The following is a 72,089-nucleotide window of genomic DNA, read 5'->3' on the forward strand; positions in this document are numbered from 1 at the left end:
TCTGCATGAGCAATCCAGACAGGTTCTGCTCCTCAAAACACAGCATTATCACTGCAGTACAGCTCCAGGAGAGTAGGTATGCTGTTGCTCCAGACCATCTTATGATGACAGGGCGTACCCCAAAACTCTGCATTCCAGCTACTTCAGGAGGCTTAAGTCAACAAGCACCTTGATGAAATGAGAGCTCAATGTATTAAGTTGCAGTGTGTTAATGCTACAGATAAACAGAAACCAAGGTATGGATAGTAAGCGATTCTGAACTCATCTCTATCCCCCAAAATCTGAATTCCTTCAAAAACCAGTAGCAAAACTCCCAGTGATTAAAGTAAAGGTGTACCATGACAAGGTGTGTAGCCTAGACTGCATTCCAGTTTCTGGCGCTTGTGGCTGGCAGATCCACATTTCCATCAACATGGAACTCACGGTCATCTGGTTTGTGGCTCCCTTCTGGGACTACAAGAGAACACAGGTGTTCACACAAGTGGGACAAACAAGATTAGGAACCCAAAAGAAAAAATCTCATATGACAAAAGTACTGTGTGTAGTCAGAGGCAAGTATATAGCTATGATGAAGGGACAACAACAGCAGCTTTGACAGCACACATCTCTTTACTGCCAATAAAAATCAGACCTTTGACTCCTGATCTATAGGAAAACTCTTAGTCATAAGTAAACAGAAAGTTCATAGAAGTCTCCAAAATAAAATTCAAGTGAGGAGGAAGGGAAAAGCAAAACACCATGGGAACAGCTTTATTACAGAAATAGTAATTATAACTGCACTGAAAGCTTTATTTATAATTCAGGTAGGTGCTGTATATATATGCAGATACACCTTTGCAATCCAGACTGAGTCAAGAACTTAATAAATCTTCATCTGTTTCAAAATACAAATCAGAGTCCCATATAAGATAAGGCCAAACAACACTGCTCACATCAGTTATGACACACACCTGTTGCAATGCAGCTGCTTCTTCCCATCTGATAAGCTTAACAGCATCTTATGCAAAAGTGTTTTTTGAGTCTGAAAAAAATAAACAAGAAGAATGTTAGTAACTCTGCTGTGCTGATGTAGGAGCTCGAAAACTAGGATGCTTTCATAGATACATATATATATTAACACACAAGTATATATGTGTATACATGCACACACACATTTTTAAACAACAGTTCAAGCTTCAGTTCAATGCACATCACCCTGTGCATTGATCACAATTATTCCTTGTTAATTATTGTTTTTCTGGTAATGCTGCTGCATAAGCCAGTGTTACTGGATATTGCCAGTAGTGTAAGCAACTCCCGTGTAATGGGGTGACCCTGTTACATCACATCCCAGAATGACTGAGGAGGCCTTATCCAACTGGGTACAGGGGAATGGGTGGTTGGGGTTACCACCCTTTGTTTGTACCATCACATTAACACAGTCCACAACCACTTCAAACACATACTTTGTATGTCCTTGAATAAGGTAAGACTGATTTCGGGCATTGCCACCACTCTGCTGCAGTGCTGAGAAACACACTGTGACACACATGGCAAGACTGCTGCATTCACAAACTCTAAAACTAGAGAACTGTTCATTTTGTTCTATCTATACTCTGTTTAACTGAAAAAAAAAAAAAAAAAAAAAAAAAAAAAAAGTTCTATTTTAGTCAGTAACTTAAAAAGAACGTTACAGAGCAAATCATTTCCAGACCCACTGATATACTTCACTGAACTACAGACTGAATGTCATGAACCTACGAGAAGAAGCAAGGAGGAGATTCTCTGTTAAGATAACCGATGATGACATTTGTATTTTTATTAAAACCAATGGCATTTAACAGCAGCTGTGTCTTTGCAAATATTTTTAGTGCTATGTCTGTCAGTTTACCAAGTTTTATAGAACACTTTTATACAGCTGTTTTGCATTTGGCTTTTAGTTTTAATGTTTTCTCTTCATTAAATCACAGAACTAATAAAAACGAAACAATCAAAATTTCTATGGCAGTACTGAGATGGTTCTAATGCATAGCATTATAACTTAATAAGCATCTCAACTGACTATTAAAATCCACACTATGATCAGAACTATAATTCCAAAGATGAGGTCTTCTGAAAGCCTAATTTACTGCAGTGGGAAGTGGCAGCTGCTGCAATTCAGCAAAATGAGGCTTTTAAACTTCGATGTGAAGGAAAACAGATGTAGATGAGGCAGTAACACCGAATTTGCCACCAACACATAAGTTCACTTTTCATCATCAGAAGCTTCAAGAAGGGCTTTTGCAGACACATTAGCAAGAGAAGGGAGACAAAAGAAAATGTGGACCCTGCATAGAATAACTAGAGGGAGGCTAGAAAAAAAGAGCGTGGAAAAAGTCAAGGAACCTGATACCTTTCCTGCCTTGGGCATTGCTGGCGTGGTCTGTCCTATGGCTTCCCAGGTTTCTAAGCCAAGCAATGAGATTTCAGAACACAAAGCATCACCTGTGCTGCAGAAGACTGAGCAAGGGACCAGTTAAGCAAACTGGATATTCTCAGATCATGGATATATTAGTAGGAGACAATACGACCATAAAGCTTTCTCTCCTGCTGCCATGAGAGTCTCATGATGACTGCAAAAAGGTAAATGCCATACTTGCCTTTATAAAGGGCAAGGGAAGCTACAAGCTGTACCTCAGTCTCCAAAAAGATTGAGGATAAGTTCTCTTGGATTTGCCATGTTCAGGTAAGGACAAGATGACTGGGAAAAACCTGTGCAGATTAACTTTGGTAACGTAGGCAAGTTGGGCCTGACTAATCTCACCATCTGTGAGAACAGCTGTGACAAAACAGCTCCTTGCACTAGTGTAGGCAGTGTTTACTTTGACAATTGGAAGGTTTTTGCCCTGTTGGGACAGGCAGACTCTTAAAAATTGGTGGAAAATTGGTTGAGTTGCTGGGCTCAAAGGGCTGCACTCAGCAGTACAAAATGCAGCTGGCTACACAGCAGCTTTGCAGAAGTCTCAACAGATGAGCTAAATATGAGCAATCAGTGTACACCTGCAATTAGTGAGTTGTTTGAAAGCCATTTTTAAAGATCATCTAGTCCAACATCACTGCCGTGGGGTTGGAAAGGGCCAACTGCATTAGTGAGAGTACAGCCAGAGAACCAAAGGAAGCAAATCCTTCCTTCCAGTAGGCACCTGCAAGATTGCATCATCACTGTATCTGGTTCAGTGCTCCTTAGTACAGGGAAAGCAGTGAATCAAGCCCAGTGGAGGGATGGATGTAAGTCCATCAAAAGGATGGGGCTTGTGTATATGGTGCACAAGGAAAGGCTGAGAAAATATTCACCTGGAAGAAGATCCTATAGTTGTCTGCAGGTACTTACTAGGGGACAGAGAGAAGAAAGCCACTTTCTGAAGATTTGCAGTACAACTAAGAGACAATAGGCACAAACCACAGCAAAGAAACTTCCTGCTAGACGCAAGGAGAAAACTATGCAGAATGGGAATGGTCAAACACTGGAAAAGGGGGTATGGAGAGAATGAGAAATGACCACGATTGGAGATACTGCACTGCACGCAGGCCTGAGCAACCTAGTGTGACCTCAGGGCTGTCCTTGCTTTGGGCCAGGAGACTGCAAGACATCTGTTGCATACCAAATTCCTTTTAATAAAGAATGCGTGTCTGAAGACAAATTTTTACCTTAGAAATATCAGGATTGTTTTCCTGTTGTTACCATATCTCCCTCTTTCAAGGTTGGAGGTTGGGGCAACAGCGTTCTCATACCTTAAAAATATGTCAACACGGCAAACAAAAGCACAAAGGTCAGCATTAGCTTCAACACCTCTTAGGCAACCGAAGGAAACAACACTGCCTTCTGCAGAAGCAACAGCCTGCCTTCAGATCCTGGCTCCAGATGAAACTTCGAGCTTAGGGCAACCCCTACCCACACACCGAGGCACTGCAGCTCAGTGACTCTCAAGCGTGAGAAATACACCAAGGATTACAGCTGGCCCCAGCTTCTGCACTGTGGGTGGGCACCCATTCAAAGTAACTTTCACATCTCCCAAGCAGAAAACAGTTGGTCAGTCCTCAATTACTAGCAAAACTTCAGTTCAAAAAGAATACCTTAAAAAAAAAAAAATCCAAATTTATATGCTGTAGGTAATTTCAGAGTGTTATTTTCCTCTTATGCAGGAGAAAAGGAAAAAGCTGAGGAAATCAACACATTAGAGATTCTCAAAGATGCTCCTCTCTATGAATACATGCTACTTATCAATGGTATTGTTCAGACTGGTGAGTTTTCCAACTATCAAAATTCTTCCTTTTCACTCTCTCCTGTTCTCACAACTTCGATGGAGCTCTGCAAGTCACCTTCTCAGCAAAACTGTTACAGAAGTTGGTGCGTGCAGATACCTGCGTACGTAAACGAAAGCACATTACATTTCTGTGACTGCAAAAAGCTAAGCAAAGTTCTATTTCTCATGGCTTTTTTTGATGCCAGAGCCTCAAAAAACTCTATTTAGAAAGGTATCAAAGTACTGGAAGTATCTACTGATTGTTTAAAGCCTTGAACTTGCTAGCCCTCTTCATACGCAGTACTATTCATCACCCTATAGCTCAGGCCTAACCTACAGTGTTTTATTTAGCAAATGAAAGTTCTTACACAAATCACAGCAGTCCTTATCTGATACAGCAGTGATAACAGCAGACTGAGAAAACATCATCATTCACTCTGAATTGAGTGGCACATTCAGAAATACTCATACCAGCTCTGACCAGAGATAATACCACACCTCAGCTGCCTAGAGCCAGGAAGCACTTTAGTATGCAAATTCCTGCCATCAGAAAACGAGAGGCTTTGGCTGGCATTTCACCTGGAAATGCTTTTGCACAGCAGCTGCAATGTGAAATTTTCACAGAACATCCAGACCAAAAGACAAAAAAAAAAAAAAAAAAAAAAATTGCCCCAAAAAGGTTTTAGTAACACAAGAACTCGATTGATTGATGTGATGTGAATGTTCACTTACCTTGCTCGTGAAGCAGCCCTCCTCCACGCACCCTCACCCCTGCAGATAAGCTTCAAAGCCTTTCAAAGCATGTTTGGAAAAAGAAGAGTTGGTTTCACACCTGATGGCAACTTATCACATAACGACTGAAAAGCAGTTATCTAAAACCCAGTACATTTTCCTGCCTTGTTTAAAACACAGCCAATCTTTGTAAGAAATGCTTCCACACAGCACTGACCACTCTGTACACATTTATCTTTTTTTCTTTAAATCTTACAAAGTAATTCACAGTGACAGCCCTCTCCTTGACCACAAAGAACAGAAGCCCAGCTACATGACTTTGTATCAGAATATAGAACTTCATAAAACTGCAGGGGATAAAAAATAAATAATGACTTTTTTTGCATAGATAACCAGTTTTGATGCTTTATTTTGGTGTTCAGAACTGCTGTGAAAACTCTTCAGAGTTATCTTCCCAGAGCAGCAAAGTCAAAAATTCAGTTACTGCTTTGAGGCTGTGTTGTGAACATAAAACTTACAGACCTGTTTTCCAGGAGAAGAAGAGTGATGTTCTAATTGTTTCACATTACTCACAAAAGAAAAAAAAAAGAATTCTAACTCTTTGCAAGGTGTCTGTTGAGAATACTACTGAATGAAAAAAGATGAGCCATGTTTTGCCCCAGGTGTCACCAGGACCAAAGCTGAAAATGTAAGCCTTGCTTGATGCACAAGACAGATTCACCTGCAGGGAGTCATTTGTCATAGACAGAAGCCCTTGCTGTTCTTGCTGGTAGTGGTATTGATTATCAGCTGTTCTCTTCTTCCTGGTCTGAATATCAAGGAGCTAATTCCACAATCTGGGAGACTTTGTAAAAGAGCTGATTCCATGAAATGCACTCAGTTCCATAATGGTGAAGAATTGCATGGTATGCCTTGGCTCCTGTGGGTTGGCAGAGCAGAGTTAGCAGTGAATGTGCTACAACCAGGCAGCTCAACAAACCCTCAGAGGAAGGATGGGTTCAGCACTCCTTCGATTCACAGGGCTGCTCACAAACTCTTGCTCAGGTTGGAGGAGGCACAGCTAGGAGACTTGCAGAGGAAACAATCCAAAATCATTGCATGTGCTGTGCTGACAACCGAAATAAACAAAACAAAGCGGAAGACAGATTTGGAGATAACCTATCTGCCCCCATCCTGATGTGCAGAAGATATTCTAGATTACTATGGGACATCACAGCTTGCAGAATCAACCAAAGGAGTAACAGCAACAATTGATTTCATTACACTTGCAATAAAATAAAAATTAAAAAAAAAAAAAAAAAGAGGACTTCTCTTTCCACTTTGTAATTCAGGCAGGAATCAAAAAAGTTCATGCTTTTATACAAGAGCAATAAAAAAAATTAAATATTTATTTCGAATAACAAGCTAAAGTTCAAGCTGCAATGTTGGCAATGTAGATTTTAAACACAGATCACAAAAGCGTGCACAAAAATGCATTTGAGCAAAGAACAAAATAATACTAAGAATTATACTAAACAGCTGCTGATTTTAAAGAAACAAAAAAGGCTTGTAATCACTATACAAAATATAAAATGTATTAAACACTACCATCCACAGAACAGAGGTTTATTTTAGCTTGATTATATTTAAAAATTATTTGTGAAGTTATTTATATAGTGAATTGTAAATGAATATTATACAGTAACCTCCTTTTGGTCTGCAAAACCTTTGTTGCACTATAGCACATCCAATCACATTGCAAAAAAATGATTTTTTTTTCCTTACCATCAATAAAGAAAAATCATTGATAATACAGTAAATGTTGTCAGGTCTACAAATAATGAAATTAAAAATGACTCCTTCGACTCTGAAGCTATTTCCATGCAAAGTCAGCACTTGCTCGTTTCAACAGAGTGCACTACACCAAGCAATGTCCAGGGTCATAGATGCTCTTGGTAAGACTAAACCTTACAAAATAAAAATAAAAATCAAAGATTGAATGTAATCATGCAACCCTCTTACTACTGGGTATACCCACTGTGTCGCTTATCAAATTTATTGCCTTTCTGGAATATCACTCAAGGCATCCAAATTAGACTTATGATAAATATACACATAATGAAAGGACACGATGCTGTTTGACACTACTACTGGTAATGTCTGTGCTACGTGAAAGCACCTTTAAAAAGAGCCTATGCGGCAAGAGATAAGTGTCTAAAGATTCAAAATGAATCAACAGTATTGGATAACAATATAATTCTCAACTCAGAAGCTGCCTCAAGATTAGGTGCATCTTCAGTTAATGTAACAGGAAAAAAAGGCAATGGATTTTATTTCATTAATTGTATCCACTCATAAACTGACCTAAGGCCACCAGATGTGCAGACACAACAAATTTTCTTTTCTTTTTTACAGTTCTTTAAGTTGTAGGATGATAAAGGAATAGATCTATTTAAAAACAAACAGCTATTTCATCTCTATTAAGAGGTGGCACCAGGCGTTGGGTTCACGTTCTGAGTGGCCACCTGTGGTGCAACTTCAATGATTCGTGGCTTGTCTATGATTCTGGCCGTGCGGTTGCCCTTCTCTACAATGCCAATAATCCACGCTTGGTGACCTTCGCCGTATTTGGGAGACTTGATCTCGGCACAGAAACGTGCCGCCTGTTCTCGTGGTAAACAGATGAGGAGACCTCCTGCAAAGAAAAAAAGCAGCGTCTTTAATGTCTGTTTGCAGAGAATTTCAACCTTCATCTGCCAAATTCCTCTTCAGACAAGCACTCGGTGACTTCATGGGTTCTGTCAAACTGCAGGACTCCAAGAAAGGACACAGTGGAAGCCTGTGAGCCTGTGCTTCACAGAAAGAAGTCTGTTCCTGAATTCAGTGTTTGGCGTGTACATAAATCCAAATACACACAAAAGAGGCTGGCAAAAGGACATCACACTGATGCCAACAAGTGACATCAGAAACAACACCAGCATTGTAAACTTCCAACAGAGGACTGCAAAGTGCCTCTACAAGAAGTACACACAAAAGTGTTCTGGATAAAGGTCATGTTCAGATACCTATAACCACATACTGGCGGCAGCTGATTCTGCAAGTAATCTTATTGCCTTTGATGACATCATTCATCAAAATAGAAACTGTTACAAGAGAATGTAAAAGGCAGAAAATCAAACACAGGCTTGATCCAGAGCTGCCTCTGACAGTCAGTCTCTTTGACCCCATTGTTAGAGAGTTCCCCTTTAACCTTTTTTAGCCTTTCCCATAAAATCTTTTCTTACAGAGACAACAGAAAAATATCTATTTATAAATGCTTCTCAGAAGTAGCACAACAATTGGTTAGAAAAGTTGTTATTAAGTAAATTAAAGAACCTCTGCATTCTAAAATTCCCAAAGCACCGCCAAGGTGATTCTGCAAGTATCATAGAATCACAGAATCACAGGGTTGGAAGGGACCTCAAGGATCACAAATCTCCAACCCCCCTGCCATATGCAGGGCCACCAACCTCCACATTCAATACCAGACCAGGCTGCCCAGGGCCCCATCCAACCTGGCCTTGAAAACCTCCAGGGATGGGGCATCCACAACCTCTCTGGGCAGCCTGTTCCAGCACCTCACTCTCTCTAAAGAACTTCCCCCTGACATCCAACCTGAATCTTCCCTCCTTCAACTTAAAACCATTTCCCCTTGTCCTGCTACAAATACTAGAATGAGTTATTTGTTGTCAGCTCTAGCACAGATTTGCAGTGGGCTCTGATCAAGTCATTAAATATTTTGGTGTCACCCTCTCCTACAAAAAGTTACACATTTCTGGTACTGCTAACCTTTCTTGCCATTTATGCTGCATTACAAATTTGTGAAGAAATGCAACACAGAGCAGCAAATTCATCTACAGGCGCCTAGTTAAACCTCCAAGGGTCTTGTGCTACAGGCAATTGATGCAGCCAACATCTGTAAAGTGCTGTATTCCAAGAGACAGCAGCCTCTTGTAAGGAACATCTGAGTATCCCCCACTGGAAGATGTTTTGGAGAATACAATCAATAGCTTGGATTTCCCCAAGCAGGAATTTGGGCACACGCTAGAGCTTGCTTACTCTTTAGAACACTGATATCACCAGAGTGCCTGTGAGCTATCTGACAGTCTTGTCCTGGAGAAGGGCAGCACACCAGCAGCACAGATTGTGCCAGCACACTCTGAGCCAACCCTGGGCACAAAATGCCATATGCTGAGCCAGCCACTCTGGGCTTGGTGCCACCACCTCTTCCCTGCAGTCTTGTGGCCCAGTGGCTCTTGGACAGCATCTTTGAACCTTGGGCACTGCTACATTTGCTTTTCCAAGCTATGGGGAAGCAGCAACTACTGAACAAGAAAATTTATAAGGATACGTGGACATGTGAAAGTTAATCTTTTGGTTCTGTATGAAGCAAATGAGGTGCCATTGAGAAGAACACCTACCTCTCTCACAGAGATTTCTGAACTTAACATCCAGTTAACAGCAAAAAGCAGAAACACGACAGCATTACTCCACAGGTAACAGACAAATCAATTGCAAAGAAATTATGTGCCATTCCCATGACAGGCTCTAAATCAAATTGAAGAGCGACTTCTGCCAACTTTTGCTGCAGGTAAATCAGGGAAGAGATTTGTAAGTTTCTAAGAGTTTATAAGCAGAGTGCTAAGCAGTCAGAATGGAGGAGTGGAAGTATACCAAGAAAGAGCATGAGAATAATCTTTGTTATCTTTTTCCCATGCAGCCTTCCTGCAATTTTGTATCACTTGTATGGCCACCCTGTTAACATTCTTTAGCAAGAACAGAAAAATATACCTCATTCCAGTTTCCAGCTGAAACAGATACCTCCCACCTGCTGGCTATCCCTCACACTTTGATCTATAACCCTTAAGGAAGGCTATGAGCCTATCAGCAGTAGGCCTCTAGTCTGTGGCAATTACAATTAATTCTCTGGCAGGCTGACCAGTCCCTAAAACCCTTTAGGTAAGTTCTAAGAGCTTCCACTACATGACTTGTGCTTCCAGCTGCTTTGAGTGCAAAAATCCCATACGCAACTACAAAAAGTCTTCACCAGTGCAACATCACAGCCACCAGGAGTTTAAGTTGCTGCAACACAGCTATGGAAAATGAAGCAGAAGTGCCACTCAGCACTGAAGCATGCAGTATTTCAGGTTGTACCAAGTTTCAGAGGTCTGCATTCACCACTCCTGAAGACAAAGCAAACGGGCTGCAGACAAAGAACAAATGGCTGCAGTGGTTTGAGAGTTCATTGGATGCTTCTTTTTGGAGAGGAAAGGATGCAGATACTTGCTATCTGTTCTGGATTACTCTTCTAAAATCGTAAGGGTTTTTGGTAAGTTTTGAATATTGCTATTTTTAAACTGCTGTACTGCAAGCAGGGAATGGTTCCACAGGAAAAAAAAGCAGGCTAGACAAAGCCTTGCAATTAAGAGATGATTTATGAACAGTTCATGAATCAAAATCAAAGTTTCCCTGCTTCTGCTAACAGCTCTCTCATCGTGACAGCCCTTCTTTTCTATCCATTTATGTTCACAAGATGCATGGAAAGACTGCATTGTTGAGATACCTCTACTACACTAACAAAGCTGTCTGACACCTGATACCAGCTCCAAGAGCAGAACAGGACTGGCACAAATACACACACGCAAGAGTATCCCATGCAGAATGGTTTTCTAACTTATTTCTGTGAGCAGTCAGTCTGATAAACAGAATGAGGTTCTTTAAGGTAACCACGTGACTGCAACTTCAACCACTACCAAGGAGTTACCAAAAAGAGAGCACAAAATCATGTAAAACTGGAATTTTCAGAAAGCACATCATAAGCAGCAGTTCCTGGAGGATGGAACTGATGACATGAGATCTTTCCAACACTGGCTTTTGTCAACAGGTGCCCAGCAAATGTGCACTGGGAAAAAAACAAGTCTTAAAATCCGTTCAAATTGTTTTCCAGTACATTTCTCATTGCCTGCCCACTCTACTGAAAAACATCTGTTCACAAGTGAAAAAGCTACAGCATTTCTGGAAGTTTAAGACATCAGAGCAAAAATGTACATTATATACTTCAGCATGAAGCAGCACCCCTAAAAGGCATCCTCCCAACCGGACATACAGATAAACAGGGCACACACTTGCCTCCATGAACATCAACCCTGGGACACAAAGTATGCAAACGTGTCAGACCATCCAGTGTTAAGCACAGAGCCAACGTATGCTGCATAGCCTTCAGGCCATAGCTATCACATTTAGCTCTTATTTGGCTGACACTGCCCTGTAAGAAATCCCCACAGTAATTTTTAATGTAGGAACCCAGTGCTACGAAGAAATCCACATATATTTTTCGAGGTGCCCAATGCTCTCAAATAACCAGCTGTTTTATTCATCACCATCTATCTCTGTTGAAAGGTAAGCCAATTCAGAGTTTCAAAGGCACCTCTTGCTCTCATTCCCAAGAAGGATTTGGAAGTTGGCTGTTTTCCTCTTCTGAGTACTCTTGCAGCACTGCATACATCTGCATTGTTTTTACACTCTTTTAGTGAAATGACAGCCTTGTCCTCAGGGTGCAAAACGAGTCACCAATCTTAAGATTCAGGCACTCAGTTTGCAGCTAAACCATTCCATGCCAACTGCCACTCGGCCAAAAGAGCATCTTGGCTTTCAACTTCTACGCCTAAGCTATTTTTTAGCCTCTTTGTAACCGATAACAAATGCCCTGTATTCAGGGCGAGCAGCAGCATTACCTGCACACTGATTACATGGACTGGTAGGTAGTAAGAAACTGTCTGGTGGTACCAACTGTATTTACAGTACTGTATTTACAGCTCGCCAAACAGCCATCACATATTTCTGGCCTCAGCTGACTGAAGCTGGATTTGAACTCTTCAAAGGGTTCATGTCCCATATCCTGTTACACATCATCCGAGCCACACACCCTCTGTAGGACAGAGCATCTGTTATAAACACAGATGGCTAAGGAACAATTCAGCAGATCATGGTAAGTCATGTATTCACTAGGGGAAAAGTTTATGGCTCTCACTGAGATGCTTCTTTCCAGATCTTCAGACTGTTTTGCTTCAAGGGGCCCCCTCTGTTGTGTACCGCAGAGAACTTGGACAATACTTTTGGAGAGCAGGAAGAGGGTGGGGAAAGGAGATAAGAGAAAAGACAGATTTGTTACTGTATCTTCTTCATTTCCCAAAGTGAATACACGACAGTGAAGAAGAAAAACACAATGGAACAGAGGATTTGAGGGAAAAATGAAATACAGAGACTTTCAGCAGAAGATGGTGATTACTCCAGTAGGCAAAGTGGCCTACACTTACTAAGAAGACAGCATTCAAACCACAGCATCAGAAGTTTTTAATCGCCTGAAGACTTCAAATGTTCATCTGAAACAAACTGGACGTTCACAGCCTGATTCTCATTTTGTGTCTATTCACTGCCACTGCCAAGTGGCAGCTTTGTTAAACAGAAAGCTCAAAAACTGAATGAGTCAGAGACTAAATTCCTTTCTTGCTTCTGCTTACAGTGCCTAACATCAGGTTTCATAAGCTTAAGGGAAAAACATCTGTATTCTTCATGACCATAGACAGAGGAGGCCTCCCTCAGCCTCTGACACTGGCCCACTCAGCACTCAACTTCACACATTCATAATGAGAAATAAAAGCACAACTCATCTGATGAGGAAACCTACTGCATGTGGCTTGGCCTTTTGAGAACACCATGCCAGCTGTGCTGAGGCACTCGAGTAGTCACTGTTCTGGAGTTAATAATTATGAGAAAAATAGGTATATCAAAAGAATTCAGAACCATCACTGACTTTCAACTGCAGAATGTTCCAGATGCCAAACACAGTAATGGTTTCTATAGTAGTGTTTCATAGGAACAGGATGGGAGTTTGGAAATTTGACTGAAGAACTTGACTGTGAACAGTTCTATGGCTAATGCTCTTTAACTTGACTAAAACTCAAACCAATCACGAATCTGAATGCAGAGTACAGCATTTATACATTTAATACGTTCTCATATTCTAACACGGATTTAAAAGGAAGGAAAAGGGTGATGTAACTGTCACCTACCTGAAGTCTCTGGACAAGTCCCATGCATGAGGCCAAACATATTGCCACAAGCCTTACTGACAGCAGCCATCTTAGCAAGAACAGGAAGGTTATGAATAACAAAGGACACCTCATTTCGCTGCTGCTTGGCAAGGTTTTGTGCATGTCCCAGGATTCCAAACCCTGTGATGTCCGTAGCTGCATGTGCATTGAAAGTGTGCATAAGTCCAGCAGCTTCAAAAGAGGGAGAAAAACAATTAAAAAAAAAAAAAAAAAAAAATCAGGAAAAAGTATTGAGGAAAGCAACGTTTCAACAACATTATGCAGTTTGAATGTGTACCTTCAATGTGAATCAGCTCTGCTTGCTGCTGAAATAAACTATATAGGTCCTCCAAAAAAAAAAAAAAAAAAAAAGCCCACCCCAAACCTGTTTCTGAAAGGAACAGGAATTTCACCAAAACCGCATGCAGCCTTTAAGAAAATTCAATTTGTATTGAAGATATTAAATGATGCTGAAAATTGAATAATGCAGTTATATTTATGAGCACGCTCTATTAGACATGCACTACAAATTTATATTAGCAGTCCATGATTAAGGAGTTTGCTCCAGTTTCAAACTTTCCCAAGTTGAGGATGAGAGGTTCTGAGTTCAGCTCTGCCCTAAGGGCAAGGACAAGGTTCATCCTGTATCAGTTTTCCCACATCTGCATTCCCTGACAGACCAAGGAAAAAAAAAATAAATTACACCTGCACTTAAAGTTCTGGACACTAAGCTGAGGATCTTAACAACAAATGCTGCAGGTCAAAAGGGAAGGAAGGAGAGCTGGTGGATGGACAGGCACAGGCGGCCCAAAGTCCCCACCTCCCCATCAATGCACTGGTGACATTCTTGGGCGTTTGCAACTACGGAGCCCTGGGCACCAGCAAGGCACCTCTGCATGCAGGACAACAGTTCCAGTTCTGAATATCTGAGCATTGCTAGAAGGGCCTGACAGAGGCGAGGGGAGAAAAACAAAACTAGGAATGTTTTGCCTGTCTTTGTTGCGTCCCAACACAGGAGCAGGGCTGAGTTATCTTCCATAAGACAATCCTGGTCATTTATTTATATTGGAAGACTTTGTGAAAGAATGAAAAACCACTGGGATGATGTAATAAATACCAAATGAAATCTGAATAAATAGAAGATATATTTAACTATCTCCATTCGTTCAACTGAAAAGGAAACATCTAATTTTGTTCTTGGCTCATCTAAAGATATTTTGAACAACGGGAAATCTTGCCTTGGAATTTCTATGGTAAAATATTACTCCTACCAAAATTAAAAGAAAAAAAAGGTGCCACACATTCTACACTTTGGGAAACACGTAATATGGCAGAGGTGATAATCTAAAAAGTTAAATTGAAGTATACAAAAATTAAGAGCTTTTCTTTTTTTTATTCCATTTCCATTTATTTTAAACCAGTCAGGTCCTCCCGAGTTCTCCAGACACAAAAAATACAAATGAACAAATCCAATACATTTCCCTTAAAAAAAAAAAAAAAAAAATTAATTCACTCCAGTGTTACCCACAACACTCATATGAGCCATAATCATCTCCAGCAGCATTTGTGACTTTGCTGTATAATTAAAAGAGGGCGTTTGATTTTAATTTGCGTGCTTCACAAACATTGAACAGCAGAAAGATGTGGCAGAAGGCAGGGATAATGCAGTTGTGTCATATTTCCCCATGGCAGTGAAATGAAATTAAGTATGGAACTGGAAAAAAAAAAAGAACAAAAAAGAAAGCCCACCACAGTCCTTTCCCCTTCCACAACAGACACATTTCTTCTTACCTGTTCGATTCAGCCTTGCCATATTCATCATTGCTTCCTGGTATGCTAGTTCTACATCTTCCTGTGTTACCACCAGTTTGATTTTGTTCCATTTTTCTGGCTAATGGAGGAAAGAGCGAGACAATCTTCTTAGGCTTTTGTCTATTTTAAAACACATTTTTATCACTGAAAGTTCTAAACCAAAATGCACTTTTTTTTAAAAAAAAACCTCAGCTTATGAATAATACAGTGTTTTACTCGGAGGTGCTGAAGCCTCCTGTTGTGCTTTACCCTGCTTGCACCCATGTGAAGTTCATCTCAAGGTTTATGAAGCACCAAAGTACCTCAACCATTGCTCTCACTTGCAGAGTGGAGTGGAACAACCTACCCTATGCAAACAACTCCATCAGCACAGAACTCTCTGGCTTGAACTCTGCAACCAAATAATTTTTTTTTTTTTTTTTTTTGCTGGATGTTGAAATTCTTCATCTCTGGCTTGTTTTTTAAATATAAAGTTCTTCATTTCACATCTGGACCCTCTGATCAGGAAAGGCCACTAATATCCAGAAGTCTAGCTCTCAAGGATGTACACTGTGGCAGGATGTAATCACTCTAGTGAATTAGGATTAAGACAGTTTCATAAAATCTATTTACAATTTAATATCAACACATCCTTCCACCCCTTCCCAAATCTCACATGGATTCATGCCTTCATCACATGCTAAGCAACACTTTTCATCCCAAAAGGCTCTCATGATAATTTAGGAAATGGTACCTTATAAAGAGCAATTGTTTTGGTTCAAAGCTGAAGTAATTCCAGATCCAGAAGGAAACAAAGCAACCATTTAACTGTTTAGATCAACACTGTACACTAGTTTAATTTTCTTCCTTTTGCAAATAAAATAAAATTACAGAGAACTGAACTAAGAAAATTTTTAGACCTACAAAGCCTACACTGCTATTGCAAAGCATAAATGCATACAAAATTTCTTACTACCACAGGTGGAAAAACTGCTGAGAATTGTTGTATGATGCTGCACTGGCATCAAGAGGCTTGTCAAAGAGGATCTTATCCTTAACAAATGAGAACTGACTTCCAGTGGTGTAAGAAGGAACTCAGAAATGGAAAGCAGGGAAAGAGGCTGGTCAACCAAAACAAATCTTTTTTTTTTTTTTTTTTTAAAGGCCAAGGAAGTACAGAAGTAAGATCAGGATTTCTGAAATTAGGTTGAACTTGGTTTGACCAAGTAAATAAGAAAAGCATTGCTGTTACACACAGGACAGGATTAAGGTTATCCTTACTTCTGTTATGACTGAAAAACAGCCATTTTATATTAGTTTTCAAAGTATGTTTTTGAGGCTGATCATGGAATGGAAACAGGTAAGAGTGGCAATCACAAATGTGGTGAAAGCAGGACTACAGGCTGAGAGGGCCACAAACACAGGCAGGCTGCAAATTAGACACAAATTACTCCCACTGTGACATCACACCATCAGATACCGGCACAATGGGATCAGCAGACAGGAAACAAAGCCAAACTGTTCGCCCAAAAAACTTCAGAAGGCAAATTTAGACAGACCCTTCCCCTTCAGAGATCTGTCATAGCAGAGACTAGCAAAGCCTTCCTGGAAAGGCAGATGGAAGCCTTTCATGCTTTTGAGCTAAAAGAGAAAGAGACAAAGGGCTGCCAGTTCCCCGCTGCTGACTAATCACTGCACAACTTGGTAGCCAAATTCACACAGCTTCATCACCTCCAGCACATCCCTGACCGCGTTCCCCTACAGAGCCCAGCTCCCTGCAGCCTCTTTACAGCTTCTTTCCTTTGCATCCCACCACAGCTGTTGCCAGCAACATATCTGGGCCTTGATTGCAGCAATGCTGCCAGTAACCAAATACAGAGGGAAAAAAATTTGCACTTTTTTGGATCATGCTTTCATTAAAGCAGCTATTGCATGGTTGTTGCCACAAATCATCCTTTAACAAGTCACCAGGAACTCACTCACAACTGCTCTGTATTTTTTCATTTCTTCTCCTCCAAACTTGGTTTGCAGTCATGTATCTCCACACCTTCCCTTCCTTCCTGGCCCAGGCATAAGCTTGCTGTACTATGTTCCCTCTCCCACATACTTTTCAATACAAAGTCAAACTCCATACTGAAGCCTGATTTACAGCTGAGTTTGAGATGGGTAAGTCTAGTTCTATTTTCCTTCCTCTTTCACAAGACAAAGCTAAAGATAAGGCAGCACTGATACTCAGAAATTTCTCACCACAAGCAAAGATATATGCTGTTTACTGTAATAAGAGAATTGATTTCCTTCTGTCCCCATTTTTCAGACCAGAAAGTGGTTTTGGTTGACAGTCAAGGAAATTACAAGTACTTGAAATATGTGGAAATTCAGAATGCTGTTAATTTGCAAGTCTGTTTGTCAGTAAAATAATAGATATGTAAAGGAGTGAGATTATGGCCAGAAAACAGGCTATAAAACATGTGTCTTTCTTCATTCGATTTTCCTATCAAGATTATCTGAGGCCTTGATCCTTGTATCTGTCTGGAAAATGCAGGATTCTGCAGAGGCCAAAAAGTCTGGGCCTTACCCTGTCCATTTTAGGGGAAACATTATTTGTCTGGTTGCTCACACTTCAGATTCCAGCAAAGGTTGAAGCTGGTTCTCTCCCACTTTTGCTAACACAAGCTTTGGAATTAAAATCCAGACTAAATCAATTTCAGCTCACTCCTCTGCCTGTCTATTGGCTCAGTAGTCCCCAAAGCAAAAAAGAGGCATCTTTTAAAAACAAAAACTGAGCAGCTATAATTCTGAAGACATACACTGGGAGCCAGACAACATAAGCAGATGCCAATTTTGCAGTCACATTTCAGTTCAATAGTTACATTCTTGCCCGAAGTAACAGATGGAAATACGTCTGCATACATAATGCAGCTACTATTATTCCTAGTGAATGCACAGGGTGACACATGTGAAAGGTAGAGATATTTCCACGTACACAAGCAGAAAGTCTATGAATCCAGACAGGGCCTAACTGACACCATCCAGCTTTTGCCAACTATTTGGGCATGTGGAATAGGGCATAATTTCACCCAGAGTGCCAGTCTGTTGCACTGTTAGTCACCAACTGTGTTTATAACTGCAATGTCTGAGAAGTAACTAAGAATTAGACCCAATTAAGATAGGCTCACTAAACTCACTAAAAATGGTAAGCTGTCTTGGTTCCAAAAGAACCTTGCATGTAAGAAGATAAGGCTGACATAACAAGGAGGAAGAAGAGGAATTAATTTCTATATCATTCCTGGCTGAGCACTCAATATACTCCTCATACTGAAAAGTAAACGCTGCAGTTTTTCATTCCGAGGTTTTGAGGGAATGGGGAAGGTCACCTTTACCTCCTGCCTCTTTTTCCTATTTTGTTTTTGGCAGTGTACTCACAATATCTAGCCACTGGTGGACGGCTACAGCCACTTGTGTTCCCAAGGGTTTAGTTAATACAAGCACATCTCCTGGCACTGCATTGTCTGGCCTGAAAGCAAAGAATTCATATATTAATTACAGAATGAGAGTCACATGTTATTAGGAATAAGTGCTGATAATTAGATTTTCACAGACCCATGTATCTTATTGTGCAGATTAAAAAAAAAAGACTAATTGCTGAATTTCCCTTTGGGATTCATTGCCAAGGGGTATCACTGAGCAAAAACACTGCAAACTTACTTAAAAGTACTAATCCTTCTTTCTTGGAATAGAACAAAACTGGCAATCAGACAAACACAAAATTACACCTTTTCTTTCAATGTACTGAAGATACAGTACAGAACAGTGGAGGAAAAAAAAAAAACAATTTTGCTTCCTCAGGACATAAAGTAAGCATCACTAGGATCACAAATAAATTCCTTTGTACAGTGCAGCATGCCACAGTGGGACATTCAAGACCAGCTACTGTTAATCAGCCAGCATGATGTAAGCACAGCAATTCTCCAGATCTCTGCAGCAATTAGCAGGTTAATTGGGAGGTATTTATACATGCATCTTACACTCTGACAGAAATTTATATCCCATAACTGCCTTCAAGACATGTACAGGTAAGAAGCTTAACTGTCCTGTCACAAGGAGAATAAGACCAAAAGATAGCAGGGGAAAAGTAAAAGCACATGCTGCTTAAAAAAAAGCAAATAACAGACAGAAGAGACGTGGCATCTGCTCAGTGCTAAGGACAAATGCAGGCAGGAGAAGGGACTGTTTCACAATAGGAGGCAGATCACAGCATGGCATTTAAAGGATTATCACTGTATCCCATCAGACCAATGCCTTTGATTGTTGAATGATTTAACTTACATTATAAATTCATTAGGCTGACAGACTGTTGTGGCCACTCCTCCTAAAACAATCCAGGGATTTAACACAGTTTGGCCACCAGTAACAGATGTTCCTGCCTCTTCTGCTGCATCTTTGAAACCCTGGATAATTAGAGGCATCACTTTGTCTCTTTCCTAGAGATCAAAACAGAAGTCAGAGTTCCATACATAGCAATGCCAGTCATTTCAAGACTGGTCTACGGCTTTAATCACTCAAGTCAAATCCCCTCATGGCGAAAAGCTAATGACAGAAAAGCCAGCCTTGGGAAGAAGTCAGCCTGCAGAAACCACATGTTATCCCATAAAGCCATGGTTTTACATTTCCTTGTAAAAAGCTGAAGAAACATTCTCCAAAAGGTCATATAAAAGTAGAGAATTCGGAGAGTTCTGCAAACTCAGAACAACTATTCTACTATTGCAATCAAGTACAGCCTAGCAGCATAGTGCAATAAGACAAAGTTAAATCAAGCTGCATTTGGCCTCCACTAAACCTGTAAAATTTCAAGTTAGTTTCTTCTAAGAATGAACAATCCTTTTTTTGCTAGAGCAAGCAATCAAACGTGCTGGTAACTGCCATCAAAAAGAAACAAAATTAAGAAAAAAAGAACCTAGTTCAGTTTCTTCTGCTTCAAAAAGATGCTCCAAAGCTGGCACAAGGAAACCAAAAGTACCTATCCAAATTAATACATCAATTGGTAATCAATTCCTGCCTTGAAGCACAGTAAACAGGAGCAGAAACTCCATTTCTGTGGGGATCACAAAACAGCAGCAGATTATGGAGCCACAGAAAACTGAAGTTTTAGCAAATAATCTCAGAGTTTATGAGGCAAGACTTGCACTTCGGACTGAGGAAGTGACTGAACCATCTCTTCTTTAAAAAGATTCAAAGTTTGAGGAGAAAACACTAAAGCTGCATACATTCTAAGTATGTATAGTTGTTTGGGTCCTTCTTCAGAAGCAGATACCCCAAATCTTACCCTGTCTGTCATTTTATTGCTGACTCCAAGGAGCATCAACATGTTGTCGCATTCTGTGACCCCCATGGCATAAAGGTCACTTAAGACATTGGCACATGCTATCCGTCCCTGAAAAAGAAAGGAGAAAGAAAGAAAGAAAAAAAACCTGCATAAGTTCAGACAAACACCTGCCACAAAAAAAAACAAGCTTCTTTGCATGAGTTTTGATTCAGGCAGCTGCTTATTCTACAGGTTGCTCAGCTCCTGAAATCCATCCATAGACATGGCATGATCCATCACATGCAAAGCATCCATCTAAAAATGCAGATGGCAGCTCCTTTGACAGGTAAGGTCAGAACTCATCCCAGCTGTTACGGTGCATTTATTTACAGCTGCAAGGAAGCTAATCTGACAAGTGAAAATTAGTTGCTTCTGGATTGGAGTAACTAGGAGATGGGGATGTGGATGAGAAAGCTGTTTGTTCCCCTGCACCACCCCTGAAGCCACGCTTACTCTCCAGTTTTCAGGACAGTACTCTTCCTTCTAGAGGACACAGCTTGCCTCTCAGGTGCTTTTCCTGTTAGGATGTCACTAATGAGCTGCCTGCAGAAGGCACACATGTTCAGGTCTGCCATCGGTGGCCCTGACACCACTTAGGAGCACACACAGCTGCTGAGGTGATGCACCTGTCTGTGCCCCATCACTTGTATGGTGCGAGAGACGTCCCTTCTCTGTCCCTTTTTCAAACAACAGGATAATGCTGAATTTTGCTACAGCAAATACGTTTGTATTAATTTCTGTGTGAGCACACATCACTAACAAAACTTTGTTCAAGAGGCCTCGTCTTCTTTCAAAGGTTGCTCTAATAAATCCTGACACTGACAGGACTCAGAAGGGTTCACCTGGGTAACGACCTTAACTACTCCAATTTTGCTAAATTAATGGATCTGAGTTTCCCAGCAAGTCAGGTTTTGTTCAGTGTAAAGCCACTAAAAATGAGACATCAAGTGTCCTGATGAAGACGTAACTTCCCAACGCAGGATATGTCTTTAGGGATGGGAAATGATTTTAAAACACAAATTCTGCTTTGTCAATCTGGAAGACTCCGTGCATTTTGTTTAAAAAGCTGCAGAACTGTACTTGACATCTGGTTCTATGATCTTAAACCTGTGTTTTTCATAAAGTTCAGAGGCGATGTCATCATGATAAAAGCAATGTGCTTATTCAACACCGTTTGGACTACAGAAATATGCTTTAGTTGCGGACAGATTTATGGGGCAGAGGGAGAAAAAGAAGAAAGACATTTAAACACATTTCTACCATCTCCAGGACACTAAAATCTAATCACACATTCAGAGTTCTTTGCAATAATTAGTATTAGCAGGCAGTTGCTTTACTTTCTGATGACATGAAATAACACCTCCAAATCACAACTGAATATAATCAAGTTTTTCATAAATTCAAGAGCTTCCATTGGCATTGAGGGACTCCCTTGTGTATTTAGAAATCAGAACACGTTTTAATTTATATCTCAGACTATGAAGAGAAGAATGAGCAAGGAACCACAGAGTTAGATGGCTATTTACTGTTACACTTCTGGATGTTTACCAATACCACAGCCTGTCACTTTCCTTTTCTGGAAGGGGACTATTCAACCATCCTTCACTATTTTCAGTATTTATCAAACCAACTGCTGGTTTACACCCTCTTAAGGAATGACAGATAAGTTCCTAAACTCACAGTGACAACAGCTCTCTACTCTAGCAGTCCAAGGTCAGCGCAGTGCTGCTTTTGCCAGTTGGCAATGCCATTAAGGGAATGGACTTGGAGAGTGCAAGCAACGAGTCCCAAGCAGCAGAGGGAACAAAATGTGGCTTATGAATGTCAATAGAAGTAATGGGATTCACAGATGGGTCAGCCTAGCTGTGCCCCAAACATCACCTAAGACATGACTCATTGAAACACAAGAATCCACTGGTAATTGTATAAACTATACAGGCAAAAGATGGAATATCAGCCCCCTGTCCTCAGTGTTTAGTGAAGATTCTTAAAAGAGCACCAAAAAGTCCCCTGTAAGAGAGAAGACCAGCCAGTTCCCTGCTCCTGTATTCCAAAAGGCCTCTCCACGGTGCCACAAAGAGGGGCCAGTACCAGTTCTACTACTGGAGTCTTTATACCACTAAGCCTGGTTTCCAACTTTCCCAGATCACGTAAACTGAAAAGCCCCATGGTAGATACAAATTTTACAGCCATACATTCTAGCGATAATTCAGATAACACACATCAGGTGTTCTCAAGAACAGAGCTGAAGAAAAGGGGTCAGGAAGGATCTAGGCTAGCAAGAGGGAAAGTAGGAATTGGCAAGGCAGCAGCAGCTGTCCTGAAAAGCACAGATGTGTCCAGAGCACACTGCTTTATGAAGCCAGGTCACAAACCAGGATTCCTGAGTCTAAGGGTTTTACAGAGAGTTGTATTTGCCTCTCCTTCGAATCACATTGGTCTACAAAAGAAAAAAGCCATTGGAGTGAAATTAACACTGAAAAGAAAGAAAATGAAGGACTTGAGAGTCAGGAAATGCTGAAGTTATAGCTGATGGTGCCTGTGGATCACAGTGCAGACTGACTAACATGCAATCACAGAAGCTGGACTAAGGCCAAATTTACATTCCACTCCTATCACACTGGCCTAAACCTCATCTGTACACGGACCCACGTTTCCCCACTGCAGCACCTCAATAATCCCTTTGTATCCCTGATGCCATTCACCACAGCCTTCTCATGCCACCCCTTATAAATTTTTGTTACAAGGTGAGAAAAGTTTCTCAGCATGGTTCAAACCTACAGAGCAGCTCTCAAAGAACGACCAACAAAACAACAAAAGAACATGCAATCATATAAACAGTAAAAGCACTGCCTAGTGCAAACAATCAAATTCCAATTACAGGAGACACATCTCTTAACTTCCATTTAGTGAACACTTGTTGGAGAGCTCCTTACAGCACTACGAGGGCCTTTTCAAACATACTTGTTTTCTCACTATCTTCTGTTCAAGTCAATGCTTGAGATAGGAAAACCAAAGTTCACAAAGCACTCTGAAGTTGCCAGGTGCTATTACCAACTCCTGTCATTTCAGCTTTTCTAGTTGTAACATGTTACCTGGTTATTTCAGAACCTCAAAAAAGGCAAACTACTGTATGGTTCTCCTAAGTGGAGCTTCCTGTCTGCTGCTTTGTAGCTCCCCTTTAGGGCTTTTTCAAGCCAAATCTCACAGAAGAGACGGAGGAAAATTTAAATTCAGCTTTCATCTACAGCAAAAGTTCTGCAGTATTTGTGGCTGCCATGGAAAGGACTGCAGGATCAAACATCACCCTTCCCTTTTCACTTGCATTTGGGAAAGACCCTGAACACAGTTATCAAACAGTTACTGCTGCACATCTAGGAAAAAAAGGTCAAAACTGCCATCAGATTGGTGAGATCAAACCAAATCAACAATATATTTAACTAACAGTTCAATTTAGCCAACTTACCATCATATAAGGATCATCCACAATAGGATAAATATAATCTGTTGTCTGAACCAACGACAAACCTCCATGTCTTAATGGAATAACACAAGTGTCCATCCCAATTCCTGCAAAGAGAGAAATCCATCACTGAGGTGAGCAACTTTATCCTCAGTTGTCTGTTGGTCCTTACAAGAGACCTTACAGAACACTGCTGGGAAATACAGCCCTCAGTACTGCCTGGGTAAAGGCAACAAACCCCTTCCTTGGGAAAGGGCATCACACAAGCGAGGAAGAACAGGCAAAGAATGAGAACTCCTGACCAGAACAGAGCAGAGGTGTAAACAGCTAAAAGCAAGAACGAAACTACAACATTTTTCAGTTTATTGCAGTACAGTAACTACAGTAACTACAGTATCAGGAGTGCAATGCACTCCTTTTAAGAATGTCTGCGCTTGTATGTATGATAAAAGTGAAGAGGAACTCCATAAATCAGCGTTGACAAAAGTAAACAGGGTTTCCTGTCACTCCTAACTCAACAAAAACACGGTGACAGTTTTAAAAGGGTACAGTCTCTCATACAGAGCACTACCTCACTTCAGGTGAAACAGAAAGCACCACAGATCACAGCTGAGGCCCTTGGTCAAAGAGGATTCACCCACTTGGAGAAATCCTGCAACAGCGTACCCTCACCTTACTTCTGGGAGGATGAAAGGCAGCAAGCTCATCTGCCAGACAGGGAAACACTTGGGAGAACAGCAATACCACAAATGCAGCCTTCTCTAACTGTGGACACTCAAACAGAATAAGCAATATTAAAACCTCCAGGCATTCGCTGTGATGCAGAAGCATGTACAAAAGTGGCAGGTCACACAGTAAAGCACACTAGCTGCCCATGCCCCCATCGATTATCTCCAGCCTAGAGGCAGCAGCAGGAAGCCTGCCTCCTTCCTAGGCTGATAGCAAGGTGCCCGGCACCGCTTTGTATACCCAACAGGGCAGGGCTCCTCAAAACAAGCACTCTTCAGGGAGCAGATGTCACACAGCAACTTTCCTCCAGGTACAAACACTCCTATCCAGAGCTACAAGCATTTGGCAGTCCTTGCCAGGAACAGTGAGCCGCTGTCATCTGAGCTCCTGCTGAGGACACAGAGCAGAATGCAGAGGCTGCAGAGGCAGAAAGCTACAGAGACACAAGGCCTTGCCTCAGAAAAGAAGAGATACTCAGAAGCAGTCATTTAGGGCTCTCCATCCTCTGCTTAAGCCAGCAAGCTGCTATGCATGATGCTCAGCCCTCTCCAGAGAAGCACATATAAACTGATAAAGAGGACTGGCTCACACACAGAGCCCTCAGCTCACCTTTTCATGCCATAACATTGCAGGACTGACTCTGCGCTGTTTCTGACACTCAGGCACCACAGGCTTTCTGAGGCTACATTTACTTCCATGCAAGAAAACCCAAACAAACAAAAAAACCAACAAAGAGGGCTGATATATAAGCAGCTATTCAAAGAGGTGACTGAAAACAGTGACCTGAAGGTCTGCAACAGCTCAGGGAATTCCTACCAAACCTGCAGTTTCTTACTCATGGATACACTCACAGGCACAAGACTGCTCTGGGTAACACCACCTGTAAAAGTGAGGGATGCTGAGCCCCTAAGAGGTAATTTCTCTTTTGACTGTATCTCAAAAGAACTGTGCATACCACAAAGGCTGTAAAGTTACCTGCCTATCCCTTTTAAGCAAAAGGCATTAAAGGCAATTAACACCTAACTTATCTAAGGACAAACTTCTTAAAGAGATTCTCTCACTGAAAGTGCATATTTAAGACATCTGCTTTCTCCACCTTCCAGTACTAAGAGATTTCCTGTTACATAATAACACACCTGTGTATTGATGGCATTTGTCTGCTTTTTACCTTTCCATACACCTGGACAAGCAAAATCTATCAGTAACCCCATTACTGGTTACAGCCTGTAAGCTTATAAGGCAAAAAAGCTACAAAATTAAACCAAACTATTACCGAAATTAGAAACTTGCCAAAATGAAATGTTGCTGCGAGTAACAATTTAGAGAAAACACACATAAACAGCAATTTAAGAATAAAACAAACAGTAAGTGTCCCTCATTAGGCAATATTAAATTGTAGTGCCATCCCAGTTTGACACACAATTACTGCTTATTTATTTCATACAAAGATTGCCATTGTCTAAGTAAGGGCTCCTTACGATCTCCTGTTGAATTCAATACTGGAATAATGGCTTGCAACCTGTTACTCTGCTAACAGGTAATTCGCCATATTAAAATAATTTCAAATAATGCTGTTGAATACTAAACTGATAATTAAATAACTGCAGAATAAATACTACACTGATATTCCTAAGTTGATGAAAAAATCCGTTCTGCTTTGCGAAGTGGAGATCGACCACACAGGGCTGAGTAAACAGGCAAACAGAACACAAAATGCCATTAAACACGTTACATACATTCATTTCTCTATATCAATGTTAGGTACAGTAGCTGGTATCAAAATACCTACGTTTGCCCTGCTCCCCACGTAGGTAGCTTGTGCAGGTTGTTTTCCCTTATTGCTTGCATCACTGTGCAATACCAAAGAGAAAGTGAAGCTGGCAAGAACACAGATCTTGGAAAGAGCCCTTCCCAGGCAGCTTCTACAGGTGAGCAAAAGTTAAGAGTGGGGTACAACGAGAGGACTGAAAGGAAAAAAATCACAGCTGTGAAACAATCCGCTCCCAGTCCCTCATCTTCTCTGCCCCAGGAATGAGGGAAAGGGAGAAGGGAATTTCACCTTTAAGTCAACTAAGGTCTATTCATCGCACAGGTTTAAGAGCACAGTGTACTACTTTAATGTTCTGGATGTTAACTGATACTATTTCAGCTTGGAAAGCGTCTACCAGGAAGAGGGAGGAGGAGACCAATTCCCAAGCACATCCCTGTTGCTCTGGCCATCCCTGACCATTTTTTGTTCATAACTGAGTGCACCACAGGACGTTAAACAATACTGTTCTCGTGTCCTCGATGCCAACCAGATTACTCTTCAGATTTCTGAGCGATGAGCATGCATTACACAACGTACAATTCTCAAACATTAAACAAATACGCAGACAAAACAGACAGGATCACACGCAACTAGAGGAGCAACTACTTACCCAGCCTGGGCATGACTGCCCCCAGGAACTGTTCATCTTCCTGAAAATGGTTTTCTTGTAGAGATTCGAGCAGCTTCTGTAAGACATCCTGAGGCACTTTGCAGCCGGTGCCCTTCAGCTCCGTGAAGCGGGTCAAGCGGAAGCTCTTGTCCAGTTCGTAGCTCTCTGGGTTAAATGTCTCTCGAACAGACATGGTTCTCTCCCACAGAGTGCTGGCCTTTCCCTCCCCAGAACAATGGTGTTGGTCTCCCTGCTGATCAGTCTAATTGAAAAAATTGGGAACATTAGAAAGTCCTAAGGCCTGCAGTACAACGGGTTTTCCCACATAGAGCGAGTTAAAAAGAGAAAAGTGCAAGAAATGACAGTTCCCAGAGCACTGGAGTCAATTTCCAAAAGGAAACATGGGCCCTCATACTGCAACACACTCAGCAGAGACATCTATTTGCACTCAACACAGTGCAGGGCTGTACTTTCAGCCATTCGTGTATTAATCACGTAAGTAAGACTTTTCAAATAACGGCTCAGCTTCAGTTCTGATGTAAGAAGCTGAAACTCCATAATATACCTGTTCTCTTTGGGGGAAAACAGCCCTGGTGTTACGTCGGTACAGGTAGCAGAGGAACAAAGCTGTATGTAACCAGCTTGCTTTACCTACAAACATCCAGTTTACCTTTCAGCATGCCTACAGACACAAGAACACTGAAATCTTCCTGGCCCCTCCAACCCTTTCTTAGTTATCCAAGGATACTGAGAACACACAGAGATTTGGCCATTAGAATGGTACTGCAAAAAGAAAAAATGATGCAACTCATTTAATAAAATTCTTAACAATGCACATCTAATTTTAGAACGTTTTTCCACTCTGACTCACATGCAACACAGTCCAAAACTAATAGAGGCCTAACTGAAAGGCTGACTTCTAAACAGGAACGGATAACATACAACACTATCCATCTGCCCTGGAGAAAAAGCTTTCAAGAATCTCTACAAGCAACCTGTATGCTGTGGTTTCCTAGAAAGCAAAGATCCTGCCTCACAACAGCAAGAGGAAGAGAGACGATATCTCAGAGAGACGATTGTACTGTTTGGAGCTTCAGCTGAAAAGGAAAAACTGACAGCAGTATCAGTGAGTTCAGCAGCACTAAAAGTAAGAAGTAAACCTGCTGGCTGTGTAACCCGCCCACCCTATCCACCACTTATTACTGATTATATCAGTGACATATATCTTGAAGTCTACTACTTTGCAGAATATATTTTGTCAGTTTTAGGTCTGGAGCCCTGCACAAGGTTTTCCCTCCTTCTCTGAGAGGCGTTTTGCTTCGTTACAACAAATCCCACAGCCTGGGCTCGGCTGGGATCCAAACTCAGTTACCCGGACGTGTCTTGGAAGAGCAATGAGTTCAGCTCATAATTGGAAGGCAGCAGCATGAGGCACTGAGCACTTGCAATAAAAGAAAAAAAAAAGAAAAAAAGAAAAAAAGAAAAAAAAAAAAAAAAGATATACAAGCTGGAAAACAACAGAAAGCAGAGACAAGGGCTTTTCAAGTAGAGTTGGGTTGCACGGCCTTTTTTGTTTGTTTGTTTTTAAACACTCCATTCCAATAAACTCCAGCAGCGTACAAGCAGCAGCAATGTATGCATCATCCCACAGGAACCCTTTCCCCTACATTTCTGTGCTCAGCAACCCCTGCCCACTTACACAGGGAAGCAGTCACATAAGGTTTGAAAGACCACTAAGACCATCTAGCTCAACCACCTGCCCACCCCCACCACGCCTATTAACCACGTCCCTCTGTGTCACTTCTACCCTTTCCTTGAACACCTCCAGCAACAGTGACTCCACCACCTCCCTGGGCAGCCTGTTCCAGTGCATCACCACTCTTTCTGAGAAGAAAGCTTCCTAATATCCAACCGGAACCTCCTCCGGTGCAACATAAGGCCATTCCTTCTCATCATATTGCTGTTACCTGGGAGCAGGGGCCAACCCCACCCCCCGGGCCACAACCTCCTTCAGGCAGTTACAGAGAGTAGTAAGGTCTCCCCTGAGCCTCCTCCAGATAAACATTCCCAGTTCTCTCAGCCACTCCTCATCACATTTGTGCTCCAAACCCCTCACAGCTTCATTGCCTTTCTCCGGACACACCCCAGTCCCTCAGTGCCTTTCCCACTGTGAGGAACCCAAACGTGAGCACAGCACTGAGGCGCGGCCTAAACACTCACAGCCCACCAGGAACTCCAGGCGAATCTGCTAGACGCAACCTGAGTCTGCAAGCAGAGAGTGAAAGAGCCGAGCCGAGTTTATTGAAAGCATCCACGGTAACTTTTTATTAAAGACCTGCGGAAAGCCGCACGGAACACGGAGCGATTCCCGCGGGACCGAGCTCCTCGTGCAGCCCTCCTGCTCCTCAGCACTCACACAACTGCTCGGGTTGGAAGGGACCTCCATTGTCACCCTTGTCAACCCTCGCCTCCCTACAGAGCGGAACGAGCAGAGCAAAGCGCCGCGTACCTACCGCTGAGCGGGCGCCAGGCACCGAAAGGGGCCGGAGCCGGGCGGCTCCCAGCGGCGTGGGCACCGCGAGGCCGAGCGCTGCGGAGGGACATGGCTCGGGGACCGGCGGCCGGACGGGGCTCTTCTTTGTGCGGTAGGAAGAAGAGCAGGATGAGAAGTTGCGCCCGCCGCTCCGTTCGGCCCCCTCGGGAGCGCGCCTCACACAGCGCCGTGCGCGCGCCCCAACGGCCGCGGCGAGGCAAAGCGGGAGGGGGGGGGGGGGAGTGCGAGGGAAGTAAAAATGTCGGCGGGTGAAAAATTTAACCCGTCCGGTGCCGGAGCTCCGAGGGGCCGCTCGTAACATCACCGCCGCAGCTCCGTCCCATCTCAGGGGTTGAGGGAAGGCGCGGGGCCCAGCGGCCTTAGCGCGCACCTCTGGGCCCGGCCGTACGGCGCCGCGACGGCGGAGGCGAATTCCCCTTTAAATCTCCCCCCCCCCCCCCCCCCCCCTCCCCCCTTCTCCCTCACTCCTTCCCTCCCTCCCCAGGTCTCCCTCTTACCGGCTCTCCTCCTCCTCGCCCTCCACCTCCTCCCGCGAACGGGACTCCCGGCCCAGTCCCACAATGCACTGGGCGCGCCGGGCTCCCTCAGCGCCGCCTGAATAGAAATGCCGCCGCCGCCGGGCAGGGGGGGGTTAAACCGCCCCCCCCCCCAACCTCCACGCGCAACGCCCTCCGCGCGCGCCTCCCCGCGGCCGCGCGCACGCCGCGCCCCCCTCCTCCCCGCTTCCCGCCCCCTTCTCCCCCCCCCCAACCTTCCCGCGCAGCCTTCCCGCGCATGCGTGCTGCTCCACGCGGGTGGGCGCGCTTGTGCCGCGGTGCGGGGTTTGCTTGGCGGGTGCGGGGCGTGCAGTGCAGTGCAGTGCAGTGCAGTGCAGTGCAGTGCAATGTAATGCAATGCAATGCAACCCACTTCTTGTCAGGGAGGTCCTGACAAAAACCCAGTTTTTGCAAGGAGGGTGCATGCAGTCCAGCACGCAGTCCTGTTTTTGCAAAGGAAATACGTGCAGTGGACCCAATTTCTCCTAAGGGAGAATGCATACAGTGCTGCTCGATTTTTGCAAGAAGGGTGCATGGAATCCAGCGTCGTTTTTGCAAGGGGGGGTGGGAGGGGTATGTGTTCTGGCCCAATTTTTGCAAGGGGAGTGCTTGTGATCCTGTCCATTTTTACCAGGAGAGATCCCCCCATTGTATATCATGCAGGTGAAAAGTCAGCACTGTGCTGCGCAGGTCAAGCATTTCACCTAAATGGTGCAAAGTGGACTCAGAGATGTTCTGAGTGGGAGCCCCGACCAAGGAAGCTGCACAGCCCTGCATGTTTGGAGTTGCTGTGCTGCATAACCACACAAAAAGTTGAAGTTGGATCAAGCAAGAGCTCTGAGAGAGCGGGCTGGGCCAGGAGACATCTGGTAAGGTTCCAGCATTCTCCACACTGGAGTTGATTCCATTTGTTTTCCCACCTGGAAGGGTTTCTGTGCTGATCAAGTCCCTCTTCCCAACCAATATGATGCCAAACTCAAGTGGTTTTCCCTTAAAATCCATCTCACTTTGGATGCCAGACAAGTTTTGATCAGCAGCGGGTGCTCCCTTACTATGGGTTGCATAGGGCCTCATTTTACATTGCAGAATAAATTATTAAGGAGAAAAAAAAAAAAAAAAAAGGCAGCTAGCTTCTTGCAATTTGCAATTAAGTCCCTAATTAAGTAATTGCCTGTTCATTCAAAGACTGCCTTTTGTGCAGCCGCCTTTGACAAACTCCTGCTTAGAAAGAAGCGGAGAGGGAAGGAAAAGGAAAATGGTGCATTTCTCGCCTTGTTTTTAATTACTCTTTTTATTTGCAGAGCCCCACGAGCGTGGAGCTGAGCACCAGGAGCTGAGCTCCTTCAGGAGGTCAGTGATTGTGCACTTAATTGATTTTTTCAGGCTTTCCTGTACTCCTCTCTGATGTATTCCATGCACAGATGGCTGCTCACAGGGAGCTGAAGAACATCGACCCAATGTTGTCATTGGATGTCCAAGGCCATGGTGGCCTCGGTCCTCACAAGGAGGCTGAGCCCACATTCCTCCCATCCCTCCTCTTCCTCCTCCTCTTTTGGGGCAGCACAGTGGGAATTGAACCACTGGGGAAAGGCTCTGCACCTGAGGGCAGTGGGCATGGGATAGGCTGCCCAGGGCAGTGCGCATGGCCCTGAGCTGCCTGAGTTCAAGGGATGTTTGGCCAACTCAGACACTGGGTTTGGATTTGGGGTGGTATTGTTTGGATTCAGGAGTTGGACTCAGTGATCGTTATGGGTCCCTTCCAACTCGGGATATATTATGGGGCTGGACTGAGATTTCATTGTGGCACAAGAACCAAAGGGAAACCTGAATACATCAAAATTCCAGGAGGAATTTGAGGTGGAAAGATGCGGTGACACCATCCCATGTGTATGGGATGGAAATACCCTCCCCGTGGCGTAAGCAAAAGCCAAAAGGAAGAGAGGAGTTGCAAGCAGCAGCCCCAGGGTTCTGCACAAGTGAGGAGGGGGAAGCGTGGGGTTTTGCTAACAGAGGTGATGTGCAGGGAAAGGATGCAAACAGCAGCCTCCTGCACACCAAAATTGCCTATGTAGCATTCTCCTAGATTTAAATAATGGTTTCCTGGGATTAAACAAGAAACAATTGAATGAACTTTACTCAGCTCTTGTGAGGCCCCATCTGGAGTTCTGTGTCCAGGCCGGGGCCCCCAGCACGAGAAGGACATGGAGCTCTTGGAGCAGGTCCAGAGGAGGGCACTAAGATGATCAGAGGGCTGGAGCACCTCTCCTGTGAGGAATGGTTGAGGGAACTGGGCTTGTTGAGCTTGGAGAAGAGAAGGCTTTGGGGAGACCTCATTGTGGCCTTCCAGTTCTTGAAGGGAGCACATAAACAGGAGGGGGAACGGCTGTTTATAAGGGTGGACAGTGATAGGACAGGGAGAATGGTCTTAAACTGAGACAGGGGAGGTTTAGGTAGGATATCAGGAGAAAGTTTTTCACACAGAGGGTGGTGAAGCACTGGAACAGGTTGCCCAAGGAGGCTGTGGATGCCCCATCCCTGCAGGCATTCAAGGCCAGGCTGGATGTGGCTCTGGGCAGCCTGGTCCGGTGGTTGGTGACCCTGCACACAGCAGGGGGTTGGAACTGCATGAGCATTGTGGTCCTTTTCAATCCAAGCCATTCTATGATTCTATGATTGTTTCCCCTCCTCCCCCAGCTTTGAAATATGGTTGTGGGTTTTTTTTTTCTGCATACAACTGAAGAAATTCCCCAGTCTGGAATGGTTGGGTTAATTGCCATGAGAATACTCTGCTCTGCACACCTGAGGAAGTGCAACAAAGTGGAGAAAACAAAGAAAAAAAAGAAGGAAAAAAAAAAAAAAAAAAGGAGATAAAGAGCCCTCTGTGCTCTGGGCGCTGTCTGATGCTGTCACACCAAAGCCAGCTGAGCACAGGGAACCTTTTCAGCTGTACAGGTGCAGCAGGTCAGGCTCTTCCCTTTGATGGCTCGAGCAAGGGCTGGGAGCAGCTCCAATGTCTTTGCACAAGTGCTGCACGAGTTAAATCCGAGCATTGCTTCTGATCTCTGGAGGCTTCAGGTTTGGTTCTGCAGTGCCTTGCCAGATGAGCAGCACTTGAACTCTTCCCCCTTCCGTCCCTTAAATGTCAGGCGAAGTGTATTTAAATGAAACAATACAAGCTCCCCATCCAAAGTTTGTAAATAAGAAACTGCAGCATCACAAGAGCATGAGAGAATGGAGATGATTAAAACCAGGATAAGAAACGCCAGCAGAAATTTCCTATTTCACAGTAACGTCGCTGGTAAAATTCTATCAGCTGATTGATCCCTGCTTGTGCTGAGCTCAACGTGCTGGAGACTTTTCCTACTGTGCAGGGTTGGGCGTATGTCGAAACATATGCATTTACTTAACACTGACAGAAATGGGGCCTCGTGTGTTAAACCATCTCCAAATCTGAATGGGAATTGCTATGTATTTCTTTTTCATGGGAGAACTTTAGCCCTGTAGTGATGACTGGATTTCTCATGCTGGAGAACACATTTCACAACACATCGCCTCGCCGACGTCCCTGTTTTGACAAAGTAAAGTTGGTGCTGCTGTCAGCTCGCCTCTCTGCGCTCCTTCCTGCATCTCATTAATATGCAAGCGGCATTAAATCGTAATGATGTCAGCAGTGCTCTCTGCTGTGCCTCAGTGCTTCCTCCTTTGTGCTCCGAGGAGCAGATGTTTGCCACGTCTTTGTTTTCTGTTGTCCAAGGAGGACTTTGCCCCATTAATCTTCAATAAGGTGCTTTAATAGTCTCTGATGGGAGGTTTTATCAAAAGAATTTGAAAAATCCAAATTAATGATACCTGCCCGGCAGGTTTTAATAATATTTCCCATCCTGCTTAATGACAGCACAAGTGCCATTTCCTTTGTGTTGCTGTGTTTCTCCAGGCAGTGTGTGTACAATGATGCCATTTCCCAAATCCCATTCCCAGCAGCCAGATTTGCTGCCCTGGGTGCATTTCAGCAGATGCTCGAGTCAAAGGCAAGCACTGAAACTTCCAGAACCTGATTTAGGTGCACCAGTGCCCATTTCTGAGCCGAGCACAGTGTGGTGAGTGGTAGGATGCTCTGAGGGCCAGGCTCTGCAGAGCACGGTGCTCCATCTCATGTTGGTAAAGCAGGGGATGATGGCTTCAAGCAGCTGTAGGGCCCAGTGACTGCTGATATGAGGTGGGGCCTCCCCATGTGGATGGGCCAGGCTCTGAGCATTGATCTAGCTGTAGATGCCCCTGTTCATTGCAGGGGAGTTGGACTAGAAGATCTTTGAGGTCCCTTCCAACTCAAATGATTCTACAATTCTATGAGCTATGATTCTGTGGTTCTATGAACGCCTGCACCGAAGGGTGAGTCATCACTGCACTTTAGAAAGCATTGGAGCAGCTTTATAGAGAGGTACCATTGCAGCTCCCATCTCATCCTCATTGCTTTTGCTGTATTTCATGCCTGCATGTGGTCACCCCACAAGCACCAAGGGATCACTCCCCTCCCAGGTTTTGCCTGTCTGTTTGTCTGGTTGTCTCTTGGTGTGTGCGAAGAGCCCTGGGCTCAGGCAGCAGGAGCTCTTATTGGGATGTTCCTATAGCTCAGATGTGTCCACATGCTCTTACATGAGCCTTTACAAGAGATGTTCACAGTGTTAAGGGTGGCTTTCTGCTGTATGACTTGGTTGTACCAAAATCTCTCCTAAAATGCATTAGGTCAAGTGTTCCCAGCTTTTACAACCTTCCACTTGCTCGGCATCATGTCCCTGCTTGAGCAAGGGTTGAACCACTTGGGCCATGCAATTAAACCTTCTTTCTTTTCTTCAGATGCTCCAGAAGCTTAGCATCCTCACCTTCACCTCCCAAGAGGTTTGGCACAGGGATGCTCCAGCACAAAGCGGGCATTAGCATCTTGGACTTCACCCTTCTTAGACCTTGCTGCAGGATCCTTTTCTCTTTCAATCATGAATCCCGCAGAGCAGAGGATGTGACATCTGCTATCAATGTGCTGGATAGCTTGGGCTCAACCCCCAGCTGATGTGAGTGCTGCTGTTTCCAAAGTGCCATGCACTTAGGATGCGTCCAGCAATCGCGCATTGTTGTCAGCTGAAGCAGAGCTGGATTCCACTCTTGAATTTTGCCAAACTTGGGCACTTTGTTTATACATTAAATTTCTCTAATGGGAAATGGGGTGATGCCAGCAAAGTGCCTGTATAGGATTGTCCTGAAAGATATGATGTGTACTTGATGAAACAGCTGATATTCAAGGGAATCGGTGAAATATTTTGTTGTTTCACTGTAGAAAGCAAGCCCAGATTTCAAGGAGTTTTCAAGTGCATACACAGGGTTAGGTGGTTTGCTATCCTTGAGGGGCTGAAGCTGAGCATGTTGCCATAACAATCCCACAGCACAGTGATCAGCACAAACTGAAGCATGTCTCTTGCATCCAGCTGCCAGCCCAGCTGGGTTTGGAGACAGCATGGTTTGCTGAGCCGCAGGAATTACTGGCAGGTGCCTGGTTTGCATGCAGGAGGGATGCTAAGGCTGCTTAAGGAGGTGCAATCCTCCGGTGGGGCTGGGATGTGGGAAGCACTATAATGCAGTGACACACAACCTCCTGAAGGGCTTTCTCCTGCACTGAAAGCACCAAAACACACCAGGAAAGCAATGATCACACTATTAATTCCTCCCATTTCTCCATCTCTTTCCCATTCCCCTGCATCTGCTGGCCCCTTCTTTCCCGCTGCAGTGACTTCTGGATGCATTTTCTCCCAGCTGTGCCCAGGTAAATAACTTCTCCAATGCCTTTGCAGTACCCTACAGAGCAGCAAAAGCAGAAATCTGCTGATGGCACCGTGGTGGGGACGGACGCTTTGATTTCCAGCAATGCAATTAACACCGTCCTGAACAAAAATAATCGAGTGACATCTCTGCATGGGAGAGCAAACCTGTAGGGGGGAGATGGTGTTCCAAAAGAAAGGCATTGCCCCTTGCCGGAGCAGTTTTAATGCAGTAATCTGAACCCACCCTGCAGAGCCAAACCTTACTATCCCAATATTCTTATCTGCACACCTGCAGCGTAACTAAAGGATGTGTAACAGAACTGGGATCAAACAGATGCTTTGGTCTCTGGTTTTGGTGGCTGTGCCACAGCTGCTGTCACTTCTGTGGGTAACGCAGGGCACCAATGGTCTGTGGGGTGGAACAGATTCTGCTCATGCTGTTTGATGCAGCTCCAAAGTCCTTTGGTTGCTGTTAGAGGCAAAGATCACCTGTTAGAGGTGGTTTCCTTGAACACGCAGCGCTATTCTGGCGAATGACACAGCAAGGAGGCAGAGTTCAGGATGGAAAATTGCTTTTAAGTTCCATCATTTAAGAAATCAGAGAGAGTTTTGCTTCTGAAACTTGCCGAGTGTGAGCAGGAATCACCTCACCCACCCACACTCACTAAATATTTAGTCATTTTTAACAAGTTAAACAAAGCCCTTTGATTGGATTTATGCTAATGGCTCCTCTGTAGGCTTTTTCTGATTCATTTACATTTCATTTTCAAATTGCCTGTGTACATTGCTGCTTCTCCCCGGCACCATTAGCAGATGAAAGGAACAAGTAACAGGTCACAGGCGCCACAAGATGGCAATAGTTGAAGAGCAATTTGTTTCTGGAGGAAGAGATCCGGATTCCCCAGCAAACCCTCGCCTGGCAAAGGGCACAGCGCTGGGTGTGCATTAACCTTTGCCCTCTCATAGCAATGCCTGTAGGACAAGAGCAAAATGATTTCCCTGTGTGTGCGGCTTCAACATTCCACCTGCAGATGGAGAAGGATGGAGAAAATGCCAGGTTGCCCAGGGTCGTCCCGCATGGTCCTTCCTCCTTCAGCAAATCTTGCAGTGTGAAGCACGGGTGCTCACAGATTTCCAGTTTCAGCTACAGGCATCCACTGCGTGCCCGCCAGGTGAAGCTTATAAATGGCACTGCAGAGCTTGGAGCGGAGGTTGATGGCTCCTGGTGTGGATTCTGATGTTATGATGTTGTGATGTTGTCGAATCATAGAATGGCTTGGAAGGGATCTCAAAGCCCACCCAGCTCCAATCCCTGCCATGGGCTGGGGGCCCCCACCAGCTCAGTCTGCCCAGGGCCCATCCAACCTGGCCTTAAGCACCTCCGGGGATGGGGCACCCCAGCTTCTCTGGGCAGCTGTGCCTGTGGCAATCTTTGTGGCTCTTCTCCGGATCCACTCCAACAGCTCCACATCCTTCCTGTGCTGGGGCACTCAGACCTGGACCCAGTACTCCAGATGGGGACTCCTGAGGGCAGAACAGGGGGGACAATCCCCTCCTTCTCCCTGCTGGCCACTCCTCTGTTGATGCAGCCCAGGATACATTTGGCCTTCCAGGCTGTAAGAGCACACAGCTGGCTCATGTCCTGCTTTTCATCCATCAGAACCCCAAGTCCTCTGCAGGGCTGCTCTCTAGGAGATCTTCTATCAGCCTGTATGCAAATCTGAGACTGTTCTAACCCAAGTGCAACACCTTGCACTTAGCCTTGTTAAACCTCATTTGGTTCTCATGTGCCCACTTTTGGAGCCTGTCCAGGTCCCTCTGGTTGGCATCCCTTCCTTCAGTTGTGTCACTTGCACCACTCAGCTTGATGTCATCAGTAAATTTGCTGAGGGTGCACTCAATCCCGTTGACTATGACGTTGATAAAGATGTTGAAGGTCCCAAGACAGACCCCTGGGGGACACCACTGATGACTGGTCTCCACCTGAACGTAGAGCCATTGACAATAACTCTCTGGCTACCAGTTCAACCAATTCTTTATCCAGTTTATACATCCATATGTCCTTATTATCCAGGTTTCACTGATTTCCTCCTGAGCATCTCCAGCTCCCCAGTGATGGGTGTAACCAGGTTCTGCTGGACAGGTGAGGTTCCTGCCACATCACCCTGCAAGTGCAGCCACTCACATCTCCCCTGGCTGTCCTGTTTGATTTTCTGATGACTGGAGAAAGAAATGCGGTGGTTTGACTCAGAACAGGAAGGGCGAAAACCCTGGCCATAAACTGGGACTTTACACTTGAATATCATCAAGCAAAGTCATCAGAACTCTCCAAAAGCAGTCAGCAGCTTTAAGAGATTTTATTTTGGGGAAAGCATTCAACTGTGTTGGATTACAGTTAGCATGGATGCTGGTTTTCATGGAAAATCCTGCAGCCTGGGAGGAGATTGGTGGCTTCCCTGTCTCAGCTGGGGATGGGAGAACAGGGGAGGCTGAAGGCCTCCATCATCCCTGCCCATTCCTCCTCTACCCCAAGAGATCCCAGTCTTGGTACCTTTGCTGCTCCAAGCACCAGCCCAGCCAATCCCCCAAGGGGCTTGGAGGGCATTCATTGAGAAATTGGGGTGATTGATCACGCTCAGCAAAGGGCAATGAAGGAGCTGCACTGAAGCTCATTACTGTAATAAATGTTAAGTGCAAAATCTATGCTAATACTCTGGGTTTTGGCACGCTTTCTGTTTTGCAGGCAATGGAGCTGGGAAGGTGATGCCCTTAGGGGAAGAGGAACCACAGCATGAAGAAGTTCTTGCAGCAGAACCAGCTTGCCCAAATTCTGCCCTAAGGCTGCTGCTGTTTTTTTGGCACCAGGGGAAGGAACAAATGGCATCGATGAGCTCAGTGGGACTCAGCAGTGTTTTGATCTTACAAAGTACCATGGTACATAGAAAGGCAAAGAAAGGGAGGAGTTGTTGTCTCCCTTAAGGGCAGAACAGAAAAGATTCTGCAGAGGGCAGAGGGGGTGGAGCAGGATGCCCAGGGCAGTGGGCAGGGCCCCAGGCTGGCAGAGTTCGAGGAGCATTTGGACAATGCTCTCAGACATCTGGGTTTTGAGTGATCCTGTGTGGAGCTGGGAGTTGGGCTCAATGATCCCTGTGGATCCCTTCCAACTTGCTGTTTGTTTTTATGAAGGGATGGAGGTACTGGGAGTCACCAGCTGTCACCTGTGTTCCTCCTCTACCACCATGCTCAGCGTTGGTCAGACCAAGGGTACAGCTGTAGGGAGTCCTGACCTCAGGATGTCCTAAAAATAGGTGTAAATGAGCATGTGGCATGCTCAGGAGTGGAACTCACCACAGGGCCGTGCTGCCATCCAGGGGGTCCACAACAGAAATAGGCTGGTTAAGAACATTGTGAAGTTCAACCAAGAGAAAGAAGTGCAGAGTTCTGATGTGGGGCACCAGGCACCAGGTCATGCTAACTCAGGAACAGTCTGTGACCTGGCTCTGGGTTCTCAATTATTGGAGGCTGCTGAGAACTGACCACCAGGGAGGTGTTTGTTCAGCTCATGACAACTTGGTGCCTTCAGAAGTGCTGGTTCTTACTGGCCTTTGGAGCTACGCGATACTCTGAACAAATTTTATGGTCTGTATCTTGCAAGTGACTTGGCTTAGAGCTAAATTAATTGGGCTCAGCATCCTCGCTCTGATCCTGGTCATATTTTGATGTCTCAGCTGGGTCATCACTGCCTCTGTTTTTTTAATCTTGCAGCAACTTGGCTGCAGCCTCTGCAACTGCTGGCACCAGGACGTGATTCTGGCTGGGAATCCCACTCTGCCGCCTCTATCCCAGTGGATGCAAAAGATCTGGATTTGGGGTGTTGAGATGGGTTTTGCTGGACATCAGTGAGGTCTGTTTTCATTCTCAATGGCCTAAAAGCAGGTGGAATGCTGTGGGCAGGGCCCAGCACCACCTCACTGCAGCAGCAGGAGGAGGAATGGAAGCATCAGGTCAAGCTAGGATTGAAATGCTTGTGCAATTTATCAGGAAAAGGGAAATAAGTCAGGAGCAGAGGTACTCCTGGATCAGAACAGAGCAGTTCACACACAGCCCCTCTGCCACAGTGAATGGAGACATGAGATACAGTCAGTGAATCCTGAAATCTCCTGGGATTAAATGATTACATTAATCTTTGCTTTCTCTAAACTGCGGTAACAGCAATAGCCGCAGATCCCTCTGCTGACTTCACTGTGCCTGGCTGGGGACTTCACACAGTCAAGAGGCAAGTGGAAATGCAAAGCCCCCCCTGTCCCCATTCTGTCCCTGCTCGCTTTGCCTGCTGCCTCCAAAGATGCTGCAGGGCAGGAGCATTGCTGCAGATGAGGTGTTCTTGGGAAGTCTCCCAGATGGCTGCCCCTTGCTGGAGCACTTTAACACACAGGCACTGTGTGTGTGGTGACCACCCTTGCAACGCAGAGGGTCCCTGGGGCCACCATTTTCCATCCATCCATTTCCAAACTCCCCAACTATTCTTTGCCCCTGTTATGTCATACCTAGCACTTTATTCATGCAGGGAAAGAGCTGATGAAATTCTTTTTTTTTTTTTTTTTAAACCCAGTATCAATGTTTACACAACTGAGCTAAATTATTTATACACATAACGTTACAGGTTTCACATCAGTGGCTTTTATTAGCATTCAGAGGATGAGAAGTCATACCTGACCTACTTGTAGAAACTCCTCTTGTGCCTCTCCATGGCACAGCGGGTGGTGGGGAAAGGGCAAAGGTGCCTTATGTTAGAAACCTAAAGGGAGCCCACAGACAGGAGGGGAATCAACTCTTTGAAAGGGTAGATAACTGCAGGACAAGGGGAAATGGTTTTAAGTTGAAGGAGGGAAGATTCAGGTTGGATGTCAGGGGGCAGTTCTTTACAGAGAGAGTGGTGAGGTGCTGGAACAGGCTGCCCAGAGAGGTTGTGGATGCCCCATCCCTGGAGGTGTTCAAGGCCAGGTTGGATGGGGCCCTGGGCAGCCTGGTCTGGTATTAAATGTGGAGGCTGGTGGCCCTGCCTGTGGCAGGGGGGTTGGAGATTCGTGATCCTTGAGGTTCCTTCCAACCCTGGCCATTCTGTGATTCTGTGACATGGGGGAGAATGTGTATAGATGCATTGTTTTGCAAAGTCTCATGAGATGGCAGCTACGCCTGTCCATTCAGGAGGACACGGCAGTGGAGTGGGACACCCTACACCCTGCTTGCTTACCAGCAGCCCTGGGGTTGTCCTGGGACCGTGTCCCTGCTCAGGTTGGATGTCAGGAAAAGTTTCTTCTCAGGAAGAGTGATGAGGCATTGGCACAGGCTGCCCAGGGAGGTGGTGGAGTCACCATCCCTGGAGGTGTTCAAGGAAAGGGCAGATGTGGCACTGAGGGACGTGGTTAATGGGCATGGTGGGGGTGGGCTGACGGTTGGACTGGATGATCCTAAGGGTCTTTTCCAACCTTATTGATTCTCTGACCCTATGAAGCAGAGCAGTGCTGCCAGCCTGTTGCCAACCTGAGCAGAGCTCGGTTTCCTTGGGGCAGCAGCTGTCCCCCCACCCGCAGCACCTCCTCTCGAAGGCTGCATCCATCAGGGCCACCATTCTCCAAACAGAGATGGTGCAACGGCGTGTGCTTCCCTGCCAGCCGCTTCTCAACCGACATGTCACAGGCACTTCAGATGCCTTTCTTCTTGTCTTGCAATTAATGCATTTTTTATAAAGCCCAGGCTTCAGTTTCCTTTCATGTCACCGGGAGGATATCCTTTTCCTGTTAAGCTTCAGAAGGATTTTTTTCACCCAAAGCATTAATCTCTGGTGCCCTGTAAATAGGACAGGCTGCTGGAGCTTCGGTCCTGGAGCTGCTTTAACAGATGGAGCAGCGCTGCTGCATCCCAGCCATAGGCAAGATCTGCTGCGCTGTGGTTCCTGGCAAAGTGCAAATGAAATTATCACTGGACTTTTCCCTAGCAAGTGCTCCCGAGTGCTCCATGCAGAAGCCAGAAGAGGAGCAGCAAGGCACTCTTCTGCTCCACCAGCTCCTTGTAATGGATTGAGGATTACCAGGAACGTGTATCTTCAGGAAATACTTCCTGAGGCTACACAGCATTTGATGAGGGTGGGATAATAAATGACCAAGTGTGTATCTTTGCGGATACTCCAAATTACGAGTAGTGGTTCGTCCTTCCTATGTGTTGTTTCCATAGAAGCAGAGCTTAACCTTTTAAATGAAGATTGTAAAGGCACCTAATTCAATTAAAATTAGGCTTCAAGCATATCAGCACTTAATGCTTGTGTGATTGGACATGGCCATTGTTCTGACTGACAGGCACTTGTTTCCATCAGAAGCAGAAAAACAGCACTGTGGTGGCAACCTCTGGGGTTTTCCACGTTTCCTTGTACAGTCCATGACTTGCTAGCTCATTCCTTTGTGACAGGACAAGGGGAAATGGTTTCAAACTAAAAGAGGAGAGATTTAGACTGGATATAAGGAAGAAGTTTTTTACAGCAAGGGTGAGGAGGCAACAGGAGGTTGCCCAAAGAGTGGATGCCCTGTTCCCAGAGATGCTCAAGGTCTGCTGCATGGGCTCTGAGCACCTGATGGAGCTGTAGGTTCATTGCAGGACAGTTGGACCAGACAGCCTTTAAGGGTCCTTTCCAACTCAAATGATTCTGTGATCCTATGTTTCGATGAAACAGGGAATCCAGCACAGAACACAGAAAGGCACATTCAATTAAAGTCATTTATTGTAGGGTTGCTTTTTTGTTTTTTTTTTCTGGATTGACAGAAGGTTTCCCAGAGATCGGTAACACAACACAATGTTATACACCAGCTCACAACTAGTCCCTTGTCGCTTTATTAAGAACATAGTAATTTAAAAATATCTAAATATTTACATATTAATAAAACTTATATACAGAAGATCGAGACATTTTTACCTAAATATGGAATGATTTTTTTTTTTCTTTCTAATAAACCCTATAAAAAGATTTCTGAAGAAAGTCTGCACAGTAGTCACAGTTAAATAAACACAAACGCAATCTCCAAAATGTACAAAACGCAGATTCCATCGCCCAAGTGTTACGAGACGGACACGACGGGGCGCCGCCGCCCCTGCCCAATGCACACAACTCCAAGCCATGATGAAGGAAAGACTCTGTTAAGGTTTGCAGTGCACATTCAATATATTCCACAGTTTTAGAGAAGACACGGCCATTCCTAAAAGTACATCATTGCGGGTGGGGAGGGCTGGGTGCCTGGCTTCTCGGGTGCTGGGTGAACGCATCACAGTGTTGTTTGTGGGCATTCAGCAGCTTTGGAGAAACAGACTTAAGGGTTGTTACGAGAGAAATAAATCTTTAAATACTTAAAAAAACAAACAAACAACTCTGTAATAGCACTTCAGTTGAAACACTCAAAGGCCAAGTAGTTTCAAAGGAGGAAAGAAAAGATGCGCCTAAAATACACAAAGGAAAATGAAACACAATGGTGAAGGCTATAGCAATCTCTCCCTCAAATCGCAGGGAACGCACTGGAATTCTCTGCTGGTCGAAGACCTTCTCGACTTTTTCCCTACGATTTTAAAGTGAATTTAGTGCTGTTGAAAGGTGCAGAAGCAGCAGTTTGCATGGAGGGCTGTGTAAGATTTTAGCTTCGCCCCGACCTGAAAGGATGAACAGTTTCCATGCCTAAGAGGGCAGTGCAATTTCTTGATCAGTTCAGTGATCTTGACTACTGAGATAGCAACAGAGTGCCAGGCTGTGCTAGGATTTATCTGCTTTGAAATGGGTAAATAGTGTCCCCAAGGGCAGTAGTTGAAAAGTCACAGTGCGCAGACTCCTTTTCTGGAAATTAGCAAAGTAGAACATCTTGAGATTGAGGCGGTAGGAAAAGATGGTGGACAAAGGAGGAGAGAATGGTCTCCTCCTGTAATCTGCACTACAAAACCACTCAAGAGCCATCACACTGGCACCACACAGGGGAATTCCAGCTTGCTTGATCTGCAACTTATCCCTGTTATTACCCAGAAATGGATGCCAATGAGACAGATCCTGCTCTCTTTAGTCCTAAATCCAATCCAACCGTGCCCTCTGAATTACAGGTATATATGACTGGCCATTTGTACCACAGGTCTTCAAACAGATAAATAGCAGCCAGACAGGAAAGGTGGGTCTGCATATGCACAAGAACAAAGTGCTTCACCTCTTAAGTGCTCATCAAGCCCCTTGGGTTTGGGAAGGAGAGAAATGCCACCATGGTCCCAGGGGAGGGGAAGAGTCATCCAACTGTGTTTATTCACCTCTGCATAGCTTAAGATGAAAGAAACACTGCTGGCAATCATACAGCCATGTGGAATGGTACAATGGCAAAGGGAAAACAAAAGCAAGAGAATGACTTCAGTTACAGAGGATACCACACCAATTAACTAATGCACGATATGGAGAGAAATCATCTTTAATTAAGCTGAAAAACAGCGAAACAATCTGTCGGTTTTGTTATTTGAAGTGACTGGGAAAACGTGTGAGACAACACAAACGTGAAGGGAGAACGGTGTGGACATCCACGTGCTGCAGGATCCAACATCCCAACGTTGACCTCACATGGACATTACTTAAACGACAGGAGGTTCATATCTGCTAAAACCACTGGCGCAGGATGTAAAATTTAAACAGGAAAATCGAGGCTTGCATCTATCAGGCTATCTGTTGTGGTGTCAAACAGGTTACCTGAAGGAAGGAAGGGTTTGAAGCCATTAGCTTAAAAGTAAAAGCACGTTTAAGAAATCAGTTCAGTCATTCATTTAAAAGCAAAGCGAAAGATAGAAATGACATTATGAATTCTGATCTCAATTTCATACAATGCCTGCAGGGATGGGGCATCCACAGCCTCCTTGGGCAACCTGTTCCAGGGCTTCACCACCCTCTGTGTGAAAAAATTCCTCCTGATATCTAACCCAAACCTCCCTGTCTCAGTTTAAGACCAGTTTGGACCCTTGTCCTATCACTCTCCACCCTCATAAACAGCATCTGTTTATTTCCCCGTCCTGTTTATGTGCTCCCTTCAAGTACTGGAAGGCCACAATGAGGTCTCCCTGGAGCCTTCTCTTCTCCAAGCTAAACAAGCCCAGTTCCCTCAACCTTTCCCCATAGGAGAGGTGCTCCAGCCCTCTGATCATCTCAGTGCCCTCCTCTGGACCTGCTCCAAGAGCTCCATGTCTTTCCTGTGCTGGGGGCCCCAGGCCTGGATGCAGTACTGCAGATGGGGCCTCACAAGAGCTGAGTAGAGGGGGACAATCACCCATCAGAATGAACAGACAGCGACTGCTTCATTCCTCCTAGAGTAGAACCAACCGCCTAAAGAAAGCAAACTGAATGGATTTCCTTTCATACTGAGCAACGTTTCTCCACTGAAAATAAAGCACACCCCACTTGAGATGTGAAGTGCTGCATTAGGCCACGACGCAAACTGCACTGCAATGTTTCCCGCTTTGAAGTTACGTTTCTGAAGGAGTGAAAAAAGCACCACATGAATTTTAAACCCGGAGTGCATATTTTTGGATGTTCTTTGGGAAAAAAATGAGGAAAAAAAATTCCTGCACCACGGCAGTCTAAATGCATATGGCAGAATGAAAAAAAGCAGGTGTGCTCTATGATTATAACCCATCTTTTTGATACCACTTTAAGAATGTGTTTTTCTTTCTAAACAGAACAATGAAAGATGGACAGAAGAATTACAACTACAGTGCTGAGAACACAGGGCAAACAGGAGACAGACATCAATCAGTGTAAGAGGCAAATACGACCCAATGAAAAAGGAAAGACTCATACAATCATGCATTGAAAGGATAAAGATTTATATTACAATAAAGGATTTATATTTAAGGTTTCAAAAAGGTGGGTTTTTTTTTTTTGAAGCTTGGTTTTCTTGATATTGTATTTCGAGAGAAAAGGAGACAACCTACATAGAATTGGATTGCTGCTATTTTCTTATCATTGGTTTCTTTACCAAGAGATTGTTATCATCTTTTCACAAAGCTGTATCACCTCTGGACCTGAGGATTGGGATGTTACTGTCTCTGATTCTTTTAGGGATATAAAAAATATTTCTCATCTTGAAATTAACCCCAATGTGGAGAATCCATCCAAAACCTTCGGCACAGCTGCGGCCCAGAACACAAGTGTAAGGAGGGCTCGTGGTCTTGGGTGCATATCTATTCCAAATGTGATTTTCAAGATGAGAGTTGATGAAAAGGGTGCTACAGCCACCTTAAATTGGTTCCCACATGCAGAACTCACGGTTATGCCTTTTTTTTAAACATGAAATCCAGATGCTCAATGTAAATCACAGACAAAATAAGATGAGTTTTGTTTTTGCAATGCCAGCTGATACGGACAGATTCTAAAAGCTGCCATGTCTTCAGCCTGATAAAGAGATTTCTCACAGCTTTCAGGTTCCCACATCACTCAGAAACTGACCAGTCTTCCAGTTCCACACAGCGATTAGCCTGGGAGCTGTCTGATCCATCTCAGCTCAGGTTTGGACACAGACTTCAGCTTAAGCAACAGCTGTGTCAGTACGTGCAACAGCTGGAGCTGTGGAAAACCTGAGCTTTCATAAGGTTTGCTAGAGACAAATTCTTCTGGTATTTTCTTGAGATTCATCTGTTATTCCGCCAAAGTTCCTAGCAAGTTTCCCTGCCACAGTTCTTCCAATTCTCTTTAAACACCCTTCAATCATCAGCCTTCAAAGCAAAGGCACTCTTAGCATCTCCAGTGATTTTAAAAGAGGAGCATGATTCCTGTTCTGAAGTGCTAAAATATAATTGGGCACAAACACCTTGCCCAGTTTTGTGAGAATGTACCAGCTATGTTTTTACAAGGATTTCAAGTTCCAAAGGACAGTTTTGCAAACAAAACACTCCTCCCCTCCCCAAAGCCCACAACTTTGCTACCTGTGGGCCCAGAGGGAGCACATTCAAACCTGGCTATAGGCACCTGGATAAATTAACTGCACTCAGAGCATAGTTCTCCCTGTGCCAAAGAGTCACTTACTTCCAAATACAAACTTAGCTCATCTGAACTACCTCCTTACCCTGCCAACTATGAAGAGAGATGAGAGCAAGCAGACTTTCAACTCAAAGTGCCAGCCATAGGCTGTGATCTGCAAATGTGCAGGTTGAAGAATTGTAACTCCAATAGTCCATGTGTACCCAGACCCCTTTATAATGTCACTGGGCAGCATTGACTGAGCAAAAAAGACAGATGAAAGACAGCCTAGTTCCTCTTTTTCTGCACAAGCAGTTCCCATTGATTCAGTTCACACTGGGTGCTTTCACTTCACAAGTTTGTCCAGCTCTTGAAAGCCAAGGGGACAGACTCTTTAGCTGGGTCTGCTGCATAGGAAAAGGGGAAATGGATTCAAACTAAAAGAGGAGAAATTTAGATTGAGTATTATGAAATAGTTTCTTCCAGTAAGGGTGGTGAGGCACTGAAACAGGTTGCCCAGAGAGGTGTTGGATGTCCTGTCCCTGGAGAAACTCAAGGTCAGGCTGGACAGGACTCTGAGCAACCTGATCTAGCTGTAAGTGTCCCTGTTCACTGCAGGGAAATTGGGCTAGATGACCTTTAAAGGTTCCTTCCAACTCACACAATTCTACGATTCAAGACCACCTGATGTCCGTCACAAGCAGCTCCAACACCCCACCATTTCTCCCAGTCCATCCTTGTGCAAGACTCTATGCAATCTGATTCAGTCTGCTTTCACCACACCACATTAACCACTGCTTGTTCCTGATTTTTCTCAAAATAGCTTCTGGAGATGTCAGCTATCAGGGCAGCCACTGCACAAACACACAAACTCTTCCCCAAAGAGTTTTCAAGCCAAACAGAGAAGACAGCTTGAATACCTCACATTAACGGTCTCTTTTAATGCCCTGCCAGTAGCATCCTTTATAAAACCAGCTGTACTAAGACAGGGAAAGACCTCTGTAAAAGTTGCATTTCACCTCTTATGTGACACTCCTAGATAGAAAGCATCTGTATTTTGGCTCTCCATTGTAATTATTGTCATTAGACTGTCTGCATATCACTTTAAATCACTTGCTTCCAAGAACAGTATTGTATTACATCGATATGCACTATAAAGAGACACTTGCACACATATAATAATGGGTGTGAGTCAAATGCCTGGCGTGCAGCCTGTGAGCATCACCTCCCCCACCAAAGCAAATCGTAGCGTGGTTTATTTAGGCATGCTTCCACAGATAGTATGGAGACATACGCATGCAGAGGGACCCTGCAGCTCAAGAACTGTGCGTGCACAGATGCTCACAGGTGTATAAGCAATCAGACTGATAGCAGAGTGGAAAGAGAGCCATCTTCTCTGCCCCAACCATCTCATCATGCCCATTCCATCGATAACGTCAGATACAAGTAGTAGCTACAGAAGCTGCCTCCAAAGAAAAGCACAGCAATCCGATAATTCTGCTCCTTAACACGATTATACCAGCACTGAAAAGATAACACCACGTAGCATTAGCGAGCTTTATTAGGGTGCTCTTTCAATGGAATTGCTTCCCTCCCTGATAAAAGAAACAAACAGGATGTCACTTGGAAGAGATCTTCCAAACTAGAGCTTCCTGTGTCTATTATCACAATAGTACCCTGAAATATTCAGTGGCTGGCCAAGAAAGCAGCACGGCGGCTCACAGCAAGCGTGTGCTCCCAGCCCCCACTGGGTCTCTGCCAGCACAAGACTATAGCTGCTTGTCCTCACCGCTGCTTCGCTGGTCCTATTCCTTAGTAACTGCACGTGCTCTGACAGCAGGATTTCAAGCAGCCACGCTGGGCGGCTGGCAGCTGCTGCTCTGGCCCCAGCGTGCAGCAGTGGTGGATGAAAGCTCCTTCTCCAGCCCTTATGTAAGAGAGATTAGGAAGTGATCCTGCTGAGGCAGATGCTGCACTGCTGCTCTCCCAACCACCCTGAGCCTCCAGGTCCTACGTCCTGCGCCCAGCAGCCCAATGCCAGTCACGTTCTGATCGTCACACAAATGGCACAGCTGATCTCCAGCCACCCTTTGTTGTTACACCTTCGGAATCTGATTATAATGAACTGCAATCCTTGACCCTATTCATCTGCTAAAAGTCTCGTAGCATCTGTAGCATCCCTCCCTTTTCCCTTGGCTTTGTCAGCATTAAGCTGCAACCTGGTGAAATGACAGGGAAACGATCATCTCCTTAAGACACTGCCTCCAATCAGCTGTGGGAGCTCGTCTCCTACCATCAGGGCAATTATTAATGAACTGACTCTTAATGAGAGAGTGGTTCAGATTTCACCCTCAGTGCAAAAATATTTACTCCCAAGGCCACTGCTTTTAATAACTGTCAGGCTTTGAGATGGTGTGAATGCTCTTCAAGAAGAAGTAAAACAACACTTACCCACCATAAAACTGTCTTCGCAATCCTTGTGTACACGTAAGATATTGCTAATACCATGCACAACTGAATGGAAGCTTCAACAGAAATCACTGTGTCTGTCCCTACCAATAACACTGTTAGGAATTCAAAAAACTCCCAGAAATACTGGGGGTGAGCAAAGTCCCTGTTTAGAATACACACAGTAACTTACCAGCCTTATTAGCTTAGCTGCTATCACGAACCTTGAGGTTTTACAAATGTGAAATAGAGGGGGAAATTGTAAGATTCTGGTGCATTTGTTTTTTAATGCAGAGCATTGAAAAGTCAGATAGCTGGGTCCTCTGTACAATTACCCGACGGTATACGGCATGCCAGGATTATTGGAAAATGCTGCTGTGCAATAAACAAATACACACATTGGAAGCTGATAAAAATTTTAATGCATTTTACCTGTTTGTAGTAAAGAAATGTCCGGCTTCTCATCATAGTCAGTTGGCTCTGCTGATTACAAATATAAACAAGAAATCTCATTACTTTTACTGAATACAGGCATGCGATTAAAAAGCTACATAGTGTAGAGTGATTTTGCATTTTCTATCTACTTTCCTCAGCTTCAATTTGCTATTGCTCAGTTAAAAACTCACTGCTCGGAGAAAAAGGTCATAAAATAAAAATGCAAACTTAGAAGAGGGAGTTTGGTATTAATAAACGGCTGTGCCAGAAACAGGCTGGAGTGACACTGTCTCATTTTAAGGTTTCAAGACACGAGGGGAATTGCAACCATTTCATAAAATCACAGAAGAGAAGTTTGTTTGTTAAGCTAGCCCCAGCAGCCCTTGGAATAGGAACCCCCAAGGCTGATGCTCGATCCTCCTGCAGCTGCCATCATCAGATTCCTAAGGGAAAAGTGTGAATATTCTCATTTCTGCAGCCAAACTTCCTGTGACCGCAGGCAAGCTTGTTTTGGGAGGAACAGATGTGCCAGGGCAGAATGACTTGGCAGTGGGCACCCAACATGCTTACACAAACATGTAGCCATGCAGGTACACAATCAATTACAATGTAGATACACACACACGCTTTTAATCCATAGCTTATGCAAAATTTGACTTAATTTAGCCCACAGAAAAGAAGGCTGAAAGCTTAGTTTGTAAAGCTTAATTTGTTCATCTCATATTTGTCACCAACCAAAGGTATGCATAAAGATAGTTCAAATGGCTCAGCAGATGTGCAGCAACTTGTTAGACCGCCGTATTCTAGTGTGTGTGTTTGAACCTAGAGTACATTACAGGCAGCCACCAGGAATTAGGAGTCAAATGTACACAAGTCCTATTCAAAATCCTACTACCTTTGTCTTTTGACAACTCAGCATATTTTAGGCCTTTAGAACGCAATATCTTCAAGAGCACTTCAGCAAACTAGCTATAGTCATAGAGAAGAAGTCCTTGACATTGCACGTGATCACTGCGGTGGATATACATCTTATCACATCCATTCACTGCACATTATTCATTGACATCAAGTTTCAACCGAGGCTATAGATGCACTGAGCAACTTCATTTAGCTTCCACTTGAAACTAAGCTAACTGTCCTGGACTGTTTATTATAGCTACACAAAAGGATATCAAGTTGTTGCCGTTACGAGGATATCAAAAGAGAAACTCATCTAGCTGCTGAGCTACATTAGAGTTCCCTTCCTTCTGCTACCCCTTGCTACCCTTTCTCACTTGCTGGATGCCAGTTTAGTTTTTAGTTATATGCTCTTTACTCGGTTCCACAAAATAAGTTGCATTAAAGAATCACTGCACCATCTGGGTTGGAAAAGACCTTCAGCACCAACATGACCCCCCAGATCTCAACACTAAACCACGTCCCTCACTGCCACATCTATGTGTCTCTTAAATACACCCAGGGATGTGGACTTCATTATGTCTCTGGGCAGCTTAGTCCAATTCTTAGCCAAACTCTCAGTGAATAAATTCTTCTTAGTATCCAGCAGCACCTTGAGACCATTTCCTCATGTCCTATCAATCGCCCCCTTAGAAAAGAGATCAACAGCCTCCTCACTACAACCTCCTTGCAGGCAGCTGTAGAGAGAGGAAACAAACAAGAAACCCCTAGTACTAAACAGCTTTCATCCCTGGAAGGTTTAAGTGGAGAGCCTTGACAAGTACATGACATGGACGTACAAGTTACCCTGATTCTGCCTTGAACCTTTTTCTGCTTCCTATGAGAAGGTGGTACACTGAACAGAAAGAAATTAAGTGCCTGGATGTATTAAAATCATTAATTTTGGAAAGAACATGGAGCTGAATGAATGAGAAAAGAATCACAGAATCATTAAGGTTGGAAAAGATCACTAAGATCATTTAGTCCAACCATCGACCCATCATCACCAACATGCCCACTAAATCATGTCCTTCAGTGCCACATCTAAGAGATTACATGATTCTCTGTCTCTGCATTCGTATGGATTGGACTAACAGTGATGGATGAGCAAGTGTGGTGCAGTGAGCAGCTGAGAAAAACAGACAGGATACATCCTACTGCAGTGGCATTCTGAGCCCAACTTCTTGCTGTGTTATGAAGAAGCACCTGCACCAAGCAGTTCTGCAGCACGGTTATTCAGCATACAAGAGATGAAAAACAGTAAATGGTCCCGTGGGACTCAAGCTATGAAAATGGAGGAAGCAAGAGGTGAGCTTTGGGAATGGTCTGAAAATCTTCCATCTATCCATATCAGAGTCTGTGCCAAATACACTGTGCACTAAAGTGGTAGAATTTACTGGAAGTCTCAGCAGAAACTCTTGCAGACGTGGCTATCCCTCTACTTCATTGCCCTTCTCACACCTGGCTGAACTTGAAGGAGAATGAAGTAACACAGTAACAAGTGGAGGCCAGGAAGTCCCTGCCTTTCAGAAGGTAAGGACTTGAGTCTCCAAACTTGCAGAACCAACAGTGATGATGACAAAAGTAATTACCTGGCCATTTTAATCTGGCACAATACCACAGTACTGATGGCACTAAAGAGGAGATAAAGCTCGTCACCAATTGTTCCAAGCTCGTTCCTCATGCCAGCACAAACATTCATGCAGTCACAGAGGTCAGAACTAGTTAAAAACTGACAGTACAGTTGAATGAATGCTTTTTCCAGTGCCAAAAAGGGAGTGGAAACAAGACAGAAACACTGAGAACCTACTTACTCTTCTCAGTAGCTGTCTGCATTTGTTTTATGAAACTGGATACGTAACCACAGCTTCAAGCAAAGTATGATCAGTAAAGCTCCTGCTCACAAACGCATGACAAACACCCTGACCTCCTAACATGGATGTAAACCAGCATCTTCTCACATTGGATTCCAAGCAGGAAAGGTTTGCCTTCAACAACCACACCCTGAGACTGCCAGCCAAAATTCAAGTGTCTTGAGTCAGCTTGCAAAACGAGGCAAACAGGAATAGACCCTGCTGAGGTAATTCTGAGACTCCTTTCTGTCCTCTGGCTGCATGGCTAGGGCTCAGTAGCTCTTGCAAAACAATCACAGTAGTCATTTCCTTAGAGGTCTTTTCTTCCCCAAAATTGTTTAGATGTACATGTTCATTAATTGTACACTTGCTGTTTTGCTCCTTGTACTGAAGTACATGCATGCCTAGGGCTGGAAAGATTATCAGTGCAGTCATTTATTTTGATATTGCTATCTTTACTCAGATACTGGCCACAAAAGCACTGTACCACATCTTGGACTCGCATCTTACATCCTTCCTGGTGATGCGTGTATTGCTAAGCAAAAAATCAACGCCATCTCCCACAACACAGAGATGTTACATCAAAACCACAGACCAGGGAAATCAGAAGGATGAAGAGAAATAGATAGCAAACAAAACAAAACAAAAAATCCTCATACAAGGCAATGGAAGCAGCAATTTGAACAAGGACTGGGGAGAAAAGACACACTTCTTGAGTGTAAGCATTTTTTTCTCCCTTTGTTCCTACTATTTTACATTGCAACAAGGTAACATTGATTTTAAACAATTCAAGGATGAAATGTCATGGAATGCAATTTATTTAAATTAATTCTGCCTGAAAAGTTTCAGCATGTTTTCCAACAGTGCTATGTTTTCCTTTATTGGCTATGGCAATCAAAAGCTTCCAGGTTAAGCACAATGTAATCACTTTGCATGAACAGCTCTCACCCTCAGTTTCAGGAGCGTTAGTCATACAACGTCAGCTTTCCTGGCTATGCAATGGACAGACATTACAGCATAATGGCTTACACTCTTCAGAACATAAAAAGGGAGGAAGATCTGACTGTAAGAGATGTGCTGCCCCTGACCTACTGCTTATTAATGGATGAAGAGTTTAGTAATCAAAAGGCTTGGATACTATGTCTGGCACGGAGCGACATGAACAGCAAGTCAGTTCCCTCTTATTTTGCCCTCAGATCATTATGCTAATGGTCGTCTGTCTCTGCACTGACACTGGCAAGGCCACCAGTCCCCTACCCCAATTCTCTCTGTAGGTGGAAAGACCACACAATGGGAAACACAATGTGTAAATTACAAGGCAATTTGCACAGTCATTCACGCCGCTTTCAAAGAGGAAATATTACACACGTGGCTCCCTTTGACTTCTTCCCTTCCAGGCCACTTTGCATCTGATCCCACAAGCCAAGCAGGCTCAGGTTCTGTGCTGGGAGGAGACAGATCTGGCACTACGAAGCTGTGCCTCAGTAGGCTGTGCTGTTGGCATGATATGGGCCCAACAGTCAGGGCTGAAGAATATTATCATACTATTTAATTTTAATTATAACATCTGTTTGTAACATTAACCTCACAGTCTCTTCTCCCCTTTGTGACAGCCAACTTGTGAAATTTTGAACAGACTGAACAAGGCCAATAAAAATTTAATGGCAGTGACAGCTTTATTCTCAGATCTAACAATTAAAAAAAAAAAAAACAACCTACCCAAGTCTCAGATCTCAGGCAATAATCTAAAAGAACTGAGAAAAAGCCAAAGCAAAATAAATAAATTAAAAAATAGTATTTCCAGCCATGAATACTGTCACTGATTTAGAACTTAAATGAATTTTTATTTGCCTTAAGATAACAACCTTTCAGAATTTACACTGGGGAACTATTTTCTAGAAAGCACAATTTTAAGTGGTTTTTTTTGTTATTAGCTTTCCAAGTGGAGAGCTTTTCTGTACCTAATTCTAGGAGATGAGCAAAACATGATAAATAAGGTTGAAGCTGGACAGCATCTATCATCCAGTGATCATGATTTCATTTAATTTGGGAATACTCAAGAGAATATACCCCAGAGAAACAGGTACAAAAAGCAGATCCAACACACTCGTCACTAGAATTCTTTGAAATTATTAATATCACTGAAAGCTAGAGCAGGTTTTATGTTATCAGACTGAAATAATGTTTCACAGGATAAAGCAGAGAGGGCTATTCATGAATGCAGTGTCTTACTATGTGGTTTGAAATGAAAAACTAATCAGAGGATGGAGTAAATGGCTCAGGGGAAGGCAAACAGAATGGAAAACCTGCCTCTCATCTCTTCTGCTGCTCAAATTTAGCACAACTCAGTGGTGACTAAAAAGTTGTTTTGTGGATTCTGGGAAATAAATAGACAAAATTGAACTTTTCCAAGTAAAGCTTGTGCATCAGAACAAACTAGAAACAGATTTTGAGTTGGCTTAGAAAGTCTCAGATTAACGCTGGCTCAGAATTGTTCTTCAGGCACCTTAGCCCACAACAAGTTTAGATGGCAGGTTTCAGTAAGTGCAGGCAGAACAGAGAGGATGATTTGGGAGTAGGACACTTGCTTGGCCTCCGGTGTCAGCTTCTATCTCACTCTCTTGTAGGACTGAAGTTCCTACTTCACCCCTCAGTATTTCCCAACACTTTATTTATGGGTCTGGCCCTCAGTGATTGCTCTCCATACGGATTTCCAGGGGACTACAAGTATTCAGCTCAGTGGCTGTGACTCCACTAGTCTTCAGGTTCTCAAAAGCAACATTTTGGGAGCCAGAGAACATCACCTCCCCTCAGCAGATCAAACCTCTCTCCATCCCTGCCCTCCTCTTGCATCTTGGCTGCTGTAAGTTACATACAGCTTTCACAGTTTCAGAAAGCCTTCACAATTAACAGTTAAAATTTGCAGTTTGCAGACCAAATAGACAGGTTTACCCTTGTAGACCCACCTATGCACCTGCTAATTGCCATTGCTGGAAACAAAACACGGGACTGGACAGATCTGTTGTCTGATCAGATCTACATCTCTCATCAGAAGCTCATGATTACAATGCACAAGTACTAAAAAAATTTGTTTCAACAAGATGAAAATGTTATTGCAACCCGTTCGCTCCTCTTTGCTGCTACCTACTGCTTTTCCACCACAAAGGCCAGCAAAGCAAATGTAAACACTTCTCATTTGCTTCAGTGCAAGGTCAGGTTGGGTTAATCTGAGCCATCACTGCAACAGTGTGGATGAGCTTGCACTGGAAGCAGAATGCAGAGTGCTGGCATGATCAGCTCTGGCAGCTCCGTCACAAAAGAGGGAACCTCTAAGCAGTGGACAGGAACAACAGCAGCACATTCAATCACTCCTGCTAGATAAAAAAGAACACGTCTGCCTGTGTCCAAATAGCAGAAAGAAAACAGGGAACAATCAATACACTAAACATCAGAAAAAAATAGAGCTTTTCTAGCAATCCAGTTAGCATGCACTTCTTTTAGTAAATAAGGTATGTTTCTGCTAGGTACATTTCTGTTTACTTCTCATTCCCATAATGGTTGTGTTAGCTTCCCTCTGCAGGGATTGGAACTTATCTAATTCAGTTTCACCGAACTCAGCTTCATTTATTTTTCTTTACAGTCTTGCTAACTTGGAGACAATATCCTCTACTCAGATGCTTCCATCCCAGGAAAGGACCAGAGATGAAAGTGCCATTTAAAAGGTAAAAGCAGAACACCACTGTCATTTTAATTAATATCCTGCAGAGGCATCAAAAAGTCCTTAAAAAAAGGATGAAAAGAAAATAAAAATCTAAACAAAATTAGGTCAATCCTCTTTCCTGAGGGTCTTCTGCAGACAACCCAAAGGCCCTCTATTTCCCACATCCCACACTGTGCTCTTCACCTACAGAGCCTAATACTGGGCTCCTGTCCTGCCCAGCCAGCCTTTGAAAGGGGCAGAAAGCAGTCATGTTGTACAGTATCAGTAATCTGACACTATCGTTAACAAGATTATCTTGTATCCCTCTCTCTTCCCTCCCCCAACATGCACAAGAAACCCTTATTAAAGCTAGTGATGGTTTGCTGTTCTACTCAGGGAAGCTTATGCTACTGAATAATCTGCATTTCCCTCCCAGTCCTGTGTCAATTCTGAAAATGCTGACTGACACATGGAGCAGGAGAGAAACATTCTTCTGTTTTCCTGTGGTCTGACTCACCATCCCTGTCTTAGCCACTTGGTTTTCCATTCCTTAAGCTCACAGATGCTAACAGGTGTCAGATGCTCCAAGGGAGAGATGGGCAGGAAATACGACCACAGGAGAGCCTTAAGAAACACTAGAAGGGTGAAGTGATCTACTGCCTGATTCAGTAGTCAGCAATCCTGCCCATGGCACAGGGATTGGAACTAGATGGTCTCTGAGTTCCCCTTCAACCCAAGCCATTCTATGATTCTATGAAAAGTAAGCGAAGCCCCTTGTAGGACAGGCGGCACGAAGATGAGAATGAGGCTAGTTAAGCTTTATGAAGCAATTACACATCTCTTAATCAGTGCTACTGCTTTCAGGTTCCTATGAATTCCACAAGGGATTTGGAGACTGCACACTGCTGTCTGTCAGCTCAACTGAGAGCTCATGGGCCAAGTGCTGGAACTGCATCACTGCTGAGCTAACTGTGCTGGGCCAGTCCCACAATCAAGCACGCATGCTGTCCTACAGAGCTAAGTAACTGCTGCAAATCCCTACTGAAATTACTTGTTAGTCACCACAGGCAAGCTCACTCCTATGCTTTGGAAGGTCCTCATAAGCACAGTCAGTGTGGGTCATTCTTTTTTTTTTTGCTACAGTCACGTCAATTCTTTCATGAGGAATGTGACCTTCCAGACACACACAGTTTGGAAGGAAAGGTAATTTAGGTTATGTCCTAACAGTACAGAAGTGGCTTGTCAGGCCAAGTAACACAGAACTTAAAACCTTCCACCTGCAACCTGGCTGGATGAGATAGTTTATAACTCAGATTCCATAGAACACTAGGAAGAATGCTCTTAACTTTTAGGTTGCCCTGAGAATCAGGCATTGAACTCGATAACCTTCATGGGTCCCTTCCACTGCAGGATATTCTGAGATTCTAAGAAGTTACAGTTGCTAATGGAAGGAGGTTGGAGACAACATTTGAGGAAGACTCTAAGCTAACTTGGTTGCAAAAACAGCTCAACTCGTTACCCTGTACTTGACACAGAAACCTGCTAAACCTGAGAGATCAAATTTTCATAGAGTGAACATACACAACAGTCACATTTAACAAGAAAGACAATTCTGTGGACAGAAAGGCTGTACAATTTTAATTTTACTCTCATATGTTTTTCCTAATATTTTTATACATACCTGAGCCTCTTTTTAATCGCCTTCTTGCCAGTTTAATTTGATCCTGAAGAATTTGGACCCAGTCCCTAGGACCAGGAAGTTTATCCACATGGTTGGCAGTGCAGTATCTTTCTGTGAAGACTGAAATAAAAAGATACCATCTTTTTTAAAAGTGCCACCACAATTGAAATAAAGGAGGCTGAAGAGGATTACAAAGAAAATGTACCAAAACATCAACTGCACAAAATTGAATTGCCAAATCTGGTCAAACTCAGTGTTTCATGATTTTATCATTCAGAAGTCATTTGTCTATATAACTATCATAGCTATTACTTACAAAAGCCTATCCTAAAGAAACAGTTAATACCATCCATGTGACATCCATGAATTTCACACTAGAATATCACCAGAAAATAACACCGTACTTTGAACTGAGTCTCCAGATGTGGTAGGCACTTCTAACTGCTGCTTTCCATATGGTGTAAGAAGAGAACTGAACATCTGGTCACCTGCTGGGCTCTCGGACTCATTTCTAAGTCTACAAGCAAACTGATGGAAGACACAGTTCCCACTATGGCAGAAATCCCTGCAGTTGTTGCTCTCAGACCACCAAATTAGATGGAATAGCATTCTTATAAAGCCACTAAAAGAAAGACTTCCTTGTGAAAAATACTGTTCATCATACAACTGAGAGGTGTGTGAAAAGGGCAAAAATACAAAAAATATTATTACTGCTAGTATTGCTATTGTAGGCTTGGTCATGGTTCTCAGAACCAACTGTCTATTATGACCAACAGATAAAGAAAACTGGTTCCAGATGGAGGAATTTGTAATCCTTGGGAATAAATGTTGCACAAATGGGACGAGGGAACATGTAGCAAAAGTTGACCATTTGGTATTTTTGCACACAGAGTTTTGACACAGTGCTGGCTGGTAATTCCAAAGGAGTCCAAAGCAATTGCACTCTCCAAATTCTTTTCACATTCACAATTTGACAAAATCACTGCATGAAAAGCATTAACAATACTTTTCTCTGTAGTCTGTTCAGCAAAGACGAACAATCACTCAAGGAGCTCAGAGAAGTCAGCACAGTCTCACATGGTGCCAGCATTCAATCTTAGAGGCTCTTTGAAGGCAGAAATCATCTTTCCCTTCTGAATCCATGTGGTCCTTAACACAATGGGAGCCTGACTGATGTCCTAAGTCTTGCACTTCGAACATGTGACTGTAGATTGAGTTGGTGACCATGGCCTGGGGGTCATCCTGTGACAACAGGCTGTAGCCAGGTTGTCTATTGCAAGCTCCTAAGGTGGAATTACGACCTTGCTTGCTGTGGTCTGCATGGGAAACTAAATCATGGCAGCCTTGGAGAGCCTGTACATTGCCTTGCTAGTTCTTCTCTTCAATGAAATTCAGAATAGATTAGGTTGCTCGATGCGTGGTTATGAAAGCACGAGGACTGAAAAAAAAATAAGTGGGAATGTAGTAGGAAAAAGGCAGAAGTGGGAGCTCATCATTCCAGCTCATCTGAGCTGTACTGTGGTAACCACCCGTGCCATAAATCAGATCAAATCCCCAGCAGATCTGAAGACAGCTCATTGACTTCTGCAGGAATGGACCTTCATGCAGGGCTGGATTTTTTGTCAAGAACATAATGAAAAAACAACTACCTCTGATCTTTGTTCTCTCTCTCCCCACTCCTCTGAGTTGTAGGTGAAAATTGATGCAGCTCACAAGAGAAACTGATTGTTCAGGAGAAATGCTGCAAGTGATTCAACAAGTGCCACTGAATATCCAAAGTCAGACAGAAGAATTTCTCGCTGGCTAATCATTCTGTTGCAGCAGTATTAAACTACTCATAAAGATGGTAGTTAAAATGCTTCCAGACAAGGAGAATTTTCAAGCCAGCAGTCTCTCCTTTGAGTTCTCTGCTCATGTCTGTCATGAATACAGCCTTGTCTCCACTTTTGTATCTCTGACATGGGGAAGGACTGAAGTGCCACTAAAGGATGTCTTGAACACGTGGCAGAGGAACGTCCTAACGAAATAATGCAAACAACATGTTGTTGTCCTCATGGAGATTTCATACTGACTCAGTCATTTCTTGGAACAAATGAAACCACAGTGTCCGACAGCCCAAGGAAAAAGGGTGCTGCTGGAGCCAGGCTGAGTAAAGATCCACAGTACATCAGCCCTTAGCATTGTATTCCATCACAGCTTCTAAGAACAGGCTCCCCTAACACAGATCATGAACTAGAGTTTGGGCAATACTTTAAGTAGCAGTGAAGATTATTATTACAGTGGTGTCCAGCAGTACCACCACAATTTTTATCTGTGAAACTACAACTCCTTCCTTTCTTCCCCACTGTCACCAAGGGAAGAGGCTGAACCAGACTTCAGAATTTGCTCTGGTAATACAAACTTAGCTACTGAGAAACACTGTTCTCCATAGTGGGTGATGACTGCTCTTTTAATAGTGCTACTGCATCCACTGAAAAGCAATTTTTTACTACAGTGCTGGTCCAAGTAGTGGATTTTTTTTAATAATTTTGATTCATTTCTCTTCCATTTAAAGCTTTTTGGGAAGACCAAGATACAGATGAAGTGAATTCAACTTCAGATCTTCACAGAGGATTGAGCTCAAGGAAAAAAAAAGGTAGTGTGTTAAGACTATGACACAGACACCTTACTAAAGAATCACACGGGTTAAAAGGGACCTCTGGAGGTCTCCGTGTCCAACCTCCTACTCAAAGCACAGCCAACTAGATCATGATGCTCTGGACCATGTCCAATGAAATTCTGAATACCTTTGAGAACAGAGATCCTGCAGCCCCTCTGAGCTCCAGGTCCACTGTCTGATCACCCTCATGTTAAAAAAGCTTCCTGTATCAGGTTGAAATTCTCCATGCGTCCAACACTTCTTGCGCCTCTTCAATCTGGCCCCACCTTCTCCATGCCATTCCACTATGCAGTAATGGACAGCAATATGGTTTCTCCTGAGCACTCTCTTCTCCAGGCTGACTGACCCCAGTTCTCTCATCCTTTTCTCCCAAGTCAATTCACACACTTATGTCATCACTTACCTACTTTGGTCCTGCAACAATCTTGGTGGCCATCCACTGGACTCACTCCTTACATGTCAATGGTTTTCTTGCATGAGAGTGGGGGTGAAACTACACACACCATGCCTGCAAAAGGTTTCCCTTCCTCTTTTAGCTGCCAATGTGCTTACAGGAATTCTTCTCATTGCTTTATGTCACCTAGGTTACCTTGTCCTGTACCTCAGGACAAGTCAGGGGCCCTACAATAATCATAGAATCATAGAATGGTTTGGGTTGGACCCTTAAGATCATCTATTTCTAAGCCACAAGGACCACCTCCCACAAGACCATGCTGTTCAGAAGCCCATCCACCCTGGCCTTGAATGCTTCCAGGGATGGGGCGTCCATAACCTATCTGGGCAGCCTGTTCCAATGTCTCACCACCCTCACAGTAAAGAATTTCTAATATCTAGTCTAAATCTACCCTCTTTCAGTTTAGAGCTATTTTTCCTCATTCTGTCTCTACATGTCCTTATAAAAAGTCCCTTCTCAGCTTTTCTGTAGTCCCCCTTCAGACACTGGAAGAAGGCAGCTATAAGGTCTTCCCAAAGCCTTCTCTTCTCCAGGCTGAAGGGCCCAAACTCTCTCAGCCTCATAGGGGTGCTGCTCCAGCTCTCTGATCATCTTCATGGCCCTCCTCTGGACCCATTCCAACAGCCTGATATCTTGTGTTGGGAGCTCTAGAACTGGAAGCAATACTCCAGATGTGATCTCACGAGAGCAGAATAGAGGGGCAGAATCACCTCCCTTGACCTCCTGGTCACACTTCTCTTGAAGCAACCCAGAATACAGCTGGCCTTCTGGGCTGCAAGCAGACATTGCTGGCTCCTGTTGAGTCTTTTATCAGTGGACACCCCCAGATCCTTCTGAGGGCTTCTCTCAAGCCATTCTCCGCCCAGCCTGTATTTGATCTTTGTCAGCCTGTATTCGTGCTTGGTCAGCTCTGCTTTGCAGTGCAGCCTGTCTTTTTATAACTTGCGTAGTTTTTCTGCTGTATGAGATTTCAAAACTGCAGAATCCAATTCAGAATCTCCCATGTAATGCTAGCTAGCTCTTTATATGTTGTGATCACAGTGTTTGATGGTAGATGTGTTATTCTGGAACCTGGAAAGTAGTGATCACTAGCAAAAAAGACGCAACATAAGAAACACTCAACTAAGAAACTTGTTTCCACAAAAGGTAAACCTTCACAGTTTTTATGAGCAACAAACTCATCTCCTGGTCCCAACATAATCTTCCACCACTTCTCCCCCATTCAGCCACCAACTACTGAACTATTTACAGAGCAGACACAGTCAGATATACAGCAAGCCTCAGAATTTTGATTAAAGAGGAACAGTTGTGATCTCATTATGTTTTCAGGATTTCTTTGTGCCTCTGATATCCAGAAAAAAAAACAACACCCAAACTTAAAAGAACATTGAGATTCTAACCTTGGAGCCTGACTTCAGAAACCGGAATCATTGGCTTAAACTTAACACAAGCTGTCCCTGTAGAATCTATTTTTAACAAGTGAACGAAAGAGAATAAAAATAAGACTGCATATTTTAATAGACCTAATGCACGTCAGAAATTCTAATCCCTTTACATCCTCCTCAGCTGAGAATATGTTCTAGTTACACGTATGAAAGAAAGTAAAAGCATACCTTTTATTGCACCCACAATATTTTGGTCTAGTCCTTTCCGGTTGTCATTGAGCCCTCTTTTCCTTTTGCCATTTGGTAAAGAGTTAGCCAAAGTCTGGTCATCAAAAAATGCACAAACCAGCTTCCTAAATAGCAGACTTCCTGAGCGAGTATAGTTTGATAATATAGAGTCCAGCTGAGATTTCGGCATGAAGACATCAAAGCCTTCTGCAAGTTGCACTTCTGGCTACCAAAAGAACACAAATGTTTTAATTAAAATGGCATTCAAACACATTATTTTACTTCAGTCATGCATCTGGTGAGATTTCTCAATCACTTAAATAATCAAACCACGAATCTTTTTCCAACTATTCAATACCACAGCAGCCTACTTCATTGAAATCAAACTCCATCAGTGAGTAACTTCAAAAGGCAAATCAAATAATCACACTTACGTCTAGCCACTGTAATAGTTAACAATCACTGACATTATTTCAAGGCATACAGCTAACAAAAAAGAAAAGAGATACCTTTCAATATTGATAATAATTACAAAGCAGATGATCATCCTAGAGCGACGTTCCTACACAAAGCTTTTGAGCCATTTAGCTAATCATTTTTATGGACCTGTTTCCTTGGCAAACGATGCTGATTAGCATGCTGTGGGACAGCCAGGTACTTCCAGGAAGGACAACTGCAGGGCCAACAGCCCCATTCCATGTAGCTTCCCAAGAGGGCTCTCAGTGCAAATGCCATCTATACGAAATGAAGTAGAGGATGACTTGGAGGTTGTCTCTTCGCCAGGGCTTGCTGATCAGCTACTTTTCCCTTGGTTTCATATCCCCTAAATGCATCCTGAGAACAGGATGATGTTACGCACATGGCTTATTTCAGCACAGAAAATCTCAGTGGCAAATCACTTCCAGAAAGGGAGATGGAGGAGCAGAAGAGGGAAAAAATGATCTTGTATTTCATCAGACTTGTCTCAAGTACACTACGGGCCAAAGCAGACAAAGGCCTTCAAAGAAGTCCACTTTCTGAGTTTTTCTGTTGCCTCTGTCTGTACAAATCAGAAATTACATGAACAATATTTACAGCATTGTCTTCTTCCTATGTCCATCACCACAAAATGCTTACACAAGGCATCTGCATGGAATAATTATTTATATAGCTTGAAGATGCATCAAGAAAAGACTGTATTTAAGATAATATCTGGAAGTTGGAAAGGGGTAAAAACAACAAATCTGTGGTTGTGATATGAGAAAATAAAGTTACAGCCTCATTCCTAACAACTTGCTCTTTTCTTTTCTTTTTTTTTTTTTCCCTGTGTGAAAATACATTCACCAGTGATGGTGCATTTTTGAAAATGTTTACAGAGCAAGAGCAAATGCCAGCCTACATCAAATCACCTGCAAATTTATTGAGTCTAGCTGGAGGAAAGGGCTGCCAACTGTAGAAGGATTTGGCTGCATAACTCTTTTTCCATGGATTTTTAAAATCAATACCAAGAGAGTTACAGCAAGAAGTATCTTCAAAGCATACACTATCACTGACCATGCATGCTTACTGGGTGACAGGTACACAGAAAGTGAAGACCACGATGCTTCTGGAAGCCAGAATGAAGATTCGTAAAATATGCAGATAGTAATAAAAAAGTAATAAACCCAAAAACACATTTTCTTCAGTTACTCCTGGATAAAAAGTTGCTGTTTTTTTTTTACCGTGAGAACTGTAAAAATGCTGGATCCAGCAAAACAGAGTTACTCTATTTGACATTTGACAAACTTCTGATGTAGGTGGGCTTTTAATATTTTACTTCTAAGTTTCTGGTGACAGCCAGATTTTCAAATGTAAATAAATATGGGCCAGGTTTACTACTTGGGAAAAATTCCACTTCATGTTACTCAAAAACCAGAAAGTAGCTGCCATGGTGTCAAAAGCATCCTACCCTATTTTGCTTCTTCGGTCTTAAGATAGTAATCTAAGATGACCTCAATGATACCAGCAGGCTAGACAAGTCATTCTCACTAACACAGCTGTAAAATGCAGTTGAAACCTCACCTGTGCATCAGCACGGAGAAGTCAATATTATTTTAGTTTTGAATTCCTCATATTAAATATTTTAATCAATTTCTATATTGGCTGAAGGAAAAATACTGATTTATACTTGCTCTCCTTTAGCTGAAAATTATTCTTCCATCAAAGACAATCAGTACCTAATTAAACTTTATGATCAATTTAAATGTGATTTCTCAAAAGGAAAAGCATTTATTAACAGGTAATGATCCTGGCATAAGGAACTGGCGAGTAAACTACTCCTTTACAATAAAATAAATAAGACCTGAATGCCAAAGGCTTGTGCAGTGCTAAAATTAACAGGAAGTGAATTAATCCTAAACATTTCAATAGGCTCCCTGCTTAGATTAGAAATGATTAGATTATAAATGAAACATTACAACAGTAAAACAAACACATGAAGGTTTAACCAAAAGTAACAGATCATTGCATTAAAAAAGTGGGTTATCTGACCCAAGGTCCAGATTAAGAGTTGGTCTCACTGAGCTGAACAAAGGCTTCTTCCATGTTCATAAGCAGCACTATTTCATCTTAGCAGATCTGAACTAATTGCAGTGGTTTTGGTTATGTAGCTCTAATTTTCTGTAAAAGAAACTGAGATCTTCAGCAGAGATGTCAACGGCGAGTTGGATCTGTCAGCAGTGTGCCCTGGAGCTAAAAAGGCCGACTGTACCCTGGGGTGCACCAGGCCCAGCACTGCCACTGGGTAAGGGAAGGGGTTGTCCCACCCTGCTCTGTGCTGCGTGGCCTCACCTCCAGCAGCGGGTGCTGTTTGGGTGCCACAGCACAAAAAGGACAGCAAACTGTTAGAGGGCTACAAAGATGGCGAAGGGTCCGGAGGATAAGATGTATCAGGAGTGGTTGAGGTCTCTTGCTTTGTTCAGCCCAAAGAAGAGGAGACAGAAGGGAGGTCTCATGGGGCAGCTCTGAGCTCTGCTTTCAGTGACAGGGCCTGAGGGAACGGCGTGGAGCTGTGGCTGGGGAGGGCAGGGGGTGCTAGGGAAAGGCCTGCACCAGAGGGCGGTGGGCATGGAACAGCCGGCCCAGGGCAGTGGGCACGGCACCGAGTTGAGTTCAAGGAGCGTTTGGCCAACGCTCTCAGTCACAGGGTTTGGATTTGGGGTGGTCTGTGTGGAGCTAGGAGCTGGAACTCCATGATACTTCACACTCACGATCCCTTCCAACTCAGATGGTTCTATGACCTTAAAGTTCAATGAACATGGGGAAGACTACAGTGGCAGCAGTACTGTGTATGACCCCACAACTCACTCAGTATTGTAAAGAGAACAATAAAATACAGTGCTATGCAAAACATCTTCCAGGTTCCTTAGGCACTCAGACATACTGGTAGTGAGCACGCTAGAGATCCTTATGACTAAACAGAAAAAGATAATACTACCATTCATTCAGAAAGAAATGACTTTATTTAGCTTTCTCAAAATGTTTAAGGTCACATTTTATTTCCACTGTTAAATATATCTCTTTTCAGAACTCAACAGTTTTATTTCCAAAGGCAAAACAAAAATCAATTTGTCTTAGAGCTCTGTAACTATATTCAAACAACTGCTGTGGTAAACACTGTCCAAAGCATGGGAGAGCAGATGAAGATCTGATTTATGAACCACACGTTTGCTGTTCTTTCTTAAGTTCAAAGTGGCATCTGCAAAGGACTGTGCCCAGCAATGAAACACATTCATAAAGTCAAATTAAATTCCATTGCAAGCACAAAACAAAAGCACTGTTTTCAAAACTATGTTTCAAGCTGAAAAGTGTGCCACAAGCAAAGACAAACTGTAAGCAGGAAAAACACACTGGCAATAAATTACTGGCCTCACCCCAAAACAGTCCCTCAAACATTAGGAAATATCATAGTACAAAAGGACCTCTGAGAAACCTCAGAGAAAGCATGGAACTAGTTACCTCATATCATTACAGACCCTATGGCATGAGACTGCAACCTAATTAGTGGTGTGGCTTGCATCTATATAACTGAATTATCACCACTGCTCTCTTATATTAGTAGTTCCCACTTTCAGAAAGGTAGAACGTTATCTGCAGCATTGTTTTCATTTCTGCTTATTGATGCTGAATTTAATTATGCTTTTCTATCTCACAATATTTACAAAATTGGAAATTACCTTCTCAAAATTAAAAATATATTAGAGAAATTAATGATCAGTTTACTCATCAGTGAACTACTCAGACAACATCTGTTTGGTCATTAAACAAAGCAAATCAGCCTCCAAATACGTGATGTTTCTATTGATGCATACATGTTATGTGAATCAAGAGAGCAGGCTTTGTGCCATTTTACATGTGACAAGAACATGTTTTAAGAGCAAGCAATTTTGGCTTCTTTAGTTACAGTCAAATTATCAGTAGTGCCAAGGCACTTATCTAGCAACCACAATGTTGAAAACTAAAGGACCCAGTTCAGCAGACTCAGGTATGAGCTTTATGGATGTGAGAAGACTTCTGAAGCCAGCAGAACCAGCCAGTCATAAAATAAAGTGCATGACTACATCCTGGTAGGATAAGGGCATATAAGAGAACAACCTGAAATAGTCAATAAATGACAGAGTTTGGAACTGTTTGTAAATGTAGCACTTTCCTGATCTCATGGTGACTCCTGGGACCAGGAAAGATGAAGAACAAATTTCCACTGCAAGCTCAGACAACAGAAAGCCTTAAATTCAAGACTGAACTTCACGTTTGTGAAACTTGGAAAACAAAAATCTATCCAAACTGCAGCATTTGTCTCCATTCAAAACTACCCAAGGTTTTCTTGTTTATTCAGCACAGAGGGAATACATTTCAAGCTGACATGTACACGTTTTCCCAGACCAGTGCTTTAGAAACCTGCGATTCAATGTATTGAAATATAACTTACATCTGATGAAGCTGATTCAAGGATAATTCCAAATCCTGAAAGAGGGGTTTCTACGTTGAGAGGGGGTTCAACTGCTTGCAGATTGGAACTTTCAGGGTTTGCTGACAGCTTCTTATCATTCTCTGCAGCACTGGTTTTCTTATTCATAGTAAATGGCTCAACAGTTTTGAGGGGTAGTTTTTTCTTTTTATTTCTCTTTCTTGATATTGTTGACTTTTGTGCACAAATCAGAGGAACAGGAGGTTGTTGTCTGTTTTGAGTCCCAACTGAATGAGAGAAAAGTAATGAATTAAATTTATAGACAAAGAAACTTGTATAACCACACAGACACACCATTAAACTACAGGCACGCTGAACTCATCTTCTGGATAAATGGTTCAGTTTTCAGTGCTGTTTGTGCATGTGGAACAGTTACATTTTATCTCCTTCGCATAATTTTCCAGTATGTACAATGGAGATAATGACACCGAGCTGCAGGATGAGGTATTTGAAGACATATTGATGAATAGTATTGTAAGAAAATCAGAAATATATGGCTCTTCTTCCTACTGACCACCGGGCGGCCAGTGGCATGAAGGACGTAAGTAATGATTAATTTGTATGCTCTCTTGAATGACTGAAAATCTCACTGTCTTTGAGCATCTTTTATAAAACAGCACAAGTGCTAATGCAATTACAGTTATTTTTCTGAGCGTAGTCACCAAGTTAATTAGCTCAGCAAGAACATTTCAAATATTATTATGTCAAGAATGAGTGAAAACACTATTCAGTACTTTAATTTTTAGGAAAGAAGTCACACAGATATATTAGGTTGTTTTTCTTGCTCATACACATAAGCTGACAGTTCATGTCTTACTTTTGAAACCTAAGATATCATATTTTATATTTATCAATGTTTCGCGTTTTCAGTACCCACTATTCGAAGTCATTTGTACAAATGACACCAGTCCTGAACCCACACCAACGTGACAGAACACTGCAGACACAATGACTTGTCTCCATGGATCAGTTAATAAGATCAAGAGCAAAACGAAAAAGAAATCTGAAGTGCCATACATCTTTGTTTTACCACACGCAAATCAAATTCGTTCCGAACTACAAGTGAAATACAAATGGTCCTCATCTGCAAAGACTAAGGAAAAAAGGAACCTTATTACACTGCTTATCACACAACTCCCAGGGCACTTCCTTCCCGATCAGAATTTACAGTGCTCTAATTTTTTCTGTAGCATTTGGACAGAAGGCCATCTGAATACCAAAAGAAGTTACCACACCTTCATATACTTATTTACATTGTTGTTGTTTTTTTTCTATTAGCAACAAAAAAGACCAAACATTTTCTTTTCTCTACAAAACCATTTTTCCACACATATCAGGAAATATGAAGCACATCCTGGCCTTTGCATTAAGAGATTCCCAAACTTTTTATATGGTAGATAAACAATACATCAGAACTGTTCTTGCTATTGAGGAACCAGCTCTTCAGGCGTAAACTCCAGTCTGTACCTCTCACTCACAAGTCATTTTTTAATCAGGCACATAATGCAATCAGTTTAACTGTGCAAAGAATCCCCTGTTCCAGCCAGGACTTTAAAACTGGGCCTTCATGTCCTTTTTTGTAAATGGGTGACTTTTTGAAAAGCATTTCCAGTCCAATACAGATTACAAAATCTGTCTGATCCATCTCTTGGCTCACTGATAAGCCCTTCACTCCACCCATATTTGTGTAATTACTCCACACTCCCTATTCTTAAGAGCTGGTACTGTACAGCTACCATAAGAGAAAAATCTCCATAGCTCCACTCCCCATCATTCACAACAGATGGGGAACTCAACTGACAAAACCCCCAATCTAACTCTTCATTAATATCTACACTAATTTTTATGAAGTATGGAGGCTGCAGCTTCATTGCAGCCTACAATGAACCACTTAATTCCCAGCTGCCCATTATCTTAGAATCATAGAACCACCCATGTTGGAAAAGATCATCTAGTCCAACCATCCACCCACCACCAATATCTCCCCACAAAACCAAGTCCCTTAGCACAACATCTAAACATTTCTTGAACATCTGGTTCTAATGCTTTTCTGGCACTGCACAGCTCGTAACCCAGCAGAAACCCAGCCCTCAGAGTGTTCCCCAACAAACAGATTCCTGCTAGCCCCATTGGAAGCTGACCATAGCTCAACAGAGGAGCTGATAAGCCAGCCTGAAGAACAGGAGAGCCCACAACGTACAGCAGCTAGCTCAGCTTAGGCTATCGTGAAGCTGGAACTTGAAAGATCTTTAAATGAAATGTTATACAATAACCTCAAGTTGCCTTCCAAATTTGTTTTAGTTTTGTTTTCCCTAATGTTAGTGAACTAGGTAGTGGCAGGTAAAGAAGCATCTCCCAGTTCTGAACAAATACACACAAACTGGGGGCAGTTATGGCATCTAAGCATACCAGGCCTACCATTCAGCCTCCATTACTACAGCATCTAGACACACATTAGTCTTCTCAAATTTAGCCACGAAAGATTCTTAAAAGTTAACGTCTCCTGTTATGGGTAAGCATCTGGCCCTGAGAAATAAAAATCACATTTCCACAGAGCCTGTGCAAATTTCACTTTGAACAATGTGTCATTAAAGCAGAAAACAACTCAGGTTCTGCTTCTTTCTACCTACAGGCAGACTTCTTTCTACCAGAGCATTTCTTCAACAAGGAGATGCCAGTCATGGACACGCATGGGACTGGTCATTGTACCTGACTGAATCTGGATCAGTTTCCTCATGGTCTTGAGCTCCTGAAGAATAGCCTGTAGAGTTGACTGGCAATTACAAGTACAGCAGTTTGGTCCAATTGATGAATTCACCATTGGGATTTCTCCTGAAAGAGAGAGGAAAGAAATAGGGGAGAGATTATGTAATCCACAAATATAATAAAAATAAAAATGACCCACAAGCATTTGAAGCTGTTATCAATACACTTGATCATGAAATTAGATCCAAAGCAAAAAAGCAAATAATTTTCTATGTGGTCCTTTAAGAGGAAGAGGCTGCTAGGTTTTATCCAATTGCTAGTATGTGCAATTATATACAGTAGGGGATGGCTCAGAGCCTGAATACAATGCACTCCTCACAGCAGGGCTCTCTATTGTCAGGCTAGTTCATCCTGAATAACAATAGCACCAAACCTCATTATAAACATACTCACTTTATCACGCACAAAAAAGCCCATCTCTCAGAGCAGTCCTACAAAGAATGAAGACAGGCTGCGTAATAAAGGTTTATACTGCACTTTCAATGGGGGCCTTAGAACTTTTAAACTGCTTGAATGTTGCATGTGATTCTTTACCACATGAATTGAGAATGAAAATAAAATCTTCTATTCAGAGAAAAATAAAAAGAAAAAAAAAAAAAAAGCAGACTAGAAATGAACCACCAGCAAGGAAATCTTTCAGATTTGCTCCTCTGTCACCAAATGTGGAATTGTTTCTAATGGCATGTTTTCCAATACTGCAGCCTACAAGATGGGTTTTCTGAAGTTTCTCTGATGATTCACATTGTATTTGAACAGATTCTCCTTTTGTAGTAGCTTTTACCAGTGTTCAACTGAATTTACACAATTCTACCTCTTTGCAATGATATTGTTACTGCCTTGGCTTCCAGATGTTTGGCACAGTAGGTCCTCAATTAGGACAGGCTGTAACAGCTCGAAGTTTTCAAGCTTTACCTGAACAGTTGTATCCTGTGCTTTAGTTTGAAATAACAGTATGGCTTTAATATAGCAATAAACAAACAAACAAATCCAAAATACAATAAAACTCCTAGCAATATCTGCTTGAAACTGAGGCCAGATGGACCGTACCTCCCTTCATTTCAGAATGTGCTTATCATCATTTAAATTGATGGCTATTTTACTGATTGTCAAAGCATGCAAGAGGAGGGATGATCACTTTATGAAGATATACATGAATGGATGGAACAAAAATCATCTCACTTGGTGTCACATGTGGTGGACTTCAGAGGGTGTATTTCCCTTTTTTTTCCTATATCCTGACAGTTATCAGGTGCCCTTTAATCATTTCTTAGCTAAAGTGAACACCAGCAAATCATTTTATCTTTGCTCATAAATCCTTCCATTTTTTCATTATTACTTTTGCTTTCCTCTGAAGCCAAACCAGTTATTAATACCTTTTTAGGTTTGGTTTGCATTCTTTTCATCAGAGCTCCACTGATGTCAGACCTGCACACATTCTCTGACTTCAATTTTCATTTGCAATGGCTAATGGCAACTTAGCCCCAGCTGAACTGATCCAACCCTTTCTTAGGTCTTTCAGTGTGCCCTATGCTTCTCAAAACTCCCTTTCCGAGGTTCTTGTTCTCTGTCCACTTCCATTCATCCTGTTAGGCGTTATGCAAAATCCATCATACCTGAGAAGAGTGGTGATTTTTCTCCCAGAAATGGGTTACATGTGAAACTAAATCTGAAAGACTCCTGCTAAAACAAAACTGGATTATTGACTCAGCACAACCCTGCTTAGTTTGAACTCATCCTTCCTTTGTATCCTGTATTTTCACACTGAAAGCTCCTTGG

At 43.3% G+C, this 72,089-nt stretch overlaps 2 protein-coding genes across 4 annotated transcripts in view; both read right to left on the reverse strand.

Annotated features, from left to right (window-relative positions):
- Positions 1-6,364: 6,364 nt before the first annotated feature.
- On the reverse strand, positions 6,365-30,027 carry SEPHS1 (selenophosphate synthetase 1). Of its 2 annotated transcripts, none has more exons than XM_042815681.1 (9): positions 29,922-30,027; positions 26,871-27,132; positions 23,725-23,828; positions 20,220-20,327; positions 19,223-19,377; positions 18,320-18,410; positions 14,897-14,996; positions 13,085-13,297; positions 6,365-7,668 (listed from the first exon to the last, which is right to left on the reverse strand). In XM_042815681.1, the coding sequence occupies exons 2-9, from the start codon at positions 27,061-27,063 to the stop codon at positions 7,454-7,456; spliced, it is 1,179 nt and encodes a 392-aa protein (XP_042671615.1). In that variant the 5' UTR covers positions 27,064-27,132; positions 29,922-30,027; the 3' UTR covers positions 6,365-7,453. The 2 variants fall into 2 exon arrangements, with proteins under 2 accessions (XP_042671615.1, XP_042671616.1); XM_042815682.1 differs by lacking the exon at positions 29,922-30,027 and adding an exon at positions 29,384-29,459.
- Positions 30,028-42,527: 12,500 nt separating this feature from the next.
- The window catches only part of BEND7 (BEN domain containing 7), a 48,324-nt gene continuing 18,762 nt past the window's right edge, over positions 42,528-72,089 (reverse strand). Inside the window, exons 4-9 of one of the 2 annotated variants that reach the window (XM_042815364.1) lie at positions 70,257-70,379; positions 67,509-67,774; positions 62,564-62,789; positions 57,838-57,957; positions 49,665-49,712; positions 42,528-44,525 (exon numbers count right to left, since the gene is read on the reverse strand). In XM_042815364.1, coding sequence (XP_042671298.1) covers positions 44,464-44,525; positions 49,665-49,712; positions 57,838-57,957; positions 62,564-62,789; positions 67,509-67,774; positions 70,257-70,379 — 845 coding nt within the window. In that variant the 3' untranslated portion in view covers positions 42,528-44,463. Of the gene's footprint in view, positions 44,526-49,664; positions 49,716-57,837; positions 57,958-62,563; positions 62,790-67,508; positions 67,775-70,256; positions 70,380-72,089 lie in introns of both variants that reach the window. The other variant, XM_042815363.1, reaches the window with a different exon arrangement.

Source organism: Centrocercus urophasianus, unplaced genomic scaffold (assembly GCF_019232065.1).
Source record: "Centrocercus urophasianus isolate 14NV4802_14NV808 unplaced genomic scaffold, USGS_Curo_1.0 seq_15, whole genome shotgun sequence".
Lineage (NCBI taxonomy): Eukaryota > Metazoa > Chordata > Aves > Galliformes > Phasianidae > Centrocercus > Centrocercus urophasianus.

Bases quoted from the DNA above. Each gene is read 5' to 3' on its own strand.
- SEPHS1 (XM_042815681.1), bottom strand. From the start codon at position 27,063: ATGTCTGTTCGAGAGACATTTAACCCAGAGAGCTACGAACTGGACAAG. The intron at 23,829-26,870 runs GTAAGTAGTTGC...CTCTCTTTGCAG, and splicing joins GGCAGTCATGCCCAGGCTGG to GAATTGGGATGGACACTTGT. The intron at 18,411-19,222 runs GTAAGTTAAATC...CTTTGCTTTCAG, and splicing joins CAGCCTAATGAATTTATAAT to GCCAGACAATGCAGTGCCAG.